Source organism: Canis lupus, chromosome 1 (genome assembly GCF_011100685.1).
Source record: "Canis lupus familiaris isolate Mischka breed German Shepherd chromosome 1, alternate assembly UU_Cfam_GSD_1.0, whole genome shotgun sequence".
NCBI lineage: Eukaryota > Metazoa > Chordata > Mammalia > Carnivora > Canidae > Canis > Canis lupus.
The window spans coordinates 100,151,625-100,213,783 of record NC_049222.1 but is presented as its reverse complement, the minus strand read 5'-3'; the positions used below and the strand labels follow the sequence as shown (position 1 = coordinate 100,213,783).

Sequence of the window (62,159 nt, the reverse complement as noted above, 5' to 3'; positions counted from 1 at the left end):
ATCTAAAACAAAATGGAAAAAAAAAAAGAAAAAAAAATAAATAAATAAAACAAAATGGACCATGATAAAGGTCATTGATTTCTCTGGGCCCCCCCAAAAATGCAGTGTGAAAGATGCTACATTTTTTATGAGGTACTAGATACACTCTTCTTTCCCTTGAATAGGAAAAATGACACTCATTGATACATTATTTTAGTTTTGCTATTAGAAAGCTCCATGTATCATGTTCGTATTGCCATGCAGTTATACCAGAAGTACCCTGGTGCCAGGTAATTTGGTCTAGGGGCTTGGGCTAATCCCTCTCCCTATTCCTATGACCAGGCTGGACACCTGGGTATGGCCAGCAGTGCCAGCTTCCAAATCACTGCCCACTCCAGCAGCCAGCTGCCCTGAGAGATGAAAGGTAGGAGCAAATGAGGTTATGATTACTACAGCAGTCAAGAATGGAACCCTCTGAACTAGGATGGAGTGTGAGAGGATGCTGGTGGCTAGAGGCACTTTCTGACTCCCAGGTACAGAAGGCTGTAACACTGTTAGGTATGTGGCCCAAGACAGGTGTGGTGATTTCCACAAGTCACAGAGGTGCCCAACATTAATGCAAGGCTGCCCGGGACAGGAGCTGAATGTCAATACTCCCAACAACCTCGAGTTGCGCATTCTTAGTCCAGTATTTTAGATGTGAAGAAACTTAAATCACAGACAGGGGACATCGGGGCCCATTATCACACAGGTTATGGTCAGAGGAACCCACCTGCAAACTTAGGTGAGACTGACCTACCCTGGGCCTAAGCTGACTCTCTTCATCCATGTTGCTTTAAAATATATATATATATATATATATATATATATGGGAGGGACAGAGGAAGAGGGAAAGGGAAGAGCAGACTCCCCATTGAACGGGGAGGAGAGCCCAACTTGGGGCTCCATACTTCCATCCATGACCTGGGTGGAAGTCCGATGCTTAACTGAATGAACCACACGGTAGCCCCCCTCCATGTTGCATTCTGCATCCAACTGGACATGTGCATACATTTTATGCAAGTTTGAAGCATTTGGGCTTGGAAACATCAGATACAGAACATCTCATTTGATTCTGCCACTCCGAAACAGTGTAGACCTTTCTCTTCCCAAAGTTAGGAGGGAATAATTCTTGCATGTCCCTAATTGTGGATGGTGAGGCCTGTAAGAATGCATCCCATGCTAAGAGGCTTGCCTGTATTTCAAAAAAGATCCCACTTGGACTGTTTGTACACAAGTATGCTACCTTGTCAAAGTGTAACCGAACTTAAGGGATTCACTGCTTAGCGTGCATTAAATTGAACACAACCCAAGGAAGTGTTAAAGAACTTTTTAATTACTTGTTACTAAATAAGTAAGGAACCAGGGCACTGTGTACCTGTAGGGTTAGTACAGGAAGCTTTTTTTTTTTTTTTTTTTGAGAGAGAGAGAGAGAGAGAGAGAGAACACAAGCTGGGAGAGGAGCAGAGAGAAGGACAAGCAGACTCCTGCTGAGCATGGAGCCCGACACAGAACTTGATCCCAAGACCCTGAGATCATGACCTGAGCCAAGATCAAGAGTCGGAAGCTTAGCCACCACCCAGGTGCCCAGCAGGCTTTTTATTCAGTGTATTAGGGTGTGGAGACAGGGAGCTTGCATATACACTAAGGAACCTACACACATTGTATTACTTAGGTACTTTGGTTCAACTGTGTCTTGGTTTGCTGTCTTGATGGAAGTAAATTACTCCCTTTGGGTTTGTTGTGTCTTTTTAAACACTAGACATTGCAGAACATCCTCCCACTCTGCTGGTCTCTCCTGATTCCCAGCCCCTTGCTGTGACCTCATATCTCACCCTTTCCCCTCATCCCTCATCTCTTTCTCTCAGGTCCCCCAACACCAGTGTCCCCTTATTGTGTCCTCACTTGGTCACATGTCTTTGAAATGCCTTGTTAACATGCTATTTGATGACATTCATTTGTTCTTTCCAAAGACCAAGACCTGCTGCCCAACATGGTGCTCTTCTGCCACCAGAGGCTAAGGCTGTACCAAACTGCCCAGACAGGTAAGTGAGCAAGGGACCTATCATGTCACTTTGTACTTGCACCTGCGCAGAGTCTCCCAGTCTGGGCTTTCAAACCTAATTCCTGTCCCCTGGGCAGTGACCCCATGGACTCCATCCTGGCTGTGTCCAATATGCACTCAGTTAACTGGCATGTCTCTGTTTTTTCAGCTGTTAGCATGGAGCAGGGGAAGAGCAGGTGTTATATGACCAGAAAGATAACCATCATGAAATATACCCAGAGCCTTTTCCCTACAAAGATATATACTACCAGGAATAAAGCTGCTAGAGCCATCTGCAGCTGGGTGAAGGACATTGCTCCCACTACAGGTCCCTCTAGCCTTCTTCTCTCACCTAAGTGAGAGAGATCATAGTCAGCAGGGGCCAGGGTTTTTAGCAAATACTTTGAGAATGCTGTAGCCAGGGAAGGCAGTTGGGGTCAAGGAAAAAAAAATGAAAGAAAGAAACTACGGTGGTGGAGATATGCTCCTCAGACACAGTGCTACTAAAGATTGGGATTTCATTGGAAGATTTAGTATGATCCTCTCCCCTCTCACCTTTTACACATCAGTGGAATTCCAGTGTAACAGGATTACAACTAAAAGAGATGCAAGACACGGACTCTCTCTGGAGAGGAACACTTACCAGAGCACAAAGTCTACAGAATAGACAAAAACTAGACCACTAGAGGAATTTGAAGCCTCTAGCACCCATAGTCACAACAAACATTAAGTACAGTCCTACTTCGACCCATATTACCAAACCTCCTGTTTACTTTTGTTCCTGTTACCAAACATATTTCTCACTTTCAACAACAAATGACAAGGCATATCAAAAGGCAAGAAAAAACAGGCTGAGCACACACAAAGCAATCATCAGAATGACAACCAGATAGGACACAGAGGTTGGGAGTATCACACAGGATGTAAAATAACTATGATTAAGATATTAAGGGTCCTAGTGGAAAAAAAGTAGACAAAATGCAGGAATAGATGGATAATGTAAGCAGAGAGATGGAAACTCTAAGGTAAGATCAAAAGTTAAGGCTAGAGATAGAAAACACTAGTAGTAATGAAGAGTGCCTTCAACTGGCTCATCAGCAGGCTCAACCCAGCCAAGGAAAGAATGGATGTTCAGCACAATTCAGCACAATGCAAATGCTTATCACTATCTGTTTCACAGATGAGGACACAGGGGTTCACAGAAGTCCAACCAGGTTAGCTAGGGTCCCACCACCGGCCCCAGGCAACACCCTCCCCATGCCCCCCACAACCCCCCACCGCCAGCCACCTGGCAGTGTAATCTTGTTCAGGGTGAGATCTGAATCAGGGATATGGAGCTACTCTGTGTACAGAGGACGACTTGTTGCCATTTTTATTTCATTTCCAATTTCATTAAATTGTGAGTTTACCAAACAATTAGCATTTCTCTAAATAGTAGGCAATCAAGATCCTTCTAGTCTAACTAATTACACGTTATAGGGATAATTTTAAAATACTTAGTTTTATTAGTTTTTTTTTTTAATTTTTATTTATGATAGTCACAGAAGGAGACATAGAGAGAGGCAGAGACACAGGCAGAGGGAGAAGCAGGCTCCATGCACTGGAAGCCCGATGTGGGATTCGATCCCGGGTCTCCAGGATCGCGCCCTGGGCCAAAGGCAGGCGCCAAACCGCTGCGCCACCCAGGTATCCCTAAAATACTTAGTTTTAAAGAAATTAAATGTCTCCAAACATTCAAACAGTGCTTGAAATGTTAATGCCTCTAAGCTTCTGAATAAGTCACGAGTTTAATATGTTAGATTTTCTTAAACTCTTTCAAAGCGAGCATCTATAGCGGAGATAGATGCATATAGAAGGAGGCAGGAATAATGAACGAACTTGACACACGTTAATTCCATATTTCCTTAAAACAGTGGGTAATATGCGGTGGGTAACATGACTGTACCACCTTATGCATGCAGATTACCGACCCTGAAAAAAACCAAATCGTCCCAGTGGAGCAACATTTGGAAAACCTCTTCTTCTCTGCCAGCAGTCCACCCGTGTGCAGAGACTGCCTTTCCTTTTGTTTTTAGGTGTGACAGACACTCAGGTTGGTCCCGAGGAAAAGACACCGAGGAATCAATATCGTGATGTGCCAACAACACCCAGACGACCCAAAGACAAGCAAGTCCGGGAAAATACATTCTGCGCGGTCCAGTTTAGTAAGGTAAGCAGATGGGTTAGGGACGTCTCAGAGAACAATTCAAACTCAAGAAAAATTTAGGCTGGGGGCTTGCAGCCCTTGGGGTAGAGGCTGCAAAAGTGATATTAACCCTTCACAGGACACAGAGAGGCCAAACCCGAGCCCAGGCCTCCAGAGGCAGCGCCGGGGTGGGCACTGCCAGGCTCGCTGCCAAAGCGCCAACGCTCGCACACGCACACACCCCGCCCGCAACGACACTGGGCTTTGTCCTTAAAGCCCCAGGCTGGGGTCGCCTCCCGGGACCTCAGCAGTTTCCGCTTCTGCGCGTCCAGCATTTAGTGTCGGCGGCCGCTTGGGTGCACGCCGGGATCCCAGGACCCCGAGCGCAGGCCCCCCAGCCGGGCGACTCCCCACCTCACGCGCGTGGGCCCACGGAAGCAGGGTCGTGCCTGCGGGAACCCATCTCCCAGAGCGCTGCGCGGAGATGCCTGACGGTCTCCAGAGGCGTGGGCAAGGATACCGCCCGACTGGCCGCCGAGCCGGCGGAAACTACGCTTCCCAGAAGGCGCCGCGCGTGCGTCCGCAGCGCTCATGGGGCCAATGACGGCTTGCGGAGGCTGGACTTCCGGCGTCCGGGGGCTGTCACTTTGCTGCCGGGCGTGGGGCCACACCGGTGTCGGGGACTGAGGCGCGACCGGCCCGGGCCGGTTTTCCAGAGGCTTGGAGACCCAGGGCGAGGGCTGCGAGGAAGGCGCGAGCGGAGGGCCGCAACGCGCACGCCGTGATCGTGGGCGACGGTCGCGTCCCCCGAGCCTGGGTTTCTCCGGGTGTAGCCTGGGACGCCCCGCAAGGCTGTGGGGCGGTGCCCAGAGTCACGTGTTCTCCGACCCCCGGGCGGCAGGGGCGGCGGCGTCCTGGGCGTCTGTGCCCTCGAACGACGGGAAGACTGAGGCCTGGAGCCGGGACGTCGCGTTGTGCGTCGCTTTCTGCGCGTCCTCAAGCAAGGGTTCTGATGGCGACCGCGGCGCTGACAGAGCCCGCACAGGTGAGTAGAGGAAGCGTGAGACCACCAACCGCCCGCTTCCTCCTCGAGGCACCCGAGCCTCGACTCAGGGAGGGACTTTACTTGGACGTTTTGTCTCCCCTCCCGGTCCGTCCTAGGCCCGGGGGCTCAGGCCAGTGGAGCGTGCACGTGCGAGATCCCCACTTCTGGCAGCCAAAGGAGTGAGGTGTAGACGGAAGTTCCCAGCAGAGGGTCCCACGCGTGCAAAAGCTGGGAGGGGAGACTGAGCCTAGGTGCTTCGGGAACTGAGCTTCCAGACGTGAGCAAGGAAGAGAAATAGCAGGCTGAGGAGTTACGTCGGGGCCCGGGGAGGAATCGAACAGAGCCAGGACATGCTTTAAGTTAGGATTTTTAAAGTATCCCACCGTTTCCTTGGCGGAGAAATGACGCAGAGCGGGGGTGGCCGTGTGCACGGAGCAGGCACTGCCACAGTCCGGGTAGCCGAAGACGGCACCTGCTGCAGGCACGCTGGGCCAGCGGAGACGGAAAAGGGGTTGGATTCCCGTGGGTCTGAGGTCTCAGGTGTGGCGTGTGAGCCAGTGGCCCTAGTAGAGCACAGTCCCAAGTTTTTTGGCCTGAGCACCCAGAGGAACGGAGGTGCTTTAGACAGGAACAGGAATTTGAAGGGAAAGCAGGCTGCGGAGTAAGATCAGGGAGTCTGTGATGTCCCAGGGTGGAGGTATGGTGTGGACCGGGAATTGCAGATGTCTAAGGATAGGGGCCTGACATTCTGAGCCAAGGCAAGGCCTGGGAATCAAACTTAGGAAGGAATCTCGTGGATGCGGCCAGGGATGGGTAGCACTCCAGGGAGATGAAGAAAGGCTGGTAGCCCCTGGGGCTCTTGGTGGGGGATAGAGGGGTGGAGCTTGGCTAGTGGCTGGAGGCAGGGTTTTGGCCAAGGAAATGGGGGAGGGACCATAGTTTGGAGGGAGGGTGGAACCGGCTTCCTGTGTGCCCACCAGATCCTTGGGGCCCCTCCTGTAGTGACTGGAGGGGATCTGCCGGCCAGTCGTTCATGCTGAAGGAGCAGTCTTGGGATGTCAGGCAAGTTCAGCAGAAGGGGGCATCCCTACGAGCATGGGCATGTCCTGCAGGGTCCATAGCTGGAACTTGTACAATTGCTAATTCCAGGAACAGTTAAGGGTATGTCTGGGGAGGTCAGTCTGTGCAAAGGCTGGAGCATGAGTGTGCACTTGGGCCTGCCTTTGGGGTGGTAGCCATCTGAAGGCCGAGAGCTAGCTCTGCTTACCTTGTGTAAGTGGCCAGTCAGGAGGCCGAGAAGGCATCTGTGCCCTAGACAGGTAGGGTTTAGGAAAGAGGAGGGAAGTTGCATCTGCAGAGTTGCAGAGCCTGGGGAGAGGAGGGTGAGGGGGAGCAAGGTAAGCCTCTGAGGGATATTGGGAAAGATAGCCCTTGGGACAGGGAGGTGGGTCCTGGGTCGTCATCAGCCATAGCTTAGATCGTGTCCATCCTCCCCTGCCCACTGTTGTAGAGCCTGATGGCCTTTGAGGATGTGGCCGTGTACTTCTCCCAGGAGGAATGGGAGCTCCTGGATGCAGCCCAGAGGGCCTTGTACTGCCACGTGATGCTAGAGAACTTCGCACTTGTGGCTTCACTGGGTAAGGCCCTGGGTTTTCCATGGGAAGCTCTGTTGTTGCCAGCACTAACCCCTTATCTCCTGTTGGCCTATGAGCAGCCTCATACCAGCTGGCTGAGTGTCCCTGTGCCGCTGTGGCGCCTCTGTGTCCAGGCTCGGCCCCTTTCATCTGGTGCTGCCAACACGGTTCTCCTCACAGGGACCATTGAACTCTTCCTGTGAGTCTTGCCATGTGGTGTGGTTTTCTTGGTTGCACAGATGACACCATCTATACCCCGTAAAGCCCTGACTTCTGCCATCTGTTGGGCGGTAGGTTGTCCTGAGCTGGGCCTAGCCCCTCACTTGCTTGTCTTTTCTTTTTTTTTTTTTTTTTTTTTTTTTTTTTTTTTTTATTTATTTATGATAGTTACAGAGAGAGAGAGAGAGGCAGAGACACAGGCAGAGGGAGAAGCAGGCTCCATGCACCAGGAGCCTGATGTGGGATTCGATCCCGGGTCTCCAGGATCGCGCCCTGGGCCAAAGGCAGGCGCCAAACCGCTGCGCCACCCAGGGATCCCTGCTTGTCTTTTCTTACAGGGCTCTCTGCGTCACGACCCCGGGTAGTCATGCAGCTTGAGCGTGGCGAGGAGCCCTGGGTTCTCAGTGAGACAGATGTGATGCCAGCCAGGAATGCTCAGAGGAAGGCCAGCCCTGGTGAGTGGGGACTCAGAGGGAGTGAGCTTGGGCCTATCTGCTGCCACGCTTCTGTCCCCTTTCCCTGCCTTCCTGGAGGCTCTCATCTCCCACCTCCTGCCTGACTCCCTCCCGTCCTCCTTATACCATCAGCCACTCCTGGAGGCTCTGGCCTTGGCTTGCCCATCAAGGGGGAGATCCCAGGGTACCCCATGCCAGGCAGTGGGCCACAGCCTTTACCAGGACAGTCTGTGACCCACACTCATGGCACTGGCCACACTATGGGAGAGGCAGTGGTGGTGGTGGAGGGGGGGTGCGCGGCGGCGGCACAGGCAGGGACAGGGTTTGAGAGTAGGGCCTGTAGCATCAGGTAGCTATCTGTGTAAGGAACAAAAGCAGGCTTGAGTCCCCTGGGACAGAAGTGAAGTACATACACTGGTATCTGGCCACTGCGTTTCTCCCCAGCTTGCACACCCAGTCCTTAGCATTCCTTTGCCTGACCACTAGGCATGTCCCAACCATCCCCTCTGGCCAGGATGACCCAGGATCCACCATTTCTGTGCCTTCAGGTTCCCGTCATCTGGCATACGACAGGGTGGTTCCTGGAGAAGCAGCGCTGCCAGGGGCCCTCCATGATGGCTCCCGTCCAGCGCCTACAAGGGTCCTTCCCTTCACTGGCATGTGTGATCGTGGGAAAAGCCTGGAGGACTGGCAGGGCATCTCCCCTTCTCAGGAGAAAAAACCCACAGGGGTGTCTGTAATCTATTGGGAACGGCTCCTGCTAGGTCCTGGCAGTGGGGAGGCCAGTGTCAGCCTCAGGCTGACCTCTCCACTGAGGATGGCTGAGGACAGCTCACCCAGGGAGAAGGCCCTTATGAACCGCCCCGTGCCAGGCAAGCAGCTGAGGGCATGTGGGGGTCAGAAGCCATATGGGCGGGAGGCCCCTGGGAGAGCCTTCCCCAAAATTCCAGAATTTGAGGCTGGTCTCACCTCTGGGCAAGGTGGTAAGGGTACAGCTAGCCACAAGCCTCATGGACTCCCTGCTGGCCAGGAGCCCCCGACCTGGCATCAGCTGGGCAAGGCCCTCCACACAGGCACTGGCCTCCTTTCAGGGGAGAAGCCCTTCGAATGCAGGGCATGCAACAAAGTGTTCGTGAAGAGCTCCGACCTGCTCAAGCACCTGCGCACCCACACTGGGGAGCGGCCATATGAATGTGCTCAGTGTGGCAAGGCCTTTAGCCAGACATCACACCTGACGCAGCACCAGCGCATCCACAGTGGTGAGACACCCTATGCATGCCCAGCCTGTGGCAAGGCCTTCAGGCATAGCTCCTCCCTGGTGAGACACCAGCGCATACACACAGCTGAGAAGTCTTTCCGCTGCAGCGAGTGTGGCAAGGCCTTCAGCCATGGGTCCAACCTCAGCCAGCACCGCAAAATCCACGCAGGTGGGCGGCCCTATGCGTGTGCCCAGTGTGGCCGCCGCTTCTGCCGCAACTCACACCTGATCCAGCATGAGCGCACTCACACGGGTGAGAAGCCTTATACCTGTGCTCTTTGCGGTGCTGCCTTCAGCCAGGGTTCCTCACTCTTCAAGCACCAGCGTGTGCACACAGGCGAAAAGCCCTTTGCCTGTGCAGAATGTGGCCGTGCCTTCAGTCACAGCTCTAACCTCACGCAGCATCAGCTACTGCACACGGGTGAGCGGCCCTTCCGCTGTGGGGACTGCGGGAAGGCTTTTGCCAAGGGCGCAGTGTTGCTCAGCCACCGACGCATCCACACGGGTGAGAAGCCCTTTGTATGCACACATTGCGGCCGTGCCTTCCGAGAGCGCCCAGCCCTCTTCCACCACCAGAGGATCCACACAGGAGAGAAACCTGTGCGGAAACCGCGGCGTGGGACAGGCCTGTGCCCCCAGGCCAGGCCTTCTTTGGGAGCATCATCAGAGGGTTCACTGGGGAGGGAAGCTGGGCCCATTCCCACTTCAGGTCCAGCCACAGTTTCAAAGCCTGCTGAAGCCTGAGTTCACAGCTGGTTGTCTAAACACCTGTGTTGCCCACACATCCACATTTTGGAGAAGACATGGCCCTGTACCGTGGTTCCATCTGCACATGGTGATGATGTTTGCCATTTCAGCCACAGGTCATCCCAACGGTCAGGCTGCAGAAATATCAGGGGCTGTGTGGATGCTGGGACTTTGGTAGGGCAGAGACCTGGCAGAGTGCTGTTTCATGCCTATTATGACCTGGGTACTCAGGTGAGGAGGAGGAGGGCTGGAGTGCTGGGGAGGTGGTCCTAGAAGGTTCCCACGTCTACAGCAATGACTGCCAGGCTGACCCTCAGGATGTTCCTTCAAGACCTCACTTCATCCAAGGCCTCCTGTGAGCAGATCCAGGGGGTAGGAGGTGCTGTCATGTGCTGTCTGGTGTTGGCCTTGGGCTCTAAGTCTCAGCTTCCACCTCCGGAAAAGAATGGGAGGGAGAGAAAGGGAGGGAAGGAGGGAGGGAAAGAGAGATTCAGGCCTACCGAGGGTATCTGCAGGACCCTGATAGGCAGGATCTTGATAAGGGCCAACATGTGCCCCTTGCCACCCCTGTGAGGTGGCTGCTGTGGTTGGTACCCCATTTCTCAGATGAGGAAACTGAGGCAGAGAGAGGGGATGTGAGTTACACACAGCAGAGCTAGGACATGGCTCCTGGCCATAGGCTCAGCATCCCGAGCTCAGCACTCTGCCCCCATGCTCTGGCACCCATGCTCTAGTCTGCCAGTGTGAGAGCTGGGTGATGCCAGGCCTGGCTACCTGCACCTAGAACTCCCACAGACGGTGGAGCAAGTAGAGGTAGAGGGCCCTGGGTTGGAGAGAGGGAGACCAGCATCAAGAATGATGGCTCTTCAGCCATGCTCTTCCATTCAGTTTCTCATCCAAGCTTCAGGATTAGCCACATCCTCTTGTTACCAAAGGCTCCCTTACAGGAGCCTTTATATCCCCACTGCCCTGAGAAGAGGTGATCATAACAGGTTTGGAGGAGACCAGATGGGACTACTTGTTTCTGCAGAGTCTGGTGGACAGGTGTCCACCTGTTCTCTTGCCTCAAGTGGAAAGGGGATTTGCCGTTCCCTAAGGCCATGTGTGTGCACCCTCCCATCGTGGGACACCTCCACATGGCTGGGACACGGAGTCTGATCGGTGGGGTGGGGCCCAGGTTTTTCCCTGTGGCTCTCAGCGGACCAGCGTCCATCGTGACCTGAGGCTTTACTCCCAGGGATGTTAGTGGACTCTTTACTTGGGAACAAAAAAGAAAAGACCCAAAAGTAGAAGTTGGAATGGACGTATATTGTGTTAATCCTTGCATAGCAGTGTGGAAGTGCACAGCCTTGGCCTCCCCTCCCAGCCTCCAGATTATGGTTCAGAACGGTTTAAGAACACAATCCAGAGAGGTTTTCAGATAAAAATTTTCAAACGTGCACAGTAACAGTCTGATGCCTGTTTCATCTTAGCACAATGCATACATGCCTTCAGTGTGTTTCCCCAATGTACAGGGACCTTGTTTTGTCCCATGTCTCTTTGAAAGACCAAAGGGTAGATGTGTAGTCTGAGGCCCACTGAGGATTTGGGATACCTATTATCCCCTTGGTAGTCATAGGTGTAGGAGTATCCAAGGAGGTCTGTGCTGGGTGGTGTGCCTGGGGCCCCAAACAGGGCCTCTGTCTGGATAGGAGTTGTTTATGGTCCAGGCCAGGGGATTTAGTGGTGGGGTCACCAATTGGCTAGAAATATGGAGTCCAGCCTGGTGAGTCCTCTATCCCACCAGCTGCAAGATTTGGCAGCCGTGTGCCATATACAGTGACCACAGACCTATTGCTCTCTCTTACTCCCATCTTCCCAGCAGTACCAGGCTCATTTCTGGAACCTCATAGCTCCTACAAAGACGAGAGACTTGCTAGACCTGCTCCCAAAGACCCTTAGATGCAGGTCTTATGTGCCAGGCTTCTTAGTTCCTTACAGACTCCTGAGCCACTGCCCTGCCCCGCTCCCCCCCCCCCCCCCCCAAGTCATCCTTTCTCCTGTGGTCTGGTACACCCTGGCCTCAGCCACATCTTACCTTCCCTCAGAAGGGCCTCCTTGAATGTGCCTTGAGTAGTTAACAGCCTCAGGCTACAAAGCTGTGAAATGCAAACATCTGACTGATAGGTCTTGGAAGCCGATGGGATTCAGGAGCAAAGACATCTTCAAAACACCAAGTGGGTACTCAGCAAGTCATGCAACCTTTCCTGCATCTTGGATGGAAGCTCCTGGAGCTCTTATGACCCCTTGAGTTGGGCTTGATGTCCTAAGCCATCTCCCCATCAGTCTCCTCCCCACTTCATTGAACCTCAGGCTTGTGTGCTTGGCTCCTCCAATCCCTCACTTCCTCTATTCTCAAGTCCACCCCTCCCAATACCTAAGACTTGTCATGGGAACAGTAACAATGATTACCTGCCTTCCCTGGTTGGTGTCTTGGGCATCACATTACCATCCTCTAAACTTCTGTGGTCATGTTAAGCCTTGTCTTGTCAGGCTAGTCCATCTCTTTAACCCTGAACAGGCTGAGTGTATAAGTGCCCTTGAGCCCTCTGGGTCAAGATGGTGGACTGGACACATAGCATTTCATTTGGTTCCAAAAGCCACAGAAGCGACAAGATGAGAGTGTTTAAAAATATGAACCCACAAGTATGAGGATGGTGAAACAGCAACAGCAATGGCATTCTGGAATTAGAAGCAGATGCAGATGTGGGATATGATTTAGAGAAAGTCAAATACTGACTTGGCACTGTGTAAGTAGACAGAGGTCCCATCAGGCTTATACTGCATAAATCCAGAAGGCTTGCAAACCAGCAGCCCCTGGGAGGAGAGAGCTAAAAGATGATTGAGGTAGAGCTACTAAAGCTGTTAGAGCAACAGCTTTCTCCATATAGTGGATGATGGAAGAGTCATTTGTGGGGAATCCGTACAGTTTCAGAGAAACAATCTAAGTCCTCCAAAAAATAGCTCTGACTGACGGCATTTATGAGTAGACAGGCCCCAGCCATGCAGATACTCAAGAGTTTCCAATCAGCAGGTAAGACCACTGCTCTTCATGAAGTGCTGGCTGCTAGGGATTACAAGAAATCAAAACAGGCATATGCAGTTTGGGATGGTTCAGCTACTTGGTTTCTGGAAGCAAAGCACCCCTTTCCCACAGTGATTCTTGCATACTGAGGTAAACTGAAGATCACTCTTACTAGGTCTGGTACCCAATGTAAAAGGTTAGTGGCGTCCCATAAGCTGGACAAAAACTTTCATCCCTTACTTTGCAGTACTGACATCTGAAGTGATGTCCGAGACTCTGAGGGTATTGATCATGGGACATTTTCCTCATGTGTAAATGAGTGCCCACCCTGGTCCTTGTTCTCGATGTCCAGAGGTCGAATGAAGGACTCCAGCTCCATCCTCGCTGGAATCACTCGGGGTTGTCCACAGATCAGGCCGGCCTTGCGGGCTGGACCCCGCTTCCTCCTGGGACCACCTGGAAGGAGTCTCCGCCGAACTACACTACACTGGGAGTCACTTCCGGCCTCCCTGGAGGACTGGGCGACGCTCTGTCCGTTGCCTTGGAAACAGAGGGAGGCGGGCGGGCGTCCTCTACCGGTTAGCAAGAAGACTGCTCCGCAACTAGAACGAAGCCTCTAAGACGAGCGCTGGGGAGGGGCCTAGGTGGGGTGCTAGCTCTGAATGGCCGTAAGGTCACGCTCCTCCCCATTCACCACACTTGCCAATAGGCTCCGGGTCCACTGCACATGCGCAGGATCCTAACATACCGTCCATCACGGCCGTTGGTGAGTCTAGGGTTCCTTCCATATAAAGGAAGAGTGATCGCCAATGAGGGGAGGGAGCCCCCAAACTGCGATTCTTCAGATTCCTCTAAGAGGAAGAGAGCTCTTCTCGGTCGTGCGAGGCCTTTGGAGATGAGCATCTGCTGGCGGAGGCCGCATCCGTCCTTGCTTGCTGAGTCTCACGGGAAACGTAGTCCTAAGGGAGGGGGCGGGTCCTGCTGAGCAGGCGCGTCCTTGGCCAGGGCGGAGTCGCCGCGGCACCGCGCGGAGGGGCGGGCGGGGCAGGACCCCTTACCGGAAGTGGTCTAGCACCGGCGGCGAGGTTGAGGTGAGCGCCGGCCTGGCTGGGCGGGGCGCAGCTTTTTCCACCCCCTGGGGACCCGGCCGCCCGGTGCTCCTAGTACCCCAAAGTACCTCCCGACGTACGCTGCGCGCTCCACTTCTCACCCAGAGCTGCGTTCCCCTTCCTCTGGCCTGACCTCTTCCTTCCCCTGCTTGTTGGGAGACCGACTCCTGGGCCGGGTGGGGAGGTGGGAGGTGGTCAGGCCTGGTCTGGCTGGTCTAATAGGTCCCCCAAGTGGGCTTGCTTCACTCCAGCCCGTCTGGACGCCAGGGGCACAGTGTCCGCTCACGACTGCGCGCAACTCGTAGCTTTGTTTTGCTTTTCACATGCTTGGTGCGGGAGGCGAGCCATTCACAGTTCGCTGCGGTCAGCGAGCACGGTGTCCCGGAGTCCGCGCTGCCCCTCCCTCGACCCATGGCGCAGACGTGCCTTATACTTGGAGCTGGCCCTCGGGTTGCTCACTTCAGTCAACATATCTGGACTCCTTGGAGATGATGGGGACACACACTCCACCATAGCCCGCACGGCCGCCTATGCCTCTTCTCACTTTCACTGCCTCCGCTCACTGGCAGTGATGGTCTCACCCGGTCCCTGGTTGCCTCTCCCTCAGCGTCCTGCCTGACTGACCACTCCCCTCCCTTCTCTGTGGTCACTTTCCCTGGCTCCTGAGTCAGATCCTGGAATCCTCTGTTGACTCCCTTTGCCTACCTCTTCATCATTTCCTGCAGTTTTATGGAAGCTCCATTGTACAGCTTGCCTCCAAAGCATTCATCCACAAGGTTTTCTTCTGCCTTTAGCTCCTATCAGCAACCAGCTCCTGTGATCCTCCACAAAGCATTCCCAGCCTCGTGTATCCCTGTGCCAAGGCCCTCCCACAACCAGCCTCAGCACCCTGGGCTGGGCCTGTCTGCCCAACCCTGGCCATGGCTTCTTGGCCTGCACCCTAACCACTCCTTTCCTGCAGGTCCCTCTTGTTGGCTACAGGAAGACACCCAGTACAATGCCATCCCCACTGGGCCGCCCACGCCTGCCCTCTGTGGATCCTGTGGCCATCCTGGAGGAGCCTGAGGCAGCACGCCTGCGCTTCCGGGGGTTCTGCTACCAGGAGGTGGCAGGTCCCCGTGAGGCCCTGGCCCGGCTTCGAGAGCTGTGCCACCAGTGGTTGCGACCGGAGGCATGCTCCAAGGAGCAGATGCTGGAGCTGCTGGTGCTGGAGCAGTTTCTGGGCACACTGCCTCCTGAGATTCAGGCCTGGGTGCGGGGCCAGCGGCCAGGCAGTCCTGAGGAGGCTGTAGCCCTGGTTGAGGGCCTGCAACATGACCCTGGGCAGCTGCTGGGCTGGGTGAGTGTGGTATTATTGGTTTCTTGGAGGGACAAAGCAAAATTAAAGCAAAATTAGAGCCCCTGTGACTTATTTCTCCCCCTCAGATCACAGCCCATGTCCTGAAGCAAGTGGTGCTCCCAACAGCACAGAAGACAGAGGAATCCTTGGGGAGATCCCACCCCTTAGGGACAGTGGAGCTCCTCAGTGCCACCTCTGGGGAGGGATCACAGGACATTCAGATGGAGCGGTCTGCCCAGCTTAGCTGCAGTGTGAAGGAGGAGCCAGATGCTGATGGGCAGGAGATGGGTGAGAATGGGAGCCACGCAAGGTCTGGGGGGCTCTTGGAGGTTGTGTGGACATCCATAATAAGGGTGGGGATCCCAGGAGAAATTGTGCTGGGAGGCCTCCTAGAGGGAATGTGAATGTCCCCCAATGGGATGGGGATTCAGAAAAGACTGCAGACTGTAGAACTGGGTTCTCAGGAGGCAGGAGGGCTGCCTGCCTGCTATGTGACTGGCACACACAGTAGCCTCCTGCCTGTTGGCAGAGGAAGGCCAAGGCTGCAGCACCGACACCACCTCATCTACTGTGGCTCACATGAGCAGCCTCTGATTCTCATCTGCCTCATTTTCTAGCACCTTCCAGCCCCCAAAATCCAGCCCAGTCCCAAGAGGGACACCCTGGACACAGGGAACCAACTTCCACATCCTTCCACCCACCCAGGATTCAGGTAAGCAGCCCTGGGTGGGAGGTACAGGCAACCAGTAGAAGTATGTCCTTGGTGGCCACTCTGCTCTCGTTAGTTTTTCAGGCTTTTTGGCCACAGCTTTGTGCTCTTTGCTGCCCAAAAATGGAGTTGGTATCAGAGCTCCTCCTGCAGGTCCTGGGAGACAGGGACAGGCTGGTGGTCTCCCTAAAATTGGGGAAAAAATTGAGGCTTCGGGCCATGGAATCTGGTTTAGAGTGACTGGAACTGGTAGGAATTGGCTTTCTCAATTACAGAGAAATCGGAGATTTTGAAGCGCTCAGCAGTCTTAAGCTGGTGCATGAGAATTTGAACCCTCATGTGAAAGTGGGGAGAGGTCAAGATGAAGAACTCTGACCAGAAAGCCTGAGCTACAACACATAGCAGTCTGGTATCCCCAGCACACCTGAGATCAGAATGGAGATAGCTAGGAAATAACCTGCAGCTACCTCTTTCCTGGGTCTTTCCTCAGAGGCCATCCATCCTCTGGGCTGCGACCAGCTGGGGGCATCAAGGCTTGGCTGAAGCCCTGCTACCTGGAGTACTTGGTTCCTGAGTGTGGAGAGCAGTGATCCTGTCCTCTCCCAGCAACTTAGCTCCTAAGCTACTCCACTGGGTAACGTTCCCAGTGGAAGATCTGGTTGAGATGTGCTTGGAGGCTAATAAGTCCCTCCAGGCTCCCTCCACAGTCTGATGGCACAGTGGGAAACAGCTGGGTGGGCAGGCCACACCCTCCAAAGCCTCCAGCCAGCAGCATTCCACCTGTGGCTTCATGTGGCTGTCACCTCCCTGTCTGTGGACCTACAGTGGCTTGTTTGTCAGGATTATTTTTCCCATCCCAGCAAAGCGCACGTGATGGGATTTTGGGAGACAAAGAGAGCAGACACCAGGGACAGGGAGTACATCTCCTGGTAAAGCCCACCCTCGGCAACAGGCAGGAGCCAGCCCACCACCCCATTAACACACATCATCTGAGCCCTGAGATGGCTGCACCTCCTAATGTAAGCCCTTCTGCCTTCAACCTCTCTGCAGCCAGGTCACCACATCGAGGAATGCTGATAGCCCTCAGCAGCTCCCCAAGGAGGATCTCTGTTACTTTTGTAACCAGAGGCTTGGGGAGAGGTGGCTGGGTTCCCTTGGGTCCCCAGGCCTTTTGTTCTTGATGCAGCACTGTTCAAGGCAAGGGTGTAGGGACAGTCACTTCCACACAGAACCTATCCAGGGGTTCTCAGCTGCCTGGCTAGAATATGGAGTGGGGCGGGCTTCTGAGGGGGACAGGTCCTAACAGTGAGATGAAGGACAGCTCCTCTCTGCCCTATTTCCCAGCCTTCACACACCCTTCTCAGCTTCATCCTTAGCAAGCAGAAGAGCCTTAGGTAACCTGTCTGTTCCCTCAGGTAATTAGTAAGATTGTAACCAGGGACACGGGCAGGTAGGCACTGCAAGGCAGGGCAGAGGATGGGGGAGTGGACAGGCACCAAGAGTGATGGGCTGCATCCCCACAGGAGGAGTGGGGGCTACTGGACCCGTCACAGAAGGAATTGTACTGGGATGCAATGCTGGAGAAATACGGCACGGTGGTCTCCCTGGGTGAGGACCAGCCATGACCCCTTTTACTGTCTGCATACTGCCCTGGTTGTAGGGCTCACTTCCCAGCCCTTTCCCATGCAGGTCTCCCAGTGCTTACCTGTATTCATGCTCCTTACCTAGGGGCACCCCGTCACCCACCAGGGCCCCCGCCCCTGGCCCTAACATGTAAGAGCCCTTCACCTGCCCCCATGTCAGGACTGCTACCTGACTGTCCCTCACCCCAGCAGGAATACCAGCCCCCCAGCCAGAGGCACAGGCTGAGTTGGAGCCGGGGGCATTGCGTACAGGGACAGAGAGTCTCCACCTGGGTGAGTGTTTTTCCATGCGACCTGAACCACCTGTTTTCTGGTGGAAGGGAGCTTGTCTGCCCCACACGCCTCATGGGAGAGGGTGGGCCAATGTTAAGGGCACTGAGCTACCTGGGACTACCACCTCTCCTTCCCTCAGGAGATGAGAATGAGAGCCACTGCGAGGGTCCATCCCGCTGCCCAGAGGACCAGCCACCCCGGGGCTTGGGGTCTGTTACTTGGGAGGGCCCGTCTGTGGCCTCTATGTCTGCCAGGGCAGTGCTGGGAGCAGGGCTGGAGCCTGGCGCCCCTCGGAGGAAGCCTTATACCTGTGAGCTGTGCGGCCGAGGCTTCGACTGGAAATCGGTGTTTGTCATCCACCACCGGACACATGCAGATGGGCAGGGTACACAGGCACCAGCGCTGACTGTGGGTGGTGCTCAGAAGCTGCCACAGGGTTCCCGGGAGCCAGGCACACCACGTCACCCCCGACGCGTGCTCCCATGCCCCCGGAGCTATGCATGTGAGGAGTGTGGGTGCAGCTTCAGCTGGAAGTCGCAGCTGGTCATCCACCGCAAGAGCCATGCAGGCCAGCGGCGCCACTTCTGTGGAGACTGTGGCCGTGGCTTCGATTGGAAGTCCCAGCTGGTCATCCACAGGAAGAGCCACCAGCCCGAAGCCCCATGAGTGTCTTGAGAAGGCAGCCTCATCTTGGGGGCCTTGGAGCCTCCAGGGCTTGACACGGTTCCTGGTACTCTGGTTCCAGCCTTCCCAGGGCTGCTGAGCCTCTGTCTGGACACTTGTAGGCAGCAGAGGACATTGGTGAATCAGAGCTCCCAGGAGGGTCCCCTGCCCGTATTTCAGTCTCCCCAAAACAGCCACCTGAGTATAAATAAAAGAAGCTGTCCCTCCCCCAACCGCCTGGTGAGGCTTGGGTTGGAATCCACTGCCTAAGTCTGGTGATTTCCAAATTTTGAGATCCCCAACTATGACCTTATGATATATAGGCAGACAGGACCTAAGGACTGTCCCTACCCCTGGGATCTTGTTGGCCCCAGGTGGATGCTCAGAAACTGCCCCTTTTCACTCCTGAAGCTCTTGGGCCTGCATCTTGGTGTGGAAGGTACAAAAAGCTCAGGAGAGCATGCCTTGCTTCTGTTTGCAGGCAGATGGAAAACTAATGACTCTCCACATTTTGGATTTTTAACAAATTCCACTTTTATAATGGGAAGTTTCTGCCTAAGAATCCTGATCTCTGCTTTCTACTGGTCAGAGTATCAGCAGTGCCACTCCCCCTGCCTGGCAGCTGGAGCCACAGAGCAGCCATACCCACAGAAAGGGCCAGCAGTCCTGTTCTACTGGCCCACTTTGTTTCTTGACCACACACGTCACTCCCTGGTTTCCTTGTCCTTTAAGCTCTTGAGTCCTAGCTTGAGTGGACACTACAGGGACTTCCTTTGCAAGTTTGGATGGACAAGGAGGGTGGCGTCTGAGAAAAGGGTCTATAAACAGATGTCTCTTTGGCCATGTGATTTTAAAGTAGCTTGTGTTCATTTAGACAAATCTGAAATGTACAAGAGAGTAAAGATAAGGTAAATGACCCCTAGTTCTACTGTCTATGGCAGTACCTATTCCAGGTGTTCACATGCAGAAGTGTTTTATAAATCTTACGGAGCTACTGTATATATCGTGCTCTTCTCACTCCCTCATTTCCCTGTTATTAAAAACATATTTTAATGCCTGGTTAAAAATTCCATTTTCTGTCCTATACTGTCTTTTCTACCAACCCCAGATTGTTCTTCCCAGTGGTACCCAGTACCTGTGATGCACACTCCCAAGCAGACACTTTGGATGCAACTTTGGTTATTTCCCAAAGTGTAATTGTTGCATTTAGAGAGCATGGGAGTTTAGTTTTGTTTTTGCCTTAAAACAACACTGGATTCCTTGAGCCAATTCCAAGTCCTCCCCTCCCCCTAGAACACCAAGCAATTCAACAGAAAATATTTTTTAACTCCAGTAAGAAAATGACTAAAAACCTAATAGAAAGGTGGATAAAGGCTATGAATCAGTAATTCACATCAGAAAAAACTTTACCAGAAAAAACATACATGCTCAAAAGTAATCAGGGAAATACCAGTGCCATGAAGGCGGGGCCTGGCCTACCATGTTCACATACCCTGTTCCTGGCATTATGTTTGGTATGCATGGATTGCTCAGTCTTCAAAATAGCAAATAAAAACTCGACAGTAAGGCACTTGGCTGGCTCAGTCGGAAGAGCATGTGACTTTTGATCTCAGGGTCATGTTAGGGGTAGAGATTACTTAAAAAACCTAAACCTGTTGATAACAAGTATTAGGAAGTTCAGAATTGGGACCTGTGAATATGATCAGCTATCACTCTTGTGATGGGGTTATGTTATATGGCATAGTTGACCTTAAAATAGGAAGATGAGGGCAGCCCAGGTGGCTCAGTGGTTTAGCACCACCTTTAGCCCAGGGCCTGATCCCAGAGACCTGGGATCAAGTCATACATCGGGTTCCCTGCATGGAGCCTGCTTCTCCCTCTGCCTGTGTCTCTACCTCTCTCTCTCTCTTTCTCTCTCTCTCTCTCTCTCATGAATAACTAAATAAAATTTTAAAAAAATAGGGAGATGATCCCAGTGGGTGTGGCCCAATCACATGAACCCTTTTAAAGCATGGAGTTTTCTCTGGCTGGTGACAGAAAAGGAAGTCCAAAAGAGTTGAAGCATGAGAAGGATTTGATGTACCATTGCTGGCTTTGAAGATAGAGGGAGCCATGCCGTGGCCTCCAGAAGGTAAGAACAACCCCTGGCTAGCAACTAGCAAAGAAACAGAGACCTTGGTCCTACAACCACAATTGCAATCTGCCAACAACTTGAATGGGCTTGGAAGCAGATCATTCCAGTGTCTTCCAGATAAGAGCCTAGTGCAGTCCATCTTGATTTCAGCTTTGTGATACTCTGAGCAGAGAACCTAGCCAGTGTCTCCCAGACTTATGACCTACAGAACAGTGAGCTAATAAATAGATGTTTTAAGCCACTAAGTTTGTGGCAATTTGTTAAACAGCATAGAAAACCAATACAACCATGTATTGTTAATGGGTTTAGTACTGTTCATGGCTAAAAATGTAAAACTGGCCTGCATCCAGTGATGAATGGAGTGTGGAATAAAATGGTGATAGTGTTTTTCAATAAATTATTAAAAATAAATGAAACGAATAATAACTTTTGACAACCTTGGCAGTATCTACTATAGCTAAATCTATGTAAACTGTGACTCAGCAATTCCACTCCTTGGTATGCACCCAACAGAAATGAATACTTATTTTGGTTCAGGTCTTGATCTCATCAGGGTCATGAGACTGAGCCCCATGTTGAGCCCTGTGCTCAGCATGGAGTCAGCTGGTCTCTGTCCCTCTGTTCCTCCTTCCACTTGCTCACTCACTCTCAAATAAAATATTTTTAAAAAAATATTTATTCAGGGATCCCTGGGTGGCGCAGCGGTTTGGCGCCTGCCTTTGGCCCAGGGCGCGATCCTGGATATCCGGGATCGAATCCCATGTCGGGCTCCCAGTGCATGGAGCCTGCTTCTCCCTCTGCCTGTGTCTCTGCCTCTCTCTCTCTCACTGTGTGCCTATCATAAATAAATAAAAGTTTAAAAAAATTTATTCATGAAAGACACAGAGGAGAGAGAGAGGCAGAGACATAGGCAGAGGAAGAAGCAGGCTCCATGCAGGGAGCCCGATGTGGGACTCGATCCCGGGTCTCCAGGATCACGCCCTGGGCCAAAGGCAGGCGCTAAACCGCTGAGCCACCCAGGGATCCCAATCTTTTTTTAAAACAGATTTATTTATTCATGAGAGACACATAGAGAGGCAGAGACATAGTCAGAGGGAGAAGCAGGTTCCCTGCAGGGAACCTGACTCTGGGACTTCCAAATCCCAGGATCACGCCCAGACTCAAAGGCAGACACTCAACCGCAGAGCCACCTAGGCGTTCCACCCATCCCTTTTCTTTAAAGATTTGTTTATTTATTCGAGAGAGATACAGAAAGGCAGAGGATAAAATCTTTTTTTAAAAAAAATGCTTATGAGAACCAAAAGACAAGTCCAGAAACATTTAGAGCAACTATCTATAAAAGCAAAAAAAAAAAAAAATCAGTAAACAGCCCTAGCCCACTGCAGCTATCAATTTATTGCCTCTCTGTTCCATATATTACCTGTTCTGCAGTAGTGGGCTGGACCCTGTAGCCATTTCTCCTTTGTAGTCAACACTTTGTTGGCTTTGTCAGTAGAGGGCACTGGCTCTTATTCTTTGGGCACGCTCTCAGCCCTAAGATTTTAAGAATTATAGTTATTAGAATTATAACTGTTATAGGTAAAAACTTTTTTTTAAAGATTTATTTATAAATCTTTATCCACTGAGCACAGAGTCAGATGTGGAGCTCCATCTCACAACCCTGAGATCATGACTTGAGCTGAAATCAAGAATCGGACGTTCAACTGACTGGGCCACCCAGGACCCCTATAGTTAATAACTTTTTATATCAAATTTACTCTGTTCAAATGACTGGACATTCCCTGATATACTCACCAACAGCAGTGTGGATAATTACACTAGATATCCATGCAGTGAAATGCTATGCACACAGCAATGACCAAGTGATTCCTACATACAATACTGTTGACTCTCAGACACAAATGGAAGGGAGGGATAGGGCTTAACCTTGCTTAGCAGTGCAAGGTTCTAAAGCCTTTCCAACTTCACTTCCCGATACAGGGTCCTCTGTGCAAGCTCCAACTGCCCCCATTCCTTCCCAGTGAAAGCCCCACGACCATGTCCTCAAAGGTCATAGATCCCTGGGACTGGGACACACCTGTCCAGCCAGGCCTAGGTCATCTCCTCTCCATCCTTGCTTTGAACAAATTCAGGGGATGGGGCAGACAGGATTCCATAGCACCCAGGGTTAAGAGGGACCCAGGCCCAAACCCAGAGTCTCTAGAAGAGAAGACACATGTTCCCAGGAAGCTCCATCCCCATACACAAGACTGCTCTTTATCTCTTGCATCTATTTGGCTCTCCCTGCCTTGGGGACATGCCCTTCCCTCCGCTCCACTTTGGCCAGCCCTTACACGTCAGCTCCTGATTCCCATGGCCAACTGCCCCTCGAGTCCCCACCTAGAAGTCTCCAGAAAGCCTAGACTTCATTGGCTCAGTGCTACCTACCGCTCTAGCCACTTCCCATATCACTCAGTGGTAACTCCATCCCTCTAGTTGCTCAGAGCTGAAACCAAAAGGGCCCCCATAATCTTTGTCTGGGGTCCACAGTCTGGCCACCTCTCATTCTTCCACTGCTGCCATCCTTGTTCTCCATATCATAGCACTAGCCCCTCAACTAAACTAGCTTCCCCCCAACCACATCCCCCCTCCAGGTTTGTCTTGCCCCACAACAGCTAAACAGATCTTGCTAAAGCTTTAGTCAGAACTCCAGGTATATACACCAAAGAATTAAAAACAGGTACTCAAAACAAGTACGTGTACAGGAATGTTCACACTCAAGGGGTACCTGGGTGTCTCACACAGTTGGGTGTCTGACTCTTGATTTCGGTTCAGGTCCTAATCTCGGGGTCATGGGATCAAGCCCCACATTGGGCTCCCTGCTCAGTGGGAAATCTGCTACTCTCTTTCCCTCTATCCCTCCCCTCCCTCTAATAAATAAATAAATCTTTAAAAAAAAAGACGGTGTTCATATTCAAAATAGCCAAAAGATGGAAACAATTCAAATGTCCATTAACAGATGAATGGATAAACAAATTGTGCGACAAATATACAGTGGAATAGCATTCAGCCATAACAAGGAATGAAGGGCTGACAGTTGCTATACCAGGGCAGATGGCACTCCAATACTATCTACATGCTAGGCCTGCTCTGAGCACCACACTCCTCTCTCTCCCTTCTCCCATACCAGGAGTACAACTATCCCCTTGGCAAACAAAGAGACAGAGCCCAAGAAAGGCCAGGTCTGCTGTGTGAGAGCAGTGGGCTGAACACAAACTGTGTCCTAGACCAGTGGACCCAACCACTTCTTGGGGCATCAGCTTTTTTTTTTTTTTTTTTTAAGTTTTTTTGAGAGAGCGAGAGAGGACACACATGGGAGTGGGGGAGGGGAAGAAGGCGAGGGAGAGAGAGTCTGAGGTAGACTCTGGCTGAGCACACAGCCCTATGTGGGGCTTGATCTCATGATCCTGAGATTATGACCTGACCCAAAACCAAGAGTGGGATGCCCAACCTACTGCACCACCCAGGCGCTCCTGTACATTAATTTTAAAGCAAACTTCACATCATACAATAAACAAACATTGTTTCAGGTTACGTTAAAACAGATAACTTCTAAATAAACAGATATTCATCCACATAATCCTGTTTACTACCTGGAACTACATCTGGGAAGTCCCACCCACCCATGCCCATCACCAACTCCAATTCCCTCAAGTGGGCACCTTCTTTTGGAGAATTTAGGGTTTTACTGGGATCTGTATAGGCCACAGCCTCCTCCTCCAATGGTAGATGCCTACAGGTAGACCCCTCTCCTAATGACCATGGGTGCTCAAGGAGGCAGTTCACTTTCACAGCAGACTTGTGTTTTCTGTGGTCTCAGCGATACCAACACTATCTTTTTAAAAATTATTTATTTATTCATGAGAGACACACAGAGAAAGGCAGAGACACAGACAGAGGGAGAAGCAAGCTCCCCACTGGGAGCCCTATGTGAGACTCGATCCGGGACCAGGATCACACCCTGAGCCAGAGGGTGTGATACTCAAGCACCAAGCCACCCAGGTATCCCAATACCAACACTATCTGAACAAGTATCTGGCCATATGTGTGTAGTCCATCCTGCTTCCCACTCTGTGAAAGCCCCACCATCCTGTCCTGACCTTGCACTGGGCTGCCTGGACCAGGACTGCCTATCCCATTCCATAGCACGAAACACACCCTGGAGATCTTTCCTACCATATCTGCTATCCCTTTAAATCTGCCCTCTTAAGCCATGATCAGCTCCCCATTCTTCCCAGGTCATCCCCCAACCCCATTCCCATCCCAAAAGGTTCTGCCTAGCCCACCCTTTCTAGAAGTGTCCCCCCACCCAACCTCCCTGTTCCCAGAAGATATCCCCACTGCAGCCTTCCCAAAAGATTTCCCCTCTACCACACCCTTCCCAGAAGTTCCTCCCTATGGTCCTTCTGTCATCCAACTTCCCACAGCAGAGGCCTGGACCATGGCTCCAACCTATGAGGCTCTGCTTGGCCTTCCTTGGATGGGTGGCACGTCAGGAAACACAAGAGACCCCAACTTAGCAGGGTTCCCACTACAGGGCACCAGCAACCATGTCCATGCCTCCTCAGAGCACCTTTACCAGGGACAAGCACAGTCTAGAGAAAAGAGCCAAAGCGGGAGAAGGGAGATGACCATGAGATGCTGCCTCTTATTACCAACACTGTTTATAATCATGACTCATTTACTGAAGGAGAAAAACTCATCCTGAACCATTAAACCTGAAAGCATAGGCCCAAACAGGCAAGGGATGGTGGCGGGGCACTTAACATGAGCAGTCAAGGAAAGATGGGACAAGAAGAAACTCTGTGGACTTGGTGGTTTTTAAGAAACTTCATCATCCAGGGATCCCTGGGTAGCTCGGCGGTTTGGTGCCTGCCTTCAGCCCAAGGTGTGATCCTGGAGTCCCAGGATCTGGTCCCGCATCGGGCTCCCTGCATGGAGCCTGCTTCTCCCTCTGCCTGTGTCTCTGCCTCTCTCTCTCGCTGTGTCTCTCACGAGTAAATAAATAAAATCTTAAAAAAAAAGAAACTTCATCATCTGAGACATCACTATAGCATCTGATTGTATTTGGAACACTCACATGCTTATGTGCCTGGCATGATTTATTCCCGAGGCCAAGAGCTGTTATTCATGGGATTCATGGTCTACCTACAAGAGTAGCCACCACCCACTACAGGGATTCCTGCAACAGCAGTCACCCTATAAGATCATGACTAAAGTACGGTGCCCTCTACCACCTTTCACTTCTCTTCCTAAGCAGTGTGGTCTTTTTGTCAGGGAGGGAAGGTAGAACTGGGGAAGAGTCTGACACATGACATGTCTGAATGTTTGTATCCCCACCAAATTCATGTTGAAAGCTAATCCCCAATGTGGTGGTATTTGGTGATAGGCCTTTGGGAGGTTATTAGGTTATGAAGGCAGAACTCTCATGAATGAAATTAGTGCTTTTATAAAAGAGACCTGAGAAAGTTCCTTTACCCCTAGTACCACATAAGAACCCAGTGAAAAGATGGCCATCTATGAACCAGGAAGCAGGCTCTCACCAGACATAGAATCTGCCAGTGCACTGATCTTGGGTTTCATAGCTTCCAGAAATGCTAGAAATAAATTTTTGTTGTTTATAAGCCATTGACTCAGTGGCATTCTGCTGTAACAGCTCAAACAGACTGACAACAAGCTAAGCATGTTGCAAAGTAAAGTAAGGAGAAAACTCCTTATCAGATATTAAAATTTATTACTAAGATATGCTAATTAGGCTGGTGTGGAACACCAACAACAAAAAAACCCAGAAAGATCAACTGAATGAAATAAGAATAAAGTATGTGTGTAATTAGGGGGGAAGAGAAAAAATGTCTGTGATTTGGGGCGCCTGGCTGGTTCAATCAGTGGACCATGCCACTCTTGATCTCAGAGTCATGAGTTTGAGCCCCATGTTCGGTGTAAAGTTTATTTAAAAAGAAAAAAAGAAAAGAAAAATAATGTGTGTTAAAAAAAAAAGAAAAAGAAAAATAATGTGTGTTATGTACCAAATAAATATTTCATTTAATTTCTACCTAGGAGGGGAATACAAAAAGTAGAATATTATGTTTTAGTCCTTGTAAATGTAATAGCAAAAAGTGTGAATGCCCCAAGCTGGTTGGGCTTGAGGAAGCAGGGATTTATATAAGCTCCTGGTGAACCTGTAAATATGCAGATCCACAGTGAGATCTTTTTATCTATGCCCACTTACCTGATACTTGCAATGATGGTGTTGGCTAAATAATTCATGGCTAAACACCTCTCTCGGACAGGATTTCTTTCACCATGAAGTGAGAACAAGACTACAACCCTCCTTGTGAGATGTGATGAGGAGATAGACTGTCAAGTGACAAATGCCAGCCTTGGTCTGGCCCCAAGGGAGCCCATGAGGGTTCTCAGGCACAATTTTATTCTTGATGATGATCCCATTCAATGAGACTCTGAGGTGGGATGGACATGCTTACTCTGTAGATGAAGAAATAAGCTCTTAATGACAGGTAGAGCCAAGATGCCAATTTCTGAGACAACAGGTAACCCTTGTGGAGTCCTTTCCTGCACTTTTCTGGTTTAATCTCCACAGACATCTTTCAAGGTGGGCACAATCATCAATGCCACTTTACAATGAAGGAAACCAATGCACAGGAGACAGGTGGTTCTAGGGACTTGCCCCAGGTCACAAAGCCTGCGGCCACCTCTCACTTCACAGTGCAAGTTCTGGGATCCAAAAACCTAGGTTCTAGCCTACCATATATCCCTATACCCCACCTCCATGCATCTTCAGCACAAGGTATTCTGTTGATTAAATGGGAGTTCTTTAGTCCCATATTCCAGATGCTAGCTTTATCTATTAGGAAATGCAGTCACACAGCCTCACACATCAGCGACCCTTGAGCTGGGTACATAGGAATGCAATACTCTTCATCGGGGGAATGACAACAACTTAATACCCACTCATAGCATGATACATGCAAGAGAAGCAGATATATAGGTTTATGCTGGCACCAGGCAATGAGCAGCTTGGCACAGAAGCCCAGGGAGGGCTGGAGAGCAAGGTCCAGAAGGTCTTAAGGGATGATGACAACACATGGCAGGAACACTTGGTCACAGTGGAGGTGGCCCGTGTCATCCTCTGCTACTTCATCCATCCACTCCAAACTTCTATCTACGTTGGTCTTTGGTATCAGAGGGTACAATAGCCTTAAGATTAAAAAGGACCTGGAGCAACCTGGGTGGCTCAGCAGTTTACCGCTGCAGCCTTCAGCTGAGGCCTGATACTGGAGACCTGGGATCGAGCCCCACATCAGGCTCCCTGTATAGAGGCTGCTTCTCCCTCTGCCTGTGTCTGTGCCTCTGTGTGTCTCTCTTAAATAAATAAATAACATCTTAAAAAAAAAAAGATTTAAAAGGACCTACCATGTGTAGGGCAGGAAAATGGGCCTCAAGGAGGACCAGTCCAGACTCTGCTGCCTGTACCAGTTGTCAGATGATATGGAATCTACTGTGTGCACCAGGGGAAGGTAGTCCTGGGCCAAAGCAGGGGTGGCCAGCCTGGGCCTCCATTGCTATGTTCACACATGTCCAGCCCCTTTGCTGGCCAAGTCTCTCCCAAAAGGGACAAGTGAGGTATAAGCAAGTGAAAGAAACTAACAACCTACTGTGTTCAGGGGCGCTGACTGGACCACTGTAGGCACAGATCCAAGTGCGCACTGGTGCCACAAAGGGGCTGCAGTTCCTCAGGGCACACATGGGGTTCCTTAGGCACTACAGGGCAAAGAAACAGTGACAACAGGAACGACCAGTTCTTGGAAGAAAAAAATCACATGTGTGGCCTGCTGTGGGATAAGATTCCCAAACTGGAATTGGCCCTACAATGCCCAGAGAAACCATGGCTCACAGCCTCAGGGGCATCACCTGCTGCTGCTCACATCAGCCCCACAACACTGGCGGCACTTATGGACCATGTCCCACACAAACTTCTCTCTCCCGGATCCTTGGCCTCCTCTGGCTTTGCTCTAGGGTTCAGTCCCTAGAACCACCTGTCACAGCCCCCACAGTGCCCAGTCGGCTCTTCTGGAACCTGGGCCAAAACACTCCAAAGCAAGCTGGTATCTCAGCCACACTATTCCTTCCTGAAGTGTCTTGAGAAAGGTACAAAGACAGCAGCAACAACAGCACCATCCTCACAGGGGTCATGAGGTATAAATTAGTGAACATATGTGAAAAGCTGATAACAGTACCTATAACACGGTAGGCCATAATAATTCATTTATTGGAGCCCCCAAATCCCTTGGGAAGAGCAATTCCCTGCTTGTGAGGCACTGGACTGCCCAATCTGTGGATTGTTTTCCCTTGAATAAGGGATATCAAACTCATTACTAAATTTTTTTAGTTTGTCATTTGACAGCCCCATGTAAGTAACACTGTTCACATGGTCATCTGATTGTCCTAGCTGTTCCCTGGTAGGAGGAGATTTAGTCTGATCACTTGGGCTAATCCTTCTTTCTTCCCATGCACAGCCAGCTGGCTCCCCACCACCATCACCACCCACCACCACCAACCACTACCACCTGCTTGTTATTCCTCTTATTCCAGCCTAAATTCCCTACATTCAGTCTCTTTTTCATAGAGATCAAGAGAAAAAAACATTGAAGGTAGACATACTATTACAGATATGGTATAATAACAAATATATATTCAGTCTTTGTCTCTGATTTCCAGCACAGTGCTCCTAAAACTCTTGGGATTTCCTGAGTCATAGGAATATCTTCTGTTACTGATTAAAAGCCCCTTTCAGGGACGCCTGGTTGGCTTAGCAGTTGAGCATCTGCCTTTGGCTCAGGGCCTGATCCAGATCTTGGATCAAGTCCCATATTGGGCTCCCTGCAGGGAGCCTGCCTCTCCTACTGCCTGTGTCTTTGCCTCTCTCTCTATGTCTCTCATGAATAAATAAATAAAATCTTTTAAAAATAAAATAAATAAAATAAAATGAAAGCCCCGCTCCTGATGGCTCAGTTGCTTAAGCAGCCAGCTCTTGATCTCAGCTCAAGTCTTGATCTCAGGGTTGTGAGTTCAAGCCCCACATTGGGCTTTGTGATGGGAATGGAGCCTACTTAACAACTAAATAAATAAATAATAAAAACAAAAGCCTCTTCCAAAAAAACAAAACAAAACAAAACAACAACCAAAAAAAAACAAAACCCAAAACCAAAAAAGATACCAACCTCTGAACTAGTTTTTAAAAAAGCCCCTTTCAACCAAACCCAGGATTTATGTTAATAAGGTGACTTGAGTCAGAAAGGGGCCTAGACACCTTCAAGATGGGGCTGGATGCCAAAGGAACAAAGCTTGTGACCCCACGGTTGCCTTTACTGTTTTACTTACAAGCTTGGGGGAAGGGAGAGGGCCTGGATTGGGGTTAATCACAAATGCTCAATGATTTAGTCAATAATTGAAACTCCATAAAATCTCTCACAGTTCCTGGTTGGTAAACACATCAAGGTCCTGGGATTGTGGTGTGCACTGAGAAAGGGAAGCCCTGCCCATCTTCCCACCCTCATACCTTGCTGTAGGCACTCCTTCCCTTGTGGTATTTCTAAGTTGCATTCTTTACAATAAGCACGTAATAGTACATAAAACACTTTCCTGAGTTCTATAATTTGTTCTAATGAATTACCAACCTGAGGGGCGGGCAAGTATGAAAACCGTGAACCAGTAGTGTGCCAGGCAGAAATGTGAGTAGATTGGGCACCTCATATGAAGTGTGGCCATTCTTGTTGGACTGAACCCTAACCCTCTGGGATATGCAGACTGTGGGCAGTTGTGTCACAACTAAATTGAACTGTCCTATGGCCAGGTGGTGACAGAGAATTCGAGAATCAGTATTGAGACAGAAAAAAAGAAAAACTCTGTTATTAAAAAAAAAAACTCTGTTATTAGAATAATACCTATGCAGAGCCACCAGGAAATACCTAAATATACATTTGTAATAAAATATTTAATAGAGAGAGTATACACAGGAGGAAGCAAAGACTGAGCCAACAATTAGAAGACTCTACAGAGCAAAATGTGAAGCTAAACAATTGTCAGGATTAAATCTTTTTTAAACAAGATTTTATTTATTTATTCATGAGAGACACAGAAACAGAGGCAGAGACGTAGGCAGAGGGAGAAGGTGGCTCCATGCAGGAAACCCAATGTGGGACTCGATCCCAGGACCCCAGGATCATGACTGGAGCCAAAGGCAGATGCTCAACCACTGTGCCACCCTGGTGCCCCAGGATTAAATCTTTAATTAATTCTAACACTTATTTTTCAAACAATTTTCTTCAAAAAATTAATTTCTGAATTTTTAGAGTTAAGAAAAATGAATACTAATTATATATTATTTTTAAGTATTTCAAACCAGATCATGAAGTATGACAGATTTCCCTATTTAATAAGAATTCTAGGGTTCTTAACAAATGTCTTATGCCCACCACAGTTTAAGGCCATCCATATATGATCAAAGGCAGTAAGACTTTCAGGAAGCCCTGGAACATCTAGAGAATGAGGTAACCTTCTAATACGAGCACACACCTAGGAACACATGGCAACTCCAAGCCGAGCATGGGCAGGCAGGACAGCTGATATAAGGCCAGCAGTGCCAGTTTCCAAATCACTGCCCACTCCAGCAGCCAGCAGCCCTGAGAGATGAAAGGTAGGAGCAAATGAGGTTATGATTCCTGCAGCAGTCAAGAATAGAACCCTCTGAACTAGGATGGAGTGTGAGAGGATGCTGGTGGCTAGAGGCACTTTCTGACTCCCAGACACAGAAGGCTGTAACACTGTTAGGTATGTGGCCCAAGACAGGTGTGGTGATTTCCACAAGTCACAGAGGTGCCCAACATTAATGCAAGGCTGCCCGGGACAGGAGCTGAATGTCAATACTCCCAACAACCTCGAGTTGCACATTCTTAGTCCAGTATTTTAGATGTGAAGAAACTTAAATCACAGACAGGGGACATCAGGGCCCATTATCACACAGGTTATGGTCAGAGGAACTCACCTGCAAACTTAGGTGAGACTGACCTACCCTGGGCCTAAGCTGACTCTCCTCCTCCATGTTGCTTTAAAAAATATATATATATATATGGGAGGGACAGAGGAAGAGGGAAAGGGAAGAGCAGACTCCCCATTGAATGGGGAGGAGAGCCCAACTTGGGGCTCCATACTTCCATCCATGACCTGGGTGGAAGTCCGATGCTTAACTGAATGAGCCACCCGGTAGCCCCCCTCATGTTGCATTCTGCATCCAACTGGACATGTGCATATATTTTATGCAAGTTTGAAGCATTTGGGCTTGGAAACATCAGATACAGAACATCTCATTTGATTCTGCCACTCCGAAACAGTGTAGACCTTTCTCTTCCCAAAGTTAGGAGGGAATAATTCTTGCATGTCCCTAATTGTGGATGGTGAGGCCTGTAAGAATGCATCCCATGCTAAGAGGCTTGCCTGTATTTCAAAAAAGATCCCACTTGGACTGTTTGTACACAAGTATGCTACCTTGTCAAAGTGTAACCGAACTTAAGGGATTCACTGCTTAGCGTGCATTAAATTGAACACAACCCAAGGAAGTGTTAAAGAACTTTTTAATTACTTGTTACTAAATAAGTAAGGAACCAGGGCACTGTGTACCTGTAGGGTTAGTACAGGAAGCTTTTTTTTTTTTTTTTTTTGAGAGAGAGAGAGAGAGAGAGAGAGAACACAAGCTGGGAGAGGAGCAGAGAGAAGGACAAGCAGACTCCTGCTGAGCATGGAGCCCGACACAGAACTTGATCCCAAGACCCTGAGATCATGACCTGAGCCAAGATCAAGAGTCGGAAGCTTAGCCACCACCCAGGTGCCCAGCAGGCTTTTTATTCAGTGTATTAGGGTGTGGAGACAGGGAGCTTGCATATACACTAAGGAACCTACACACATTGTATTACTTAGGTACTTTGGTTCAACTGTGTCTTGGTTTGCTGTCTTGATGGAAGTAAATTACTCCCTTTGGGTTTGTTGTGTCTTTTTAAACACTAGACATTGCAGAACATCCTCCCACTCTGCTGGTCTCTCCTGATTCCCAGCCCCTTGCTGTGACCTCATATCTCACCCTTTCCCCTCATCCCTCATCTCTTTCTCTCAGGTCCCCCAACACCAGTGTCCCCTTATTGTGTCCTCACTTGGTCACATGTCTTTGAAATGCCTTGTTAACATGCTATTTGATGACATTCATTTGTTCTTTCCAAAGACCAAGACCTGCTGCCCAACATGGTGCTCCTCTGCCACCAGAGGCTAAGGCTGTACCAAACTGCCCAGACAGGTAAGTGAGCAAGGGACCTATCATGTCACTTTGTACTTGCACCTGCGCAGAGTCTCCCAGTCTGGGCTTTCAAACCTAATTCCTGTCCCCTGGGCAGTGACCCCATGGACTCCATCCTGGCTGTGTCCAATATGCACTCAGTTAACTGGCATGTCTCTGTTTTTTCAGCTGTTAGCATGGAGCAGGGGAAGAGCAGGTGTTATATGACCAGAAAGATAACCATCATGAAATATACCCAGAGCCTTTTCCCTACAAAGATATATACTACCAGGAATAAAGCTGCTAGAGCCATCTGCAGCTGGGTGAAGGACATTGCTCCCACTACAGGTCCCTCTAGCCTTCTTCTCTCACCTAAGTGAGAGAGATCATAGTCAGCAGGGGCCAGGGTTTTTAGCAAATACTTTGAGAATGCTGTAGCCAGGGAAGGCAGTTGGGGTCAAGGAAAAAAAAATGAAAGAAAGAAACTACAGTGGTGGAGATATGCTCCTCAGACACAGTGCTACTAAAGATTGGGATTTCATTGGAAGATTTAGTATGATCCTCTCCCCTCTCACCTTTTACACATCAGTGGAATTCCAGTGTAACAGGATTACAACTAAAAGAGATGCAAGACACGGACTCTCTCTGGAGAGGAACACTTACCAGAGCACAAAGTCTACAGAACAGACAAAAACTAGACCACTAGAGGAATTTGAAGCCTCTAGCACCCATAGTTACAACAAACATTAAGTAAAGTCCTACTTCGACCCATATTACCAAACCTCCTGTTTACTTTTGTTCCTGTTACCAAACATATTTCTCGCTTTCAACAACAAATGACAAGGCATATCAAAAGGCAAGAAGAAACAGGCTGAGCACACACAAAGCAATCATCAGAATGACAACCAGATAGGACACAGAGGTTGGGAGTATCACACAGGATGTAAAATAACTATGATTAAGATGTTAAGGGTCCTAGTGGAAAAAAAGTAGACAAAATGCAGGAATAGATGGATAATGTAAGCAGAGAGATGGAAACTCTAAGGTAAGATCAAAAGTTAAGGCTAGAGATAGAAAACACTAGTAGTAATGAAGAGTGCCTTCAACTGGCTCATCAGCAGGCTCAACCCAGCCAAGGAAAGAATGAATGTTCAGCACAATTCAGCACAATGCAAATGCTTATTACTATCTGTTTCACAGATGAGGACACAGGGGTTCACAGAAGTCCAACCAGGTTAGCTAGGGTCCCACCACCGGCCCCAGGCAACACCCTCCCCATGACCCCCACAACCCCCCACCGCCAGCCACCTGGCAGTGCAATCTTGTTCAGGGTGAGATCTGAATCAGGGATATGGAGCTACTCTGTGTACAGAGGACGAGTGTTGCCATTTTTATTTCATTTCCAATTTCATTAAATTGTGAGTTTACCAAACAATTAGCATTTCTCTAAATAGTAGGCAATCAAGATCCTTCTAGTCTAACTAATTACACGTTATAGGGATAATTTTAAAATACTTAGTTTTAAAGAAATTAAATGTCTCCAAACATTCAAACAGTGCTTGAAATGTTAATGCCTCTAAGCTTCTGAATAAGTCACGAGTTTAATATGTTAGATTTTCTTAAACTCTTTCAAAGCGAGCATCTATAGCGGAGATAGATGCATATAGAAGGAGGCAGGAAAAAAAAAAGAAAAAAAAGAAGGAGGCAGGAATAATGAACGAACTTGACACACGTTAATTCCGTATTTCCTTAAAACAGTGGGTAATATGCGGTGGGTAACATGACTGTACCACCTTATGCATGCAGATTACCGACCCTGAAAAAAACCAAATCGTCCCAGTGGAGCAACATTTGGAAAACCTCTTCTTCTCTGCCAGCAGTCCACCCGTGTGCAGAGACTGCCTTTCCTTTTGTTTTTAGGTGTGACAGACACTCAGGTTGGTCCCGAGGAAAAGACACCGAGGAATCAATATCGTGATGTGCCAACAACACCCAGACGACCCAAAGACAAGCAAGTCCGGGAAAATACATTCTGCGCGGTCCAGTTTAGTAAGGTAAGCAGATGGGTTAGGGACGTCTCAGAGAACAATTCAAACTCAAGAAAAATTTAGGCTGGGGGCTTGCAGCCCTTGGGGTAGAGGCTGCAAAAGTGATATTAACCCTTCACAGGACACAGAGAGGCCAAACCCGAGCCCAGGCCTCCAGAGGCAGCGCCGGGGTGGGCACTGCCAGGCTCGCTGCCAAAGCGCCAACGCTCGCACACGCACACACCCCGCCCGCAACGACACTGGGCTTTGTCCTTAAAGCCCCAGGCTGGGGTCGCCTCCCGGGACCTCAGCAGTTTCCGCTTCTGCGCGTCCAGCATTTAGTGTCGGCGGCCGCTTGGGTGCACGCCGGGATCCCAGGACCCCGAGCGCAGGCCCCCCAGCCGGGCGACTCCCCACCTCACGCGCGTGGGCCCACGGAAGCAGGGTCGTGCCTGCGGGAACCCATCTCCCAGAGCGCTGCGCGGAGATGCCTGACGGTCTCCAGAGGCGTGGGCAAGGATACCGCCCGACTGGCCGCCGAGCCGGCGGAAACTACGCTTCCCAGAAGGCGCCGCGCGTGCGTCCGCAGCGCTCATGGGGCCAATGACGGCTTGCGGAGGCTGGACTTCCGGCGTCCGGGGGCTGTCACTTTGCTGCCGGGCGTGGGGCCACACCGGTGTCGGGGACTGAGGCGCGACCGGCCCGGGCCGGTTTTCCAGAGGCTTGGAGACCCAGGGCGAGGGCTGCGAGGAAGGCGCGAGCGGAGGGCCGCAACGCGCACGCCGTGATCGTGGGCGACGGTCGCGTCCCCCGAGCCTGGGTTTCTCCGGGTGTAGCCTGGGACGCCCCGCAAGGCTGTGGGGCGGTGCCCAGAGTCACGTGTTCTCCGACCCCCGGGCGGCAGGGGCGGCGGCGTCCTGGGCGTCTGTGCCCTCGAACGACGGGAAGACTGAGGCCTGGAGCCGGGACGTCGCGTTGTGCGTCGCTTTCTGCGCGTCCTCAAGCAAGGGTTCTGATGGCGACCGCGGCGCTGACAGAGCCCGCACAGGTGAGTAGAGGAAGCGTGAGACCACCAACCGCCCGCTTCCTCCTCGAGGCACCCGAGCCTCGACTCAGGGAGGGACTTTACTTGGACGTTTTGTCTCCCCTCCCGGTCCGTCCTAGGCCCGGGGGCTCAGGCCAGTGGAGCGTGCACGTGCGAGATCCCCACTTCTGGCAGCCAAAGGAGTGAGGTGTAGACGGAAGTTCCCAGCAGAGGGTCCCACGCGTGCAAAAGCTGGGAGGGGAGACTGAGCCTAGGTGCTTCGGGAACTGAGCTTCCAGACGTGAGCAAGGAAGAGAAATAGCAGGCTGAGGAGTTACGTCGGGGCCCGGGGAGGAATCGAACAGAGCCAGGACATGCTTTAAGTTAGGATTTTTAAAGTATCCCACCGTTTCCTTGGCGGAGAAATGACGCAGAGCGGGGGTGGCCGTGTGCACGGAGCAGGCACTGCCACAGTCCGGGTAGCCGAAGACGGCACCTGCTGCAGGCACGCTGGGCCAGCGGAGACGGAAAAGGGGTTGGATTCCCGTGGGTCTGAGGTCTCAGGTGTGGCGTGTGAGCCAGTGGCCCTAGTAGAGCACAGTCCCAAGTTTTTTGGCCTGAGCACCCAGAGGAACGGAGGTGCTTTAGACAGGAACAGGAATTTGAAGGGAAAGCAGGCTGCGGAGTAAGATCAGGGAGTCTGTGATGTCCCAGGGTGGAGGTATGGTGTGGACCGGGAATTGCAGATGTCTAAGGATAGGGGCCTGACATTCTGAGCCAAGGCAAGGCCTGGGAATCAAACTTAGGAAGGAATCTCGTGGATGCGGCCAGGGATGGGTAGCACTCCAGGGAGATGAAGAAAGGCTGGTAGCCCCTGGGGCTCTTGGTGGGGGATAGAGGGGTGGAGCTTGGCTAGTGGCTGGAGGCAGGGTTTTGGCCAAGGAAATGGGGGAGGGACCATAGTTTGGAGGGAGGGTGGAACCGGCTTCCTGTGTGCCCACCAGATCCTTGGGGCCCCTCCTGTAGTGACTGGAGGGGATCTGCCGGCCAGTCGTTCATGCTGAAGGAGCAGTCTTGGGATGTCAGGCAAGTTCAGCAGAAGGGGGCATCCCTACGAGCATGGGCATGTCCTGCAGGGTCCATAGCTGGAACTTGTACAATTGCTAATTCCAGGAACAGTTAAGGGTATGTCTGGGGAGGTCAGTCTGTGCAAAGGCTGGAGCATGAGTGTGCACTTGGGCCTGCCTTTGGGGTGGTAGCCATCTGAAGGCCGAGAGCTAGCTCTGCTTACCTTGTGTAAGTGGCCAGTCAGGAGGCCGAGAAGGCATCTGTGCCCTAGACAGGTAGGGTTTAGGAAAGAGGAGGGAAGTTGCATCTGCAGAGTTGCAGAGCCTGGGGAGAGGAGGGTGAGGGGGAGCAAGGTAAGCCTCTGAGGGATATTGGGAAAGATAGCCCTTGGGACAGGGAGGTGGGTCCTGGGTCGTCATCAGCCATAGCTTAGATCGTGTCCATCCTCCCCTGCCCACTGTTGTAGAGCCTGATGGCCTTTGAGGATGTGGCCGTGTACTTCTCCCAGGAGGAATGGGAGCTCCTGGATGCAGCCCAGAGGGCCTTGTACTGCCACGTGATGCTAGAGAACTTCGCACTTGTGGCTTCACTGGGTAAGGCCCTGGGTTTTCCATGGGAAGCTCTGTTGTTGCCAGCACTAACCCCTTATCTCCTGTTGGCCTATGAGCAGCCTCATACCAGCTGGCTGAGTGTCCCTGTGCCGCTGTGGCGCCTCTGTGTCCAGGCTCGGCCCCTTTCATCTGGTGCTGCCAACACGGTTCTCCTCACAGGGACCATTGAACTCTTCCTGTGAGTCTTGCCATGTGGTGTGGTTTTCTTGGTTGCACAGATGACACCATCTATACCCCGTAAAGCCCTGACTTCTGCCATCTGTTGGGCGGTAGGTTGTCCTGAGCTGGGCCTAGCCCCTCACTTGCTTGTCTTTTCTTACAGGGCTCTCTGCGTCACGACCCCGGGTAGTCATGCAGCTTGAGCGTGGCGAGGAGCCCTGGGTTCTCAGTGAGACAGATGTGATGCCAGCCAGGAATGCTCAGAGGAAGGCCAGCCCTGGTGAGTGGGGACTCAGAGGGAGTGAGCTTGGGCCTATCTGCCGCCACGCTTCTGTCCCCTTTCCCTGCCTTCCTGGAGGCTCTCATCTCCCACCTCCTGCCTGACTCCCTCCCGTCCTCCTTATACCATCAGCCACTCCTGGAGGCTCTGGCCTTGGCTTGCCCATCAAGGGGGAGATCCCAGGGTACCCCATGCCAGGCAGTGGGCCACAGCCTTTACCAGGACAGTCTGTGACCCACACTCATGGCACTGGCCACACTATGGGAGAGGCAGTGGTGGTGGTGGAGGGGGGGTGCGTGGCGGCGGCACAGGCAGGGACAGGGTTTGAGAGTAGGGCCTGTAGCATCAGGTAGCTATCTGTGTAAGGAACAAAAGCAGGCTTGAGTCCCCTGGGACAGAAGTGAAGTACATACACTGGTATCTGGCCACTGCGTTTCTCCCCAGCTTGCACACCCAGTCCTTAGCATTCCTTTGCCTGACCACTAGGCATGCCCCAACCATCCCCTCTGGCCAGGATGACCCAGGATCCACCATTTCTGTGCCTTCAGGTTCCCGTCATCTGGCATACGACAGGGTGGTTCCTGGAGAAGCAGCGCTGCCAGGGGCCCTCCATGATGGCTCCCGTCCAGCGCCTACAAGGGTCCTTCCCTTCACTGGCATGTGTGATCGTGGGAAAAGCCTGGAGGACTGGCAGGGCATCTCCCCTTCTCAGGAGAAAAAACCCACAGGGGTGTCTGTAATCTATTGGGAACGGCTCCTGCTAGGTCCTGGCAGTGGGGAGGCCAGTGTCAGCCTCAGGCTGACCTCTCCACTGAGGATGGCTGAGGACAGCTCACCCAGGGAGAAGGCCCTTATGAACCGCCCCGTGCCAGGCAAGCAGCTGAGGGCATGTGGGGGTCAGAAGCCATATGGGCGGGAGGCCCCTGGGAGAGCCTTCCCCAAAATTCCAGAATTTGAGGCTGGTCTCACCTCTGGGCAAGGTGGTAAGGGTACAGCTAGCCACAAGCCTCATGGACTCCCTGCTGGCCAGGAGCCCCCGACCTGGCATCAGCTGGGCAAGGCCCTCCACACAGGCACTGGCCTCCTTTCAGGGGAGAAGCCCTTCGAATGCAGGGCATGCAACAAAGTGTTCGTGAAGAGCTCCGACCTGCTCAAGCACCTGCGCACCCACACTGGGGAGCGGCCATATGAATGTGCTCAGTGTGGCAAGGCCTTTAGCCAGACATCACACCTGACGCAGCACCAGCGCATCCACAGTGGTGAGACACCCTATGCATGCCCAGCCTGTGGCAAGGCCTTCAGGCATAGCTCCTCCCTGGTGAGACACCAGCGCATACACACAGCTGAGAAGTCTTTCCGCTGCAGCGAGTGTGGCAAGGCCTTCAGCCATGGGTCCAACCTCAGCCAGCACCGCAAAATCCACGCAGGTGGGCGGCCCTATGCGTGTGCCCAGTGTGGCCGCCGCTTCTGCCGCAACTCACACCTGATCCAGCATGAGCGCATGCACACGGGTGAGAAGCCTTATACCTGTGCTCTTTGCGGTGCTGCCTTCAGCCAGGGTTCCTCGCTGTCTAATCACCAGCGTGTGCACACAGGCGAAAAGCCCTTTGCCTGTGCAGAATGTGGCCGTGCCTTCAGTCACAGCTCTAACCTCACGCAGCATCAGCTACTGCACACGGGTGAGCGGCCCTTCCGCTGTGGGGACTGCGGGAAGGCTTTTGCCAAGGGCGCAGTGTTGCTCAGCCACCGACGCATCCACACGGGTGAGAAGCCCTTTGTATGCACACATTGCGGCCGTGCCTTCCGAGAGCGCCCAGCCCTCTTCCACCACCAGAGGATCCACACAGGAGAGAAACCTGTGCGGAAACCGCGGCGTGGGACAGGCCTGTGCCCCCAGGCCAGGCCTTCTTTGGGAGCATCATCAGAGGGTTCACTGGGGAGGGAAGCTGGGCCCATTCCCACTTCAGGTCCAGCCACAGTTTCAAAGCCTGCTGAAGCCTGAGTTCACAGCTGGTTGTCTAAACACCTGTGTCGCCCACACATCCACATTTTGGGGAAGACATGGCCTTGTACTGTGGTTCCATCTGCACATGGTGATGATGTTTGCCATTTCAGCCACAGGTCATCCCAACGGTCAGGCTGCAGAAATATCGGGGCTGTGTGGATGCTGGGACTTTGGTAGGGCAGAGACCTGGCAGAGTGCTGTTTCATGCCTATTATGACCTGGGTAGTCAGGTGAGGAGGAGGAGGGTTGGAGTGCTGGGGAGGTGGTCCTAGAAGGTTCCCACGTCTACAGCAATGACTGCCAGGCTGACCCTCAGGATGTTCCTTCAAGACCTCATTTCATCCAAGGCCTCCTGTGAGCAGACCCAGGGGGTAGGAGGTCATGTGCTGTCTGGTGTTGGCCTTGGGCTCTAAGTCTCAGCTTCCACCTCTGGAAAAGAATGGGAAGGAGGGAGGGAGAGAGAGATTCAGGCCTACCGAGGGTATCTGCAGGACCCTGATAGGCAGGATCTTGATAAGGGCCAACATGTGCCCCTTGCCACCCCTGTGAGGTGGCTGCTGTGGTTGGTACCCCATTTCTCAGATGAGGAAACTGAGGCAGAGAGAGGGGATGTGAGTTGCACACAGCAGAGCCAGGACATGGCTCCTGGCCATAGGCTCAGCATCCCGAGCTCAGCACTCTGCCCCCATGCTCTGGCACCCATGCTCTAGTCTGCCAGTGTGAGAGCTGGGTGATGCCAGGCCTGGCTACCTGCACCTAGAACTCCCACAGACGGTGGAGCAAGTAGAGGTAGAGGGCCCTGGGTTGGAGAGAGGGAGACCAGCATCAAGAATGATGGCTCTTCAGCCATGCTCTTCCATTCAGTTTCTCATCCAAGCCTCAGGATTAGCCACATCCTCTTGTTACCAAAGGCTCCCTTACAGGAGCCTTTATATCCCCACTGCCCTGAGAAGAGGTGATCATAACAGGTTTGGGGGAGACCAGATGGGACTACTTGTTTCTGCAGAGTCTGGTGGACAGGTGTCCACCTGTTCTCTTGCCTCAAGTGGAAAGGGGATTTGCCGTTCCCTAAGGCCATGTGTGTGCACCCTCCCATCGTGGGACACCTCCACATGGCTGGGACACTGAGTCTGATGGGTGGGGTGGGGCACAGGTTTCTCCCTGTGGCTCTCAGCGGACCAGCATCCATTGTGACCTGAGGCTTTACTCCCAGGGATGTTAGTGGACTCTTGGGAACAAAAAAGAAAAGACCCAAAAGTAGAAGTTGGAATGGACGTATATTGTGCAAATCTTTGCACAACACTATGGAAATGCACAGCCTGGCCTCCCCTCCCAACGTCCAGATTATGGTTCGGGAGTGTTTAACAACACAGTCTTCACAGAGCTGTGAAGTTTTGCTTCAACCAGGTCCTTTTGAGGGTCTAAAGGTTAGCTACACAGCTTGCCTGTTCCCCAAATAAGGGTCTGGGACGTTTATGTAATGACAGCCAAAAGTTCATGGGAGTCTGCGAAGAGACTTGGGCTATGTTAGACATCATGAAGTTGCCCAAGTCTCTGTTTTTTTTTTTTTTTTTTTTTTTTAATAATTTTTTTCCAAGTCTCCGTTCTACTATAAGATGAGTCTTTGTAGATCCAGGCTCGGCAGCCTGAGATAAGGGGGTACCCTAGTCCCATCACCTCCAAGGTTCGCAGCCTCCTGTCACACAAAATGAACACAGAAATGATGTGTCTCCCCCCTCTCCCCCTCGCATCTACCTGCCAGCACGTTCAGACTTATCTTCCATCTCTGGAACCTCGTAAGTCCTATAATGAGGGGAGATGTGGCAGCAGTGAGAGATGTCTTGCAGGGAACTGGGTCACCAAGATCGTTGGAGTATAGTTCCAGAACTTCTGGTATGGTGCAGGACCTTGAACCACTGTCCACCCCTCCTGGACTCCTCTGCTCTGACCTTGTTCCTACTCCATTTCCCCCAGATTCACTTTCAGGAGGGTGACTTGATTAGGCCACAGCCTCACTCCACACTCTGTTCGGAGACCTCTGGGGAATCCATGGGATTTGGGATAAAAGGCATCTGTCAAACACCAAGTGGGTACTCAGCAAATTATATTCAACCTTTTCTTCATCTTCAACTGAAGCTCCTGGAGTCCAGTTGCCAACCTGAGCCCTCCTGACCCTTCGACCCTCCCATCTCCCTATGTGTGAGGCATCCTGCTATCTCTCACTTCCTCCATCTGAAACCACTGCTCCCAATACCCAGGACTTCAGTGGCTCTCACCTTGATCAGCAACTATTATAGTCACCTGCCTTCATCCATGTTTTGGCCTTTACGTTGCCCTCCTCCAGTCTTCTGTGGTCATGCTGGGTCCTATCATGCTGGGCTGATTGTTCTGGTGTTAACCCTGAGCAGGCTATGCATGTAAGTTTCCCTGGGTTCCTGGATCAAGATGGACTTAACACACACCTCACTTGGTTCAGAAACCTAATGAAACTTTATGGAGGAGTGTGTTTAGAATATAAACCTACAAGTATTAAGGATGGAGTAAGAGGTGTCAGGCAATGGCATTCTGAAGCTAGGATTGGATGGGAATGGGTGAACCTTCACTGATTTAGTGAGAGCCACATACAAAGTTGCCACTGGGGGAAGTGGAGGGTGGTCCCTGCAGGCTTATGCTTCAGAGCTCCAGAGGGCTTGAAAACCAGCAGCCTCTACCCTGAGTCTCTTTGAGTTACACACCACAGAGTTCTTTGCGACCCCTACCCTCTACCTAACAGCTCCCACAGTGACCCAGGTGTCATTACCAGTATCCGAGCTCTCCAGGCCTACAATCCCAATCTTCATATCACAGGTGCCGCGGCCTACAACATCTGTAGCAGGCAGGCGGGCAAGCAAGCAGTGATTTCTGCCATAGAGCACAGACCTCTTCACTGAGGATTTTTTTTTTTTTGAGATTTTGTTTATTCATGAGAGGGGCAGAGACCTAGGCAGAAGGAGAAGCAGGCTCCCTGCAGGGAGCCTGATGTGGGACTTGATCCCAGGACCCAGTGATCACGACCTGAGATAAAGACAGACCACTGAGCCGCCCAGGTGCCCTTCGCTGAGGATTAATGTGGTATTCCCCTTTCCTTGGTGTACAGCTCTTAAGATGCCTGGGCAGCACCTAAAGCCCCTGACATGGGGTGGATTTCACTCCCTAGAGGTTCATTGCCCTCAAATTCTTATCTGCATTTATCCTAATTCCCAAAGAAGTAGTTCCGGTCCCTGAGACAGGATTATGCTTCCATAACGTTTTGCTACTCATGACTCCACCTCTTTGTTTCCTTGGCCCACAGTCTAGAGTTCCATAACAATCAAGTAACATTTAAAGCTTCTGACAGAACATGTACTACACTTTTCTGAAACCAGCAAAAGCATGCTCCTTCCTACAGTTCTCACAATGCCTGGAGGGCTCTTCTGGCCCCTAAGACTGGATTTCATCTTCCAGAGGGCTCTGATCTCCACACCCCCTTGCCTCAGGACTTGCATCAGGGCTTTTGCAGGTTCATTCTGACAAGGACATCTTTTCTCTAGTTCCTTAGCCCCATGTCCTTGTCTCACCATGATAGCACTTCCCCTTACATACTCCAGACCATATCCACATCTGCTGACTTGGGGCCAGCCCATCAGAGGACACAAAAAGACCTATAGATAGATTGAACCTCATCTCTGAATCTTGGAATGGCTTCAAGGCTGCTATAACCTCCAACACTGGTGGTCTTGCTCAGACAGGCCATTCCCTGAGGCTTGTCAAGATCCTTGGTGGGGAAGCTGTGTGTGTGTGTGTGTGTGTGTGTGTGTGTGTGTGTGTGTGTGGAGGGTGAAGTAAGCTAGGTCCTGAATTCCTTGCTTGTACCTCTCTCTGCTGTTGGGGAAGAATTTCTTCTGCCCTTCAAGGTCTTTCTAGCTTCAATAAGAATGAAATTGACATGAGACATGTTAACAGGAGAATATCAAATTTAATTTGGTTCAGATGAGGAATGCATACAACCATAAAATTCTAAAGACAGGCAAAATAAGGCATACATATACTGAACTGAGAGAGGTCTAGGAATTTTATAGGAAAGAATGCAATTTAAAGGAAGATGAAAGAGTAAATACTCGGTAAACAAATGGTCTTTGGGCCATTCAGAAACAAGACAAGAATGTGATCAAAGAGCCCTTGCTAGATTCCTATCAACATAGTTATTTTTGGGAGAGAAAGCTTCTGAATTTGCTCAGGTTTTAATGCTTTTAACACAAAATGATCTTTATGCCAAAGTGACCAATCTTGGGGCTGTCTGCCCTTGGCCCCTGTACACATAGATATCTGTGTACACATCCAAGTTTATTCTCACTCCACTACTGGGCCTAGCATCATCTCACTCTGGAGCTGGGGTTATGGCCAGGCTGGGATTCATGATGACCTTTACCAGGTTTGAGGGGAAGGTGACCCTGCACAATGGGAGTGGTAGTCAGCATTGGGCACTACCACTTCAGATGTCTTGTGGACTGGCCAGATGGTCAGAGTCTCCAGGTTCCATTGCACACAGCCTGGTACATGTCCACTGTCAGGGGCCGGAAGGCCTTGGCTTGGTTGTCCAACACGAACAAGGGGTCAGTAATTACGCCTACATTGAAGCCCTCACGCACCAAGCGGGACTTCACCAGTTTGAATGTGCTTGTGATCGCTAGAGTGTCCTGCAGGGGTAATAAGCATAATCTCGACTGTGGGCCCCTGTCCAAGACCTCCCATCCACCTACTTCTGTCACCCTGAGCTCACCTGGATGCGGATGAAATGGGGTGCAGCATAGGCAGGGAGCCAAGTGCGGACATGCTGGTACATCCTCTGACCATCAAAAGTCTGGCCGGGGGCCAGCTGCACCGCAGCCATGCCCACCTTGCCCTCACAACCTGGGAAGCACAACAGTCACTCAGCTCATTCACCTCACAGTGCCCATGGCCGACCCTCTCACTTGGCCCATCACTGCTCACTGGCTGTGCCCCAGCAGCTCCCCCCACCTGTAATATCTGGATAACACTACTCTGCCCACAAGGCTGTTTAAAATGAAGCAAATCCTCCACACCTGGTACTGACACACCATAGACGTTCACCTCCTGCAGGAAGTCCACCAGTGACAAAACGCTCTCTACCTCCCGCGTGGACACGTTCTCACCTTTCCATCTGTGGGGTTGAATCCACTGCTAGCGAGCACAACCTTGGCTAAGGGGAGGCCCCTCTTGCCCACCAACCACCAAGCCCCTCTTCCTATGAGATCTGATCACTGGTTCTGCCCAATTTCGGCCCCTTCGGGATCGAGAAGCGACGCCCCTTGGGCCTGGAAGTCCCACTTCTTCAGCCCTCCTCCCTCAAAGGTCCAGGAAGCCCCGGCCACCCGCCCAGGACCTGACCGGAAGGTGTCCCCAAGGCGGTCGCGAAAGTAAAGGAAGCCTTCTTCATCCATGGCCAACACGTCGCCGGTGTTGAAGTAAACGTCGCCCTTGCGCCGCACATCCCGCACCAACTTTCGTTCCGACAGTTCTCGTGCCCCGCGGTAGCCCAGGAAAGGCTGGTGGCGCAAAACCTGGGTCAACAGGAGCCCTGCCTCCCCTAGGGGTAGGAGTTGGAATTAGGGCATTAACCATGGCCAAGAACTGCACAACCCATCAGCCCCCTGCCAGAGGTTTCCAACCGTGGTGGACCAACTCTTCAAACCAAAACTGCCAAAGAAGAGACAGAGAGAGACCTAGAGATAAAGATGGGAAGAGTGAGATACAGAGACTGGGGGACAGGAGACATTGGGGAGCCCACTAGAAATAGAAAAAGGATAACAAGGGATGCACAAAGGACAGAGACAGATGGTGGTGGGAAGAAAGTGATATGGCCAAGACCACGAAAAACGCCAGGAGAAAAGACCCTAGGAGAAGGTACTGGACAAGAGATTGATGCCTGGGAGGATATAACTACCACAAATAGAGACCCAGAGACCTAGCAGAACAAGAGATTGAGGCAGGGGATCCAAGCAGAGCTGAGAAGATGAGAGACAGAGGGTCCCAGGCAGTGGTCAGACAAGCTGAGAACAGGGTCCAGGTGAGGGCAGCAGACACCACCACAGGGCACTGACCTCAAGGCTTTGGGCAGCCTGTTCCAGCGAAGGAGCAGATGGTCCCCTGCCCTTCCCACACCCAGGGAAGGTTTCCCCGACCCTTGTACCTGGCCCCACAGGGACGCAGAATCCCCGATTGTCCCTGACAGGCTCCTCCGCGTCCGTGTCAAACTGTACAAGCTCAAAGGGGGACAGCATCTGAGTGGAGGGTGGGAAAGTGTCAGTAGAGGCCCTGTGAGCTCAGTCTTAATCAGGGCCACTGCCCCACTCAACCCACTCACTCGAAGGAAGCAGCTCATCTTGCCCAGGGCCCCACAGCGCCCTGGATAGTTGATGAAGCCAATATTGCCTTCCGTGGAGCCGTAGATTTCCAAGATCTGAATGGGGCCAAAGCGCTGCTGGAAGGACTGCCACACATCTGCCCGAAGTCCATTGCCCATTGCCAAGCGGACTGTATGTGTCCGGTCCTCTGGTCGCTGCAGAGACATCCCAAGAACGGTGAAGAGGAGCATGCCCTAGAACCCTTACCTATGAGGGCTTTTAGTCCTTACCTGAGGAATTACCTGGGAGGTGATAGGGAGGGGGGCATCCATACCTAAGTAATCCACCAAAGGTTCTTACTTGAGAGTAGTTATCTGGAGTCTGTTTATGGAAGTTACCTGAGGGGAAGTTACCTAGAAGCCTTAACTGGAGGGATACCTAGGGGCAACTGAGGCCTTATCTGGGGCTTACCTAGGGGAAATATCTGGGATCTTATATAGGGGTAGTACCTGGAACTGTTACCTGGAGGGGTTACTTGGGGGCATTTACCTGGAGGTAAACTGGGGAGTGACTTAAAGTTTCAACTTGAGGAGAGACCTGGGGGTCTTACCTGGAGGTAGTTACCTGAAGCATTTTACCTGGAATCCATACCTCATTGCTGTATAAGTTCACATCTAGTGAGTTTACCCTGAGGCATCCTCTGTTCTAGGCATTTTACATATGTTTTATACTCACAAATACTCTCTTTATTATCCTAATTTTCCAAATGGGGACATTGAGACTGATAGAGGTGAAGTCATTTGCCCAAGGTAGCACTGATGATCATCATACATAGGTAGCCATGTTTGGAAACTGTGTGGGATAAATTATCTGTGGATGTTGCCTAGGGTGTTTTACCTAAGGGACCCTGGTCAGGTCCTGTACCTGAATCTACCTGAAACCTTCACCTGAAATGACATCTGGGATTTCATACCTGAGGTGATCACCATGAAGCCCTAATCTTAGCACCTCACCTGTGGAGTGTTACACAGGTACCGTAGAACCTCGCCCACATACAGGATCACAGTCACACCATGCTGCCGACAGTTATCCCAGAAGCGAGAAGCAGAGAACTTGGGGGCCAGGACACAGGTTGCTCCTGAAGGGGGAGAGGAAAGGGTTTCAAGTCATACTTCCATGTCACTATGATAAGTTGTTTTGATCAGCTGTGGCCCTCTGACTCACAGGGTTTGGAGTTCATCTGTGTGTCACTGACTAAGCCAGGAGTGCCCACATGAGAAAGGTATAGGTGGGTATGGGGTTGAATCCTATCTTCAGAATATGTAACAAGCTCACTGCTTTGTACAAAGTGAGTACTGCTAAATAATCATTAATGATTATAAATGTTTTATGAATGTCTAGCTGGGCAGATGAATAGGTGGTGGCATAGATGGATGGGTGGGTGAGGAGGTAGGTTAGTAGATGGATGTGTGAGTTGGTGGAAGAATTGTTTTGAAGGATGGACACATGGATTAAGAAATTTTACGGGCCACTACTTATCACTCTGGAAAGTGATCCTTTCTTAGCTGATCACCTCCTCTGCAGCTGACTTTATGAAAGGCACTCTCCCTACCTCAACCCTAATCCTCGACAAAGCCCTGCAAGCTAAATATTATCATCCCCTCACTCAAAGGGACAATTGCTCATGTGCCTGGTGAGGTAGAAAGTCTGTGTCTTCTTTGAGGCTATATTTTTGTCAGGAGGTAAAATACAATGCCTTCTCTGTGAAAATAGATGCTGGCCCTTGAAATGACAATTTTGTTTGCCACCCCTAATGAAATGCCTGATTCAGGAAAGGTCTTCAAGAGCTGGTAAAACCAGTGCGGGGGTGGGGTGGGGCTGGGTAATGCCTGGGTGGCTCAGCGATTGAGCACCTGCCTTCTGCTCAGGGTGTGATCCTGGGGCCCCGGGATCAAGTCCCGCATCAGGCTTCCTCTATGGAGCCTGCTTCTCCCTTTGCCTGTTTCTCTGCCTCTCTCTCTCTCTGTGTCTCTCATGAATAAATAAATACAATCTTTAATAAAGAAATAAATAAAACTGGGGGGGAATTGATAGGGAGTTTTCCGATTAAACCTCCCAAATATATATTTGTCTAAACACTACATTGTACACCAGAAACTAATATAACATGTCAACTATACAAACATACATACGTACATACATACATAGAGCTCCCTAATTCATCTTAGCCTCTGTAAAGTACAAGAACAGTTATGAGCTGCCTTCAGTGTGATGTATTAGAAAATCAAAATGCAGGGATGCCTGGGTGGCTCAGTCGGTTAAGCATCTGCCTTTGGCTCTGGTCATGATCACAAGATCCTGGGATTGAGGTCTGAGTTGGGCTCCCTGCTCAGCAGGAAGTATGCTTCTCCCTCTCCTTCCCCCTGCTTGTGCTCTCTCTCTCTTTCTCAAATAAAATGTTTATTATTTTTTTTTAGATTTTATTTATTTATTCATGAGAGAGGGAGAGAGAGGCAGAGACACAGGCAGAGGGAGAAGCAGGCTCCATGCAGGGAGCCCAAAACGGGACTCAATCCCGGGTCTCCAGGATCACACGCTGGGTTGAAGACAGGCGCTAAATAGCTGAGCCACCCAGGGATCTCCCATCAAATAAATAAAATCTTTATAAAAAGAATATTTAGGGATCCCTGGGTGGCGCCGCGGTTTAGCGCCTGCCTTTGGCCCAGGGCGTGATCCTGGAGACCCAGGATCGAATCCCACGTCGGGCTCCCGGTGCATGGAGCCTGCTTCTCCCTCTGCCTGTGTCTCTGCCTCTCTCTCTCTGTGTGTGTGACTATCATAAATAAATAAAAATTAAAAAAATAAAAAAAAAGAATATTTAAAAATAAAAAAAAATTTTTTAAAGGAAGTATAATACACCCCACCAAGGTTCTTGCCAACAGTACATTGAAGTGAATCCAACATCTCTAGAGGAAATTACAGTGTAACAAGAAATGCAGGAGAAAGAGAAGCAGAGACCAAACAAGCAAGTACAGTGAGAGGACTTTAACCTTAATAAAACAATTTGACAATCGGAGGAATTTAAGCATGACCTGTAGCATCAGATGGTATTAGAGCTACTATTAATTTTGTCAGGTGTGGTATCACTACTGTGACAGTTCTTAAGTCCTTATGCATTAGAGATACATACTAAATACTTACAAAAAGATACAGTATCTAGGATTTGTTCTAAAATGATTCAGAAATAAAGAAGGGAATACGTATCAAATAAGATTGGCAATGTGTTAACAACTGTCAAGGGTGAATGAGGATATGTGAGACATCATCAAATCATTTTCTCTACTTTTGCTCTACTGTGTATGTTTGAAAGCAAAATGCTGATGGTGGCTGAAGCTAAGTGGTGGGTACCTGAAAATTCATGTAGAAATATTTAGAAATGTGTATATATTTCAAAATTGTCACAAAAACTCAAAAAGAAAATACTGGAGCCTTCCCAGTCTGAATTGCTAGTCAGGTGTCCAGGAAAATAGCCCAGTGGGATGCTTGGTGAACACCTAACCCTCAATGACTATCCCAGCACTCATATCAGCTTGTCACCTTCTGACAACAGCAAAGCCCTTAGGGACTCTAAGTAACCAAGTCTCTGCCCAAGTAGCCCTGGGGCCTGCTTCTGTGTGTCCCTTGTCAAAGGTAACAACCTTGGCATTGGATTACTTGTGGGGCCTTGTCACCCTGAAAGCCCCACCCTGATGTTGAGTCTGGAGGTCCCATGAATTGGAGGGGTCTTCAAAAAAGGGCTTACCGAGCTCCAGGCAGCTGAGGACCCCAAGGATAAGCCCCGTCACATGGTACAGAGGCAAGACTGTGTAGACCACGTCATCAGCTGTGCCCCCACACAGGGACAGCATCTTGCACATCTGCAGCAGTCGCTCATGTGTGACAATGGCCGGCTTTGGGAGCCCTGGGAAATGGAGTGGGAAGGGTGGGTGGTGAAAGGACAGCACAAGAGGGGGCCAGCACATAGGAGTGGGTCTCCGTGGTCAGGTCTGCAGTGAAGGGCTTGGGGCTCTTAATAGGTGATCAAGTCCGGGCATTAGTGGGTGGGCTCAGGGAAGAACAATTGGATTTGGAGTGCAGAGGGTAAATTCCAAAGCTCAGTTGGGAGTTTCAATGGCTGTTTACTGGGCAGAGGCAGGAATTTGGCACTGACCAGTAAAAACACATTAGGGGTCAGAGTTCAGGCAAGGTGTTGCAATCATAGGGCAGGATGGGTTTCAGAGGTCAAGTTTGAGGCACATGTCAAGCTTGGGGTCAGGGCAGCATTAGAGTTCAGAGGTCAGGGCTAGGGCTGCGGGCACCCTCACCAGTGGTCCCTGAGGTGTAGATAAACAGGGCAGGGCTTTGTGGTGTGATCCCGGCACGTAGGTCAGTGGGCACAGGGTCAGTGGGTGCAACATCAAGAGCTGCTCCCAGAGCCCCCACTCCTGGTGTTGGGGAGGACTGGCTGAGGTAGAAGCATCGGATGTTCTCTGCCTGCAGCTTGGGAAGGACCTCTTCCAGGTTCTCCTGGAGGTCTGCAGGGATAGGTCAGAAGAGAAATTGGGAAAAGGCCCACATTTGAGGTCAGGAGGGGAGCCCCGAGACCCAAAGATAGGGGAGAAGAGCCTATTGCAAGCAACACAGGAAGTAGCTAGCAGAGAAAAATTTACACATTCCTGTGTTTTGTTGGCAAAAAGGATTGAAAGAGGGGTGCCGGGGATCCCCGGGTGGCTCGGCAGTTTGGCACCTGCCTTCAACCCAGGGCATGATCCTGGAGTCCCAGGATCGAGTCCCACGTCGGGCTCCTTGCATGGAGCCTGCTTCTCCCTCTGCCTGTGTCCCTGCCTCTCATGAATAAACGAATAAAATCTTTAAAAAAAAAAAAAAAAGAAAAGAAACAGGGGTGCCTGGGTGGCTTAGTTGGTTAAGCAGCCAACTCTTGGATTCAGTTCAGGTCATGGTCTCAGAGTGCTGAGACTGAGCCCAGTGAGCACTGGATGGGACTCCATGCTCATTGGGGAGACTGCTCAAAGATTCTCTTTCCCTCTGCTTCTGCTCCCCCCACCCCACTCACTGTCTAAAACAAATCTTAAAAGGAGGGGGATTGAAACAAACAAGGTAAAGAAAAATCTCTGGTGCCCTCAAAATTACTTTCCAGCAATTAAATTTTGATTCTAATTGCCTGTAAGAGTAGGTGGGAAGCAAGGAGCTCCTTGCCTAGCCCCTACTAGGACACTGTGAACTGCAGTCCTCCACGTCTGTCCCTTGCTCCCTCACTCCTCTGTCTTCTACTAGCCTCTGGGGTCCTCACCTGGATCCACCACCAGCAGCCGAGCCCCAGAGCTCAGCACAGAGTGCACCAGAGGTTCCCCCCGAGCATGCGGATTAATCCAGGCCACCGGGCAGCCCAGCTTGGCCAGCCCCAGCCACAAACCCAAGGCTGGAATGGTCTGGGAATCCAGCACCAAGAGGGCAGCTGACTCCCCGCCAAGCAAGTCCGTGAGGCCTCCCAGCTCAGCCTTCAGGGCCCACACAGCCTGGCATGCCCTGTCGTCCAGCTCCCTGAAAGTGAAGGAGCGGCTCCCTGGCCCCTTCCACACCAAGGGTGCATGGCCCGGCTGTGCTCGTGCTCGCCGTTCAAAGGAATCCACAAAAGTGTCGGGCGGTTGGTGGCTCATGCGTGCTCTGATGTGCAGGCCAAGGTGGAGGATCCTGATGATATAGGCCACATCTGCAGGCAGCCAGCGCAGCCCTGGAGGTGACCGTGCAGGCAGCAAAGTCAGCGTGAGGGCCGCGGCTGCCAGACTCAGCCAGTGGGGCATCCAGGGACAGAGCCAGGGCCGCACCAGTATGGCCAGGCCGAGCAGCACACAGAAGATAGAATCTCCCAGGAGCCAGCGCAGTGCCAGGGCCACAGCAGCAGGCCATGCAGGCTGCTGCAGGCCATGCAGCAGCAACAGTACAAAGGCTAGTCGCAGCCAGATGCCCATTGCACCAGCACCCTCCTCAGAGAAGTGTCTACAGAGTGCTAATAACTTCTGCCAGGGACTGCCTGGCCTAGATATTTGACCCCTTAGTCCCGCCCCCCACCCTTCAAACATGGTAGCCTTGGAGCTGTTGACAGCAATGCTTCTGCCCTCAGGACTCCACCCCCAGCACTTTTTAACCCAACCTGTTTGCTTCACTGTGCCTACCTCTAGCCAAGTACATGGCTGGCACTCAGTAAATACTTTAGGGAACAAATGCAGTGCCTAAATTCAAGCTCAGTTCTAATATCCCCACCCCCACCCACGTGCTGGGTTTTGAGTCTGCCTCTCCCCCTGGCATCCATGGAGACTACCCTTGGGTTCAGGAGGCTAACCTCCCCAACCCCCAACTTGGGCAGAGCAGTCTATGCATGGTTGACCTGAAAGCCTTACCCCCTCACCTCTGGGAGACAGTCACAGATGGGGAGATCAGAGAGGTGCTGCCATTGACCTAGGAGCCCACAGGTCTTCAGCTCAAACTCTGCTCCACCTGCTCCAAATCCTTAAGATAGGGCACCCAAGGTTAGACAACACCAATGCTCTGGAAGCAGAACAGTGGCTGCTTTCTGGGCTGGCAGCTGAACTGATGCGGGGTCTTGTGACGCTGGTTCGCTACCAGGAATCAGTATCTTCAGCTGCCTGCTTAGCAGCCCAAGAGTCCTGGCTGCTGCTCCTTCTTTGCCCCCTCTCCCTTGCACTTCAGAACTTCTGGCCAGGGTAGTTATCCTGGGGCTCAGATCCCCACATGGCAACCTGGCCTCAAAACTCCCTTGGACTCTCCCCAAAAGTAAGATACTCAATCACCATGCCCATCAGAATAGGGGAGTGGAAGCCTAAAGCCCAAAGGGCCTTGAGATTCTGTCAGGAAGATCCGGGGAAAGGAGCTTCAAAATCAGCATCTTTCCCACAAATGGCTTCCCTCTTCCAGACACATCTCAAAGCTGGCCTGTACTTCTCCCCACAGAACCTAGGGCTCTAGAAGAGTCAAGTGCCAGTCATATGTGCATCCCACTCCCTCCCAGAGAATAGAGGTATGAGATGGCCAAGCAGGCCATCCTGTCTCTGCCTGGGGAGCCTGGGAGATTAGGTTAGCTGCCTAGGGACGGAAACATTGAGCCCCTACACGCACAGCCAGTCTGTGATGGTGAAAAACGCGTGGGTCTGGGAGCTCACAGCTTCTGGGTTTGGAACCCATGGCCCACAGTACTTTATTAGAGAGTGGGAGTCCCAAGGCCCTGTCCCAGTCCATGATGGGCCCACCTGAGCCCCCTAGATGCCAGATTGAGGGAGGGGTAGTTCAGGGTGGGGAGCCAGGGATCATGCCCGGCTTGGCATGGGGCAGAGGAGCAGCTACAGAATCCACCCACTCACACAAGGAGTCAGAGCCACAAATCTTGGGCCTGGCCCAAGGGTCTGAGCAGCCAGTCTGAGTTTAGGTTGGTGATGATCCAGTTCTCAGGGGTGGTCGGGTCCCTGACCAACCCTAGCCCCAGGCTGCCACCATCAGGAGGGTCTAACCATGAGGAAGGAGAGGAGTATGAAGGGATGGACCCCTGGTCAGGTCTGGAGAAAAGAGTGGAAGCAGAGGGAAGGCCTGCACTTCGAGGAAAGCATGGCTTGGTGATGGGAATGTGGTCAAGGCGTCTAGGCAGGTATGAGCCGGCTCGGCAGGGATGTTACCGGTCCCGCAGTGGTTGTGGGCTAGTTCCATGGGAGGTCCCCTAACACAGAAGAGGGTGGCCTACAGCGCGGGGGCGTGGTCAATTCTGCGGTGGGTGTAGCCAGGCCCAGACCTGGATCAAGGCGCAGGGTGCGCGGCCAGGTGGCGCTCGAGCAGCGCGCGGTGTGAGAAGACTTTGCCGCAGGCGGGACAGGGCGCACGCTCAGGCCGGTGCGTGCGCATGTGCACGTTGAGAGAGCTCTTCTGCGTGAAGCGCTTGGCGCAGACAGCGCACTGGAAGGCACGCACGCCTGTGTGCGTGACCATATGCTTCAACAGGTAGTCGCGCAGCGAGAAAGATCGCCAACACACGGCGCATTGGTGGGGCTTCTCCCCTGTGGGCGACAGGGCATGCCGCGCACGTACGTCAGCTGGGAAGGGGCCTGAGGAGCCTTTGCTGGGCAATGACTCCCCTCTCCTTCTTGACTGCCCATCAACCCAGAATCCCCCGGTCTGTTAGGGACACTCCCTCCCCTCCCGAACCACCCCTTACTCCGGGACCTTCCTGCCCAACAGGGTCCGCCTCTAACATAACCCAGTATGTCACCTTGCTCAGCGGGGAGCCCTTTTCCCAGATCCTTACTGTCATACCAGGATACTATGGTTAGGGGCCTCAAACTCTAACAGATACTCTCCCAAATGGAAATCCTGCTGGCCTGGGACATCATTGCCCATTAGGACTGACCAGAGTTCTCCCCCCACCTCCTCGGACTTTCCTTCCCCCCACTCCTGCTATGCCCATGGAACGTTCTGAATTCTCTGATCACTGGCCACCATTCTGGGGACAGTCTGGCAAAGCCCAGCACTCTTTTATGGGAAGAGACAGAGACATACTTGCCCTCTTCCCACTGGAAGCCCCTGTTGCCCAGAACCTTTGTCTGCTGGCAGCTATAATGCACCTGGAGTGACAGCACAGGCTGCATTGACCCCTGGAGTCACCAGGTATTAACAAAAAACCTATCTCAGTGGCAGAGGACTGCAGGGCAGTGCCTGGGCAAGGCCTGGCACCAGGCTAAGGCTACACAAAGTTGGCAAATCTTGGCTGGTACTACCTTGGGGCCCCTGGCAGCTCTCCACAGGCTGAACACCTATGCCTGTATCCTCTCTCCTTCATCCTCAAGACAGCCAGGTGGGGATTTTAAACTGTAAATCACATCACTCTCCACCTCAGAACATTGATGCCTATCCCACCATTCACAGTGCAATCTCAAATTTCCGGCCCTGCAGAACTCCCCACTCCACTCCCACAGAACTTCCAGCCAAATCTTTGCTTTTCCTAACAGCATCCAGTTCAGCCCTGAAAGCAGTCTTTGACATCCCATACCCCTGTCCTCCACTTGAGCCCCTAGGGAGCATCCTACACATCCTGCAACTCCCCCAGGACCTGCCAGCCACCATCTCAGCACCTAGCTTCACAATCTCCACTGGACCACCCTAGCATACTCTGTACCTCTCCCTCAGCCACTGCAGAGCTGCCTCTCAGACACATTGAGGTTTTAGGCCACCTTTCTGTGGTCTTCACGGACCTTCCTCCTTCTGCAGCTTCAGGGTTCCCACAATGCAGCCCCATCTCCCTTCTCTACCCCCTGATCAGGCTACCTCTCTGCTGACTCTGCACACTCTCCCTAGGCTAGTGAACTCACCCTCCCTCACATCTAGTCCCAGTCACTGGACCCACTGATAGCCAGGAGACCAGGAAGCTCCCTGAAGCACTGTTCCCCAACCTGGCTATGTACCCCTGCCAAGACTCCATCCCTCCTGACCATCCCAAGCTCCATCCTGGTGACTAAAGCCTCCACTGCCAGCTTTCCAAAAGTTCTGGGCAAGTTCCTGCTCCTTAACCCTGCCTTAGAATTCCCCCAGCATCAATAAATGGAGGTAGGGGATGGGTAAGAGTGCCTGCTTCTCTATGTGAAAGGGACTCCCCTCCGCCCACATCTGGAGCTCAATTTCCAAGCTCCCCTAGGGTCAGGGAAAAGCATCAGAACCTCATGAGTGTGTCCACCCCACTTGCCCAGTGCCCAGTTCTCCCTCAGGCTTGAATCTCCAAAGACCAAGGGGCTCAGAGACTCATCCCAGCTCACCAGAGTGGATGAACATGTGCTTGGTGTAGTTTTTCCGCGAGCTGAACGTCTTGCGGCAGTGACTGCACTCATAGGCAGGCGGCTCGGCCGTACCTGGGGGTCGGGCAGGGGTGGCCGAGGGGGCCGCAGCGGGAGCAGCGGGCGGGGCTGGAGCCTCCCCGGGAGGTGCGCTGGGGGCCGCATCAGGCTGGAGTGCCGGGTAGAAGGCGGAGGGGAGGGCGGGAGCAGGCCCCGAGGGCGCGGGAGGAGGTTGCGCAGGCGGCCCAGGAGCGCCCAGATGAAATGGGAAAAGCGAGACTGGGGGCCCCGGGGTCTTCACGCCCGGGGCATGGGATCCAGACAGGACACAGTCAGGCGGAGCCGGGTTCTCGGTGGCACAGGCTTCCGCGGCAGTGCCATCCTCATCTTGCCAAGCAGGGACGTAGCTCTCCTGGAATACATCTTCCGCCGCCGAAGCCCCCCTAAGGAAATCCCTCCCAGGGCCGCCGCCGTAGTCAGAGAGGCCAGCAGGTGCAGGCGGCTCCTCGCACGCGCTGGCAGGGGCGGCGGTGAGGAAGCCGGCGGCGGCGCAGTCGGGGAAGGTAGGGGGTGCCTGGCCCTCTCCTGGGCCGCCGCCTTCGCCGTCCTCGCCGTCGGTTTCATCATCGGTCTCCTCGTCGCCATCACCGCCATCATCTGGGGCTGCCGGTAGGGAGGGGTCGACATCTGACCCCTCTGTCTTGGTGGGCGCAGTGGGCGCCGGCAGCTGCAGGCGTGCCGGCTGGCGCTGCTTGCGGCTATGAGCAGCACCGGTGTGGCCCGGAGGGCGCGCGGCAAGCAGGTGGCGCAGGCGATGTCGTAGCTGCGCAGGTGCAAGAGGTGGGGGCACGGGCGTGGGCAGGGGTGCAGGCGCCCCCGGGACCGGGGCACGGGCACGGGCAATGATCTGTGTGCACTCGTCTATGACTGTCTGGATGCGCAGCACCGACGCGGCCGTGAGCACCTGCAGTGCTTCGCCCTGTGCCACCACAAGTGAGCCGCTGTAGAGGAACTCGACAAGCTGGCGCACTGTCTGCGCCGGCACCACCGGTGGCACGCGGATCTCGGAGTGGCCGAGAAGCAGCTTGTCCTGGAAGAAAGGCGAGCCAGCAGCCAACACACAGCGGTGTGCACGCAGTGAAGCCTCGCGGATCCTCACAGTCACGTCGCAGAAGTGACCGCCCAACCGCTGCCCGTTGAGGGTCTCGAGCAGCGAGCGGGAGAAATTCTGCAGGTGTATGTGGTGCACCGCCTCTGCTGCCGCCATCTGCACTGGATGAGGAGGATGTGGGGAGGTCAGCCGGGGACCCTGCCCCATTGTCCCTTGAGCCCTTATCACAGGATAAGGCCCATGGGCACATCACAACCCCAGGCTTTGGGAACCTCAGCCATCCCCAAAAGGCCCCTTGCAGTTCTGTTCCCATACCCAGGACTCCCCTCAACCCCCACTCCCAATCTCCAGGACCTCTGCAGCTCCACCTCCGAAGCCCCCAGCACACCTGTTACAAGGTTGGGAATATCAAAGATCTGCCTCCCTCTCAAGTCTTGCTTACTCCTCAGGGCAGGGTCCAGGGCTCAGCTTCCCCTATATTGCCCCCCTTTCCCCTAACTCCAAATCCATAAACCTCCCCCAAGTCCCCCTCCCAGGGGCAACTCTGTGAAGACTGCAGGGGCCCCCATACCCCATGGGCTGCACACTTTACCCACTCCCCACCCCAGCTAGCTGTGACTCCTCCTCATCTGGCTTCTTTTTGATTTCCTTTTGTCACATCCCCCAAACTTGCAGCATCCGAGGCCCAGTGGAGACCCAGGTCTGTTGGCTCAGAATTGGGTTATGTTAACTAGTGTATACAGAGGTCTTCGAGGGGCTGAGGTGGCATGAAATGACTCCTGGACTAAGCAATTCAGGGTGTGCATAGTCACGAAGGGTTGAGAATAGGTTGGGGATTAGCCTCGCAAGTGTCCTATAAGAGAAAAATACATGGTTTCTGGCCAACCCCAGCATAGCAGATAGGGAAGAACCTCCAGCAGCCTGGTGTTTTTGGAATCTTGATATGGCCTGTAGGACACAAGGTATGGGTGTGGCATAGAGAGGGGGCTTGTGTGGACTGTTCACGGTGTATGATTGGGAGGGCAATGATGGAGCAGCAGCAGTCTCCAGATCAGGATGATTCTTGTGAAAACTTTGGCCTCCTAATTCCAGCATTGATCACCCTCAGCGGAAAGGGGAGGGGATCCCCCCCCGCACCCCAGGAATCTAAGAAGCTCTGCTACTTCCTCCCTCAAGCAGGCACCATGCTCATGAGGACTCAGTCTTCCCTCTATCAAAGTTGGGATACCTGGCTCATCCAGCACCGAGCCCCACACACCTCCAATCTAGGGGAGGGCAGTCAGGACACAGGACACACCCTGACACTTACCCACTCCCCCACCAACCAGGCAGGGTCACACAGCCCTAAAGTGTAGCCTCTCTCTCTCTCTCTCTCTCTTTTTTTTTTTTTTTTTTTTTGAGTGTAGCCTCTCTTAACCTTTGGGGTCTAATGGTGTCTCATTACTCTCCCCCCCCCGTTTTCTCATGCGGGAAGCACCTCCCTTTCTCGCATGCTCCACATCTCACCCTCAGATCACTTGGCACACCTCCACTGCCCCGGTACCGCTGGGAGCGCTGGCCGAGGCTGACGGAGTCATCTCCTTGTGTTCCCCCGCCTCCCAGTCTATTCCCTGCGACAGCCAGAGGGAGCCTGTTGAGACCTGACAGATAGGGACCCTCCAGCGCTCAGAGCCCTCCATGGCGATGAATTAATTCTTGGCAATCCCTCAAACAAGCCAAGTCTTTGCACGTGCCGTTATCTATACCACAGCCCTTTCCCCGTCTTCATTCACCCACCATCTAAAGAACTTCAAATCCGTGCCTGGGCGACTGGGGCGGAAACCCGCGCATCAACCCGGACGGCTTTAAAGCCTGCCTTTTCCGACCCACCTCCGCCCTGCTCCCGGTCTCTGATTCAGTCCAGAAGCTGCACGGCCTTCTTGGCGCTTCAGAACAAAGGCCCACCCTCCGGGTATGGCGCCGCTTCGCGCTGCCACGCCTTTGCCCACCCCATACACTTTGATCCAAGCACCCTTCTCACACTCTGCTCACTTGCTCGCGCCCTCCCCTGAACCGCGAGCCCCTTCTCTGATGCGCTCCGCCTGCACCCGCTGCAGACCGGGACAGCCTGTATTTCCCGCCTCCGCGCGCTTGCCAGAGCCATGCCCCCATCCTGCAGCGCCCCCTCACGTCCACAGCGTGCGCTCCAGGCCCAGCACCGGTACCCCTCCCCTGGCACGCCCCGCCGCCGGTGGGCCCCGCAGCAGGGGGATGCCCGCAAGACCCCACCTCCGGCTCCTCCTCAGGCACCAGGCCGGGACGTGGTCTTCTCCCGCTCGCCACCGACAAGGCCGCACTTTCGGGCTGCGACGCTGGCGGAACCCAAGTCCGCAGGCGCTGTGGAGTTGGGGAGCGCTAGGTCAGAGCACGTTTCCGGTGTTTCTATGGCGATCAGCCGCCGCTGCCAGGCTGCACTTCCGGTTCTAGCAGACTCGGAACTAAAGTCTCAGAGGCTCTGGCGCGGGGGCAGCGAGGAATGTCTGTGCCAGAGGACGCTTTCAGTGTCGCCTTAGGGACGGGGTAGAGAAGGGACCAGCGCTGTCCATCCGCGGGCCACGCCCCCGTGCGCTCCCCGCTGTGCTGGAGCTGGAGCGCTGCGACCCAGGCTGGAAATGCGGTCTGAAGCCCCAGATTGGTCTCGGCTGGCTCAGACTGCACTGCGACCCCAGGTGGCAGCCTTCAGCCCTTAACATGAATGGAAGCAGCAGTAGGGCTCGCCCTCTCTGGTCCACCGGACTCCAGCCCTGCGTGGAGAGCAGAGACATTTCTGCAGCCTACCTCCACTCCCGCCGGCGGCTACGAGTGTAATGAGGGAGCAGACACCACCCCAGGCTCTGGCTACCACCTTCCGCCCCTTCTGTCTCTAAGCCTGAGTCCAGGTAGAAGGTGGAGGTGGCCTGTCTCTATGCCGCCTACCTCCTCACACACACAGCAGGCCCACCTGCCCCAGGGCAGGAGGTGAACAAATAAATGAGTGGATATTGAACTAAGTGCCTTCTGCATGCAGCCCTCTGAGAGACACCTCAGAATAAAAGAAGGGCAGGGGTGAGATGGGTGGTGCGTCTGCCAGGATGGTGATGACCAGCCAGACTCCAAAGACCAGAAGTCACTTTAGGGGACAGAATATGTAGGAAGAGCTGTCCGGGCAGAGGAAACAGCCGTGGTCTTCAAGGACCTTGATGGGGTTGGCTATCCAGGACACCGTGAACCAGGCTTGATGGTGAGGCTGGAATGGTGGGCTGGCCTAGTTTTAAGCTTTGTTCATGAGGGCCAGAGGGCAGGCAGGACGACAAAAAAGTCAGAAGATTCCTGAGACCTCAGAGGACCCCATGCCTTGTTCAGTATGTGTGGAATACAGCATGGGGGGAGAAGGGGTGCTGATTTAGCTTCACCTATGAGGACAAGATTAGAGTACCTGCCTCCCACCTTGGGCAGCTGTATTGTAGATGTGTTAAAGGTCAAGAGAGGAACCACTGTCCGTACTGACAGCCTATCCTGTGGCCCATGCCCTGAGGAACCTTATTAAAACTCAAATCTAATGGCCTTAGTGTCTTTCTTCAGAATCTGGGCCCCTCTGGATGGCCTGCCCAGCCTCAGTAGCCCCTCTCCAATCCTATCACTGCTCATTCTTCCTTGGTTCTACCTACCTCAAGGCTGGCTCGTGCCATTCCCTCTTTTTGTAGCACTCTCTCACATAGCTCAGCTGCCACTACCTCCTCCAGGGACTCTCCTGAATGAAGGCCTCCCTGTCTTCTATCACAGGGCCTGTAAGGGTAGGAGTCATCTGTGTCCCTCACCTTGACAGGCAGCTGCTGCTACTACTACTGAATCAGGAAAGGAGGTGCTAACAGCAGCTTCACCCTGTCGTGGGCCTGATTCCACAGGATTCTGGGACATTGTCAGTCACAGGGGAGCAGAATTCTAAAATACCCCTTCCAAGATTCCATGCACTTTTTTTTTAAAGATTTTATTTATTCATAGTCACACACACACACAGACAGAGAGAGAGAGAGAGAGAGAGGCAGAGACACAGGCAGAGGGAGAAGCAGGCTCCATGCAGGGACTCCATCCAGGGTCTCCAGGGACTCGACGTGGGACTGCAGGCGGCGCTAAACCACTGTGCCACTGGGGCTGCCCATGCACTTTTTTTTTTTTTTTTTTTTTAGATTTTATTTATTCATGAGACACACACAGAGAGAGAGAGAGAGAGAGGCAGAGACACAGAGGGAGAAGCAGACTCCATGCAGGGAGCCCGATTCGGGACTCGATCCCGGGACCCGGTATCATGCCCTGAGCTGAAAGCAAACATTCAACTGCTGAGCCACCTAGGTGTCCCCCATATCCAGGACTTATACATAGTAACAGTACATGGCAGATATAATTAAGGTTACTAACCAGCTGACCTTAAAATGAGATGATCCTTGATTGCTTGGATAAGCCAAAGGTAATCATAGGCCTTTCAAGGCAGAGGAGGGAAAAAGAGAGAATTGAAGTAGAAGGATTCCAGGGGCTTTGAAACCCCATGTGACAAGAAATATGGGGGGGGGGCGGGTGTCCAGAATCTGAAAAGAGGCTCACATGACAGCCAGCAAGGAAAATGGGACCTCAGTCTACAACTGCACAGAACTGGAATCTGCCAACTGCCTG

General features: G+C 52.1%; 4 protein-coding genes across 14 annotated transcripts; 2 read left to right on the top strand and 2 right to left on the bottom strand.

The window, feature by feature from the left end:
* The first annotated feature begins 4,865 nt into the window (after nt 1-4,865).
* On the top strand, nt 4,866-11,048 carry LOC119870868 (zinc finger protein 324A-like). Of its 3 annotated transcripts, XM_038527513.1 has the most exons (5): nt 4,866-5,292; nt 6,273-6,354; nt 6,803-6,929; nt 7,484-7,600; nt 8,149-11,048. In XM_038527513.1, the coding sequence occupies exons 3-5, from the start codon at nt 6,809-6,811 to the stop codon at nt 9,600-9,602; spliced, it is 1,692 nt and encodes a 563-aa protein (XP_038383441.1). In that variant the 5' UTR covers nt 4,866-5,292; nt 6,273-6,354; nt 6,803-6,808; the 3' UTR covers nt 9,603-11,048. The 3 variants fall into 3 exon arrangements, with proteins under 3 accessions (XP_038383441.1, XP_038383440.1, XP_038383442.1); XM_038527512.1 differs by lacking the exon at nt 6,273-6,354; XM_038527514.1 differs by lacking the exons at nt 4,866-5,292; nt 6,273-6,354 and adding an exon at nt 7,007-7,125.
* A 1,944-nt stretch (nt 11,049-12,992) lies between these two features.
* On the top strand, nt 12,993-42,172 carry LOC484224 (zinc finger protein 324A). Its single transcript, XM_038525516.1, has 11 exons — nt 12,993-13,435; nt 14,740-15,117; nt 15,204-15,405; nt 15,735-15,829; nt 17,350-17,434; nt 17,659-17,742; nt 17,882-18,405; nt 35,556-35,993; nt 37,504-37,630; nt 37,971-38,087; nt 38,636-42,172. The coding sequence occupies exons 1-11, from the start codon at nt 13,397-13,399 to the stop codon at nt 40,087-40,089; spliced, it is 3,543 nt and encodes a 1,180-aa protein (XP_038381444.1). The 5' UTR covers nt 12,993-13,396; the 3' UTR covers nt 40,090-42,172.
* Nucleotides 42,173-44,066: 1,894 nt separating this feature from the next.
* SLC27A5 (solute carrier family 27 member 5) lies at nt 44,067-52,564 on the bottom strand. Its single transcript, XM_038527464.1, has 10 exons — nt 51,826-52,564; nt 50,840-51,049; nt 50,278-50,436; nt 47,489-47,613; nt 46,496-46,690; nt 46,322-46,412; nt 45,520-45,718; nt 45,195-45,292; nt 44,891-45,021; nt 44,067-44,807 (listed from the first exon to the last, which is right to left on the bottom strand). The coding sequence occupies exons 1-10, from the start codon at nt 52,502-52,504 to the stop codon at nt 44,631-44,633; spliced, it is 2,064 nt and encodes a 687-aa protein (XP_038383392.1). The 5' UTR covers nt 52,505-52,564; the 3' UTR covers nt 44,067-44,630.
* A 1,118-nt stretch (nt 52,565-53,682) lies between these two features.
* ZBTB45 (zinc finger and BTB domain containing 45) lies at nt 53,683-61,045 on the bottom strand. 9 transcript variants are annotated; one of them, XM_038527505.1, is made up of 4 exons: nt 59,742-61,045; nt 58,980-59,113; nt 56,345-57,634; nt 53,683-54,595 (listed from the first exon to the last, which is right to left on the bottom strand). In XM_038527505.1, the coding sequence occupies exons 3-4, from the start codon at nt 57,627-57,629 to the stop codon at nt 54,339-54,341; spliced, it is 1,542 nt and encodes a 513-aa protein (XP_038383433.1). In that variant the 5' UTR covers nt 57,630-57,634; nt 58,980-59,113; nt 59,742-61,045; the 3' UTR covers nt 53,683-54,338. The 9 variants fall into 9 exon arrangements, with proteins under 9 accessions (XP_038383433.1, XP_038383431.1, XP_038383432.1 ...); XM_038527503.1 differs by having other exon boundaries at nt 58,980-59,083; XM_038527504.1 differs by having other exon boundaries at nt 56,345-57,629; nt 58,980-59,083.
* Nucleotides 61,046-62,159: the final 1,114 nt, after the last annotated feature.

Bases quoted from the DNA above. Each gene is read 5' to 3' on its own strand.
- LOC119870868 (XM_038527512.1), top strand. From the start codon at position 5,260: ATGGCGACCGCGGCGCTGACAGAGCCCGCACAG. The intron at 5,293-6,802 runs GTGAGTAGAGGA...CCACTGTTGTAG, and splicing joins CGCTGACAGAGCCCGCACAG to AGCCTGATGGCCTTTGAGGA. The intron at 6,930-7,483 runs GTAAGGCCCTGG...CTTTTCTTACAG, and splicing joins CGCACTTGTGGCTTCACTGG to GGCTCTCTGCGTCACGACCC.
- ZBTB45 (XM_038527499.1), bottom strand. From the start codon at position 59,616: ATGGCTCTGGCAAGCGCGCGGAGGCGGGAAATACAGGCTGTCCCGGTC. The intron at 57,630-58,979 runs GTGAGATGTGGA...CATCCAGTGCAG, and splicing joins GTGTGCCAAGTGATCTGAGG to ATGGCGGCAGCAGAGGCGGT. The intron at 54,596-56,344 runs GTGAGCTGGGAT...TGTCGCCCACAG, and splicing joins GCACATGTTCATCCACTCTG to GGGAGAAGCCCCACCAATGC.
- SLC27A5 (XM_038527464.1), bottom strand. From the start codon at position 52,504: ATGGGCATCTGGCTGCGACTAGCCTTTGTACTGTTGCTGCTGCATGGC. The intron at 47,614-50,277 runs GTAAGCCCTTTT...CTCCCCCTTCAG, and splicing joins CCTCAGCTGCCTGGAGCTCG to GAGCAACCTGTGTCCTGGCC. The intron at 45,022-45,194 runs GTGTGGAGGATT...TGTGCTTCCCAG, and splicing joins CTATGGTGTGTCAGTACCAG to GTTGTGAGGGCAAGGTGGGC.
- LOC484224 (XM_038525516.1), top strand. From the start codon at position 13,397: ATGCGCAGGATCCTAACATACCGTCCATCACGGCCGTTG. The intron at 13,436-14,739 runs GTGAGTCTAGGG...CCTTTCCTGCAG, and splicing joins ACCGTCCATCACGGCCGTTG to GTCCCTCTTGTTGGCTACAG. The intron at 15,830-17,349 runs GTAAGCAGCCCT...GCATCCCCACAG, and splicing joins TCCACCCACCCAGGATTCAG to GAGGAGTGGGGGCTACTGGA.